Source organism: Bombina bombina, chromosome 2, assembly GCF_027579735.1.
Source record: "Bombina bombina isolate aBomBom1 chromosome 2, aBomBom1.pri, whole genome shotgun sequence".
Classification (NCBI taxonomy): domain Eukaryota; kingdom Metazoa; phylum Chordata; class Amphibia; order Anura; family Bombinatoridae; genus Bombina; species Bombina bombina.
Window position 1 is genome coordinate 1,027,525,109 of NC_069500.1, and position 72,089 is coordinate 1,027,597,197.

Here is a 72,089-nt window from a genome sequence, read left to right on the forward strand (position 1 = left end):
CAGAATTCATATTGATAAACTGTATGTTGGTAGTACTTAAAGGGACATTTTAGTGCTAAAATTACAAGTGACCCTGCACATGTGTTTAACCCCCACCACAGATAACTGCTGAATCCAAGCAGACACAGTCAGTGAGCTAAACAGCAACAGAAGTCACACAATCCCACCAATCCCCGCCCAAGATGCTTAGGAGTAGCAGATGTCTGTGGCTCCTTAGTGGGACAATAACTATGTGTTTAACCATTTCCAGGAGTTAAATACATAGACAGCGGAAAGCCTATGATTTAAGCCAAGTAATTATTTTCACTGCAATGTCTCTTTAACGGTACAAGATTCTCAAAAGGTTTCTCTTGTGTAACTCAAAGAAAATGTTTCCAAATGTATTAGCGGTTTGCTATTTAAAAAAAAAAGATATTACTTTGTTAAAGGGACACTGAACCCAATTTTTTTCTTTTGTGATTCAGATAGAGCATGCAATTTTAAGCAACTTTCTAATTTACTCCTATTATCATTTTTTTCTTTCGTTCTCTTGTTATCTTTATTTGAAAAATAAGGCATCTAGGCTTTTTTGGTTCAGAACTCTGGACAGCACTTTTTATTGGTGGATGAATTTATCCACCAATCAGAAAGAACAACCCAGGTTGTTCACCAAAAATGGGCCGGCATCTAAACTTACATTCTTGCATTTCAAATAAAGGTACCAAGAGAATGAAGAAAAATTGATAATAGGAGTTAATCAGAAAGTTGCTTAAAATTGCATGCTCTATCTGAATTATGAAAGAAAAAATTTGGGTTCAGTGTCCCTTTAATCAAACCATTTATTTTCCTAGGGGAGTTGTCCCTGTCAGCCCATGAACAGTAGTTTCAGGAATCAGTTGTACAGAATCATGTCCTTATTGTCGGTTTCATCTTAAATTTAAAGGGATAGGAAACCCCAATTTTTCTATCATGATTTGGATAGACTATACAATTTAAACAACTTTCCTATTTACTTCTATTATCAAATTTTCTTAATTCGCTTGTTATTCTTTGCTGAAACACTACTGAGATCTAGCTAAACACATCTAATAATGCAAGTTTAATATTGACTTTCCTTTCCCTTTAAAACAGAAAAAAATAAAGCAAACAGGCACTAAAATTGTGCTTTAACTTCCAAAATTATTTATTTCAGATACTATTCAGATTTTTTTTTTTTTGAGACATTTCTTGTTATAATTATCTATTTTCAGATAAAAGGCTCAATTATCATGAACTTGCCAGCATGGAGAGGAGTTTGGGGCTTTTTCAGCATTATATATAATGTAGGTGTTTCTCCTTCACATCCAATACCTGCATAGCTAGATAACAGCTCTCAAAATAAAAATGGATTTTCTAACATCCTTTGAGGGGCTTTGCTGTACTAACAAACCATTTTAGATAATCTCACCAGACCGGGCAGCTATAAAGAATCAGGCCCATAGTCTCTACCATGCACCTTTATGATAATCGTATTAACAAAAGATTCAACTTTATTAACATTACCGACAAGAGCAATATAAATGACAACCCAGGTAATCCAGTAATGTATTTGCAGCCTATGGTTAAACTTAAAGGGACACTGTAGCCAAAAATGTAATTCCGTGATTCAGATTGAGCATGAAATTTCAATCAAATTTCGAATTTACTCCTATTATCAAAATATCTTCATTCTCTTGGTATCTTTATTTGAAATGCAAGAATGTAAGTTTAGATGCCGGCCCATTTTTGTTGAACAACCTGAGTTGTCCTTGCTGATTGGTGGATAAATTCATCCACCAATAAAAAAGTGCTGTCCAGAGTACTGAAACCAAAATAAAGCTTAGATGCCTTCTTTTTCCAAAAAAGATAGCAAGAGAACCAAGATAAATTGATAATAGGAGTAAACTAGAAAGTTAAGTAAAATTGCATGCTCTTTCAGAATTACAACTGAACAAATATGGGTTCAGTGTCCCTTTAAGGTGACATTAAACTGCTGTGCACAGCTACAAAAGAATAACTATGCACTGTGTTATTGCATTTCATTCTGTTCCTGCAGCTTTACAAATCAGTGTTCCTATTTTAATAACTTAAAAGGTGCCAGATACTGAAGCTCCGCCTCTTTACTGGGGGCTGCCATAATGGAGCACAGGTATTCTGACAGAAGCTGTGTACACTCACAGATCAGTAATGCTGCCCACCTTTTTTTTACAGTTGTATAATGTGCATGATACAAAGTTGGAACTTTACATGTTTATGGTTACACAAAATATATTTAAAAAAAAAAAAAAATCACTCAAACACAATATAGAGCAATGCAGCCACAGCAAAAATGTACAGCTCCTGCTTTGTATTATGCACATTATACAGCTGTAAACAAAAAATAATAATTATTGATCTGTGAGAGTGCACAGCTTATGTCACAAGCTGTGAGAATACCTGAGCTTCATGATGGCAGCCCCCAGTACAAAGAGGCGGAGCTTCCGTATCTGGCTCCTTTAAGCTATTAAGACAGGAGAACGGATTTGCAGAACAGAATACAATGCAATAGCAGTGAGTGGTGACCATTCTAGAGTCGTTGTGCCCAGCAGTTTAATGTCCCTTTAATTCACTTTTTGAGAATAAACTGGGTGTTCTATTTCCAATAAAAAAGCAGGAGGCGAAAAAAAAAAGTTTTTTTTAAAAGGGGACATAAAACTCATTTGAATAGAGCATACAATTTTAAACAACTTTCCAATTTACTTCTATTATCAAATGTTCTTTGTTTTCTTGTTATCCTTTGTTTAAAAGCAGGGAACGAAGTTCAGGAGTGTGCACGTGTCTGCAGAATTATATGGCAGCAGTTTTGCTACTATGTTATACATGTTATACATTAGCAAGAGCACTATTCCCTGTCATTTAGAGCTTCAGGTATGTGCACGCTACCTACCTAGGTATCTTGACAAATAACATGAGAACAAAGTAAGTTTGATAATAGAACTAAATTGGAAACTTTTAAAATTGTATTCTATATCTGAATGAAAGAAAAATGTCCCCTAAATACCTCCAGCTCTCTGAAGTAAAATAAAGGTAACACTACTTAAAAAAGGAAGTTTCTTTTTATTTAACATATGTTTACATGTAACCAACAAACATTTAGCAATAAGACACTTTGTAAAAATGATCAGATCTTAACATTTTACAAGATCTCCAAAAGAAAAACCATGGATTCTTCTGATACACATTTATTTAAAGGGACATTGAATACATGTATGAATATTGTTATTATATAAAAGAGGGTATTTTAAAATGTATTCTAGTTGTTGTCTTTTTTTTTTTTTTTCCCTTCTTCAAACCAGTGTTTTGCAAACTTGAATTTAATTGAATTGCAGTTTTAGAGTTTACCAAAAGAGGGTCAATCATAATCCTTTAGATAAATGTATCTAACAATTTACAATGGAAAAAATCGCCATTAGAGTCTATGGAGATTTTTGTACATAAATCAAGATACACGTAGATTTTGATCAAGCGCATACATTTTTATGAAAGCATTGAAAGGCTTTGTGACTAAACAGAAACGTTTACATAAATAATATGATTTAACCTTTTAGTTTTTTTACTAAAAAAAAAAAAACCAGATGAGCACATTGTATAAATAATATGGAGATCAAATATATATCACACTTCAAATAAGCAGAGCTTAGCTAGATAGCTACACGTGCTGACACAGATGCACTGACTACATATTCTGACAGGTTCAAGATTTGCTGTCTTACATATAGATCACTGTAAATTTGCTGCTTGAAGAAAAATAGTGCAGCCGTCATACAAATATACCAATAACTTTCCCACAGGATTGGAGACTTAACATTGGGGGGGAAAAAAAGTGTAGGGTCTGAAAAAATTCAGTTGAAGACTCCATTATGGACCCTGGCTCTTAGGTTGGACAAGTGACAACTAGACTTTTGCATTTCTCCCTATGCTTATGGAAGACACCTGTTCGGAACAATACGTTTCCCTATTAGCTTTACACTGAGATCAGAAGAATAGATTCAGTTTTACAGAAAGACACAGAATGCACTGCCTAAGCTTTATGTTGTTATATTTGGTTTACTTAGAGAAATCCAATACTTCTATATAGGATTTCATTCCCCCCACCCCCTCTCTTTGGTTTCCATTTACAAGAACACAATCACAGATTCACACAAATCATGAATTCAAGCCAAGGGCTGCAACTAGCAATATATAAATACATTTGATATTACAGTCACTGAGCAAATGCTGCAAATTGCACTGCAGACACATTTCCCAAACCTTGTTCAATGGACCTTTAGTAGTTGCTTAATAACAAACTAATACAATGCTTATTTCTAAAGGGGCGATGCACAGGGAGAAAAAGGGGACAGCAGCTCTAGCTGTAAAGGCTGTAGCTGATATGTGTGGAGTAGGAAGTGAGAGCTTGGTCCTTGGCTTGTGAGAGCTAACTTAAAGGGACATTATACACTAGATTTTTCCTTGTATAAATGTTTTGTAGATGATCCATTTATATAGCCCATACAGGGTTTTTTTTTTTTTTTAAATGGATAGTTTTGCTTATTTTTAAATAACTTTGTTCTGATTTTCAGACTCCAGCGTGTTCCCGTTTGAGTAAAGGGCCTTTTCATATGCAAATGAAGGGGGAAGGGGAGTGTCTGCTATTTCCCACTAGCAGTGGGTGTTCCAGTAACCTTTTAAACAGAGCTAAACTGGAAGCTTCTAAGCAAGTTTTTAAAAATTGTTTTATACTGGATTTTTATTAGTATCTGTGCATATTGTTCTATATTGTTATAGTAGCGTCTATTACATGCAGAAAATTGGTGTATACTATCCCTTTAAAGGTTCCATTAACATTCCCAAAGCTATGTACCATGGCTGAACTGGTAAATATATCTACTTAAAAACAAATGTATGTTGCCCCAACCACTCTGAAAACAACTCTCCACCCAATTCCAAAATAATAGTTAAAGCAGAAATTGTCCTAAATTAGACAACATTCAGCTTTTACTTAAAAGGACAATGAAGTCAAAATGAAACTTTGATTGGATAGATAATGACATTTTAAACAACTTTCCAATTTACTTCTATTATAAATTTTACTAAGTTCTCTTGGTGTCCTTTGTTAAAGAGTATTCCTAGATGAGCACAGGAGCGTGCAGGTGTCTCAAGCCCTCTGCAAGAGTGTTTGTAACATTATTTATAGCAATGTTACAAACACTGCTGCCACAGACACATGCACGCTCCTAAGCTCCTATCAGTCTACCTAGGTTATGTTTTCAACAAAGAATACTAAATAGAATAAAGCAAATTTGAGAACAGAAGTAAAATTGAAAGGTTGTTTAAAATGACATGCTCTAAATCATAGGTTTCATTTTGACTTTACTGTCCCTTAAATTACACCTGCAAACCTGTATTATAAATGAAGACAATTAACAATATAACAAGATTACATACTGAAATATAATTTAATGTCAATCCCCCCCCCCAAAAAAAAGAACCATAATATATTGAATTTATACAAACCTTTTAAGATTTATACATACAGAGACACATATTTACAGAAGATAAACTTGCTGAGACAATTCAAAGGTTAAACTGCAACAAACACATATTACATAAAAGTGAGCGTGCTGGCACAGGATTCTTACAATAAATAGGTCCTTTGATGCAACTTAAATCTACAAAAATAGTTTTAAACAGTGTACTGGCTTTATACAGCATCAATTCAACCACAACATTTTAAAGAAGAGATAAAGCAAAATGTGCATATGAAGCTGGCGATCAGTAAAGGCTGGTCTTCCTCATGATTCTCAGAAACTCCTGTTCATTTATTTCCCCATCCCCATCACGGTCTGCTTCATCAATCATTTCCTGTAACATAAAATGATACATATATTATACTCAGAAAAACATAGTTATGCATTTAAATTCTATTTGATTCCAAACATGCCAGCAGCAAATACTGTACATTGTTGTATTATTTGGCTATAACATCAGGTTGCATCATACCTGCAGCTCCTCATCTGTTAAATTCTCTCCTAATTCCTTTGCGACCCTTTTCAGGTTTTTAAAGGATATCTTCCCTGTCCCATCATCATCAAATAATCGAAAAGCCTTCATAATTTCTTCTTTTGAATCTTTCTCACTCTGTCAATAGAATGTTATGGTTATGTTTGAGCATATTAAAAGTAAAATAACTAAATAGCTATGACAATTTACCATTTTTTGAGTCATAAGAGCTAAAAAGTCCTCAAAATCAATAGTGCCGGAACCATCTTTGTCAATGTCTGCAATCATTTTTTTCATTTCTTCTTTCTTTGGCTCAAAGCCTAAAGCCCGCATGGCCACCTGTTAAAAAAAAAAAAAGTTGGATTTAAATATTTAATTTGTTACTATTTTTCACAAGGATTGTCATGCATAGAAAACATATCTACATAATGAGTTGCCCAATAGAAAAAAAAAATGTTATATGAGAGGCCGGTATTTACATTCAGAATTTCATGATTTCTAAACAAAGTTAAAACACTAGCATAAACCGTTTGTCTACCTATGACATAAGTAGTTACTTGACAAACTATGGGTTACTAAACAAACAGCATTTTCCTTCCCTTTTACAATTGCAACCTGCCACCTGGTATTTCTAGTTGCCATGGTAACTTGGCACCCGGTATTTGTTGATCAATGTATTAAGAGAATAAATTATATATGAGTGGTTTCCCTTTCGTTCCAATACCAAGCGCTTGTTCAGAGGGAACTGAAGAGCCTCCCTAAACATCATACATACATACAGACCGGTAATATTTTAATAGGTTCAGGTTCACTCTGAACCTATTTTTGCCTAGCATCTCACCCTTTATAGTTCAAACGTTTGACATATGTGATTTTTCAGGTCTTTTTCCCCGATTGGAGAGATAGCAGTGCTCTCTGAATTTTGTTATGTTTTTATACATCATTTATATATTAGCTTAATGGTGGCATGGTCCACAACCGTTTTTTAATATTGTTATTAAACATTATGTTTTATTTTAGTTAAATGTAATTCCCTTCTTTCCATACCGTACTCCACTCCATGATATAACACGGTATTACGACCTGTATGTGTGCCCTAATAATGCTTCTGTCCTCCCCTTCCCTCCCTTGAGAGGCCCAGAAATAGAATCCAATCCCATATGCAGCAGTTCCTTATAGCAGAAGTCATACATTTCGTAGATAATAAAATATGGAGTGTGGGTAAACAGATTAATGGGCCTATATATTCTCATGAGGAAAATAATTTCTATAGCTCTTCATTTTATTTACACAGCTACTTAAATATTGTAAGCATAAATCAAATAAATGAATCGATATACAATTCTATGTTAAATCATACCTTTAGTTCCTTCACGTCAATAGTACCAGATCCATCTGTGTCAAACAAATCAAAAGCTTCACGAATTTCCTGCTTTTGTTCCTCTGTTAGTTCTGGTTTTGCCCCAGTTTTTTTACGCTGAGCAACACCCAACCCAGGTCTTCTCAGAACAGACGCCTTCAAATAAAGAAAGGGCATAATTTATAAATAAATAAATATTCTTATTGAGATATGTACAGATAATTCATACACACACACACAATATATATGTGCCTTCTACATTTTATTTTGAACAATTTCATAGCAAAATCTTTCAGGAACATTAACCCCTTTACTACTAGGAATTTCAAAGAAAAACCTGTCCATAGTATAGGAGAGTTTTTAGCATTTTTGCTATCACTCTGTTTAAACAGAAATAGAGTCTTTGTTTTTTTGATTTACCTATGAAAAATATAAATATATTTAAAAGTAGACAACCCAAAGTATTGATCTAGGCCCATTTTGGTATATTTGATGCCTCTCAGCAAAGTCAGCCTGGACTTCATTTCTAACAAATATCTATATGCAAAAAAGGTAAATAAATACCAGCTATGAGGTTAGGGAAAAAATATCTAATCAGCTCTTAAAATAACAGATATGTACCAGATTCAACATCCAAGTATATATTACAATTTATTAAAAATATATATAAAAAAAAATAAAATAAAAAAGGGTCCAAAGCGCTACGGACTTCCAGGACAAAACCATACAAAAAGTTATCTATACAGTATATATAATCAGCAACAGCAAGCAATCAGCTAATAATTGTGCAAACAGATAATAGTGTACATCAATTAAAATAACTCCCTTCAATCTAGGGCTAAGTGAAAATAATAAGCTTGCCACTTTATCATGGAAAGCATAGTCCCATTTTGAAAGTTTCGCCAAAGAGCAGGCCCACTGTCTAAGACATTGAAAACCTCTGCTTTAAAGCAGATGGACATTGAGTATTTTCAATAAAAATAAAAAAAAAATTATAAAAAAACAAAACACTAGACTAGATAAACTAATGCGTCACAATTAGGGGTGTGCATGACTAATAATTTTACAATCGACTAGTCGAGGGCTGTTGCTTTCGACTAGTCGAAATCACCCCCTCTTGTCAGAAAATAGGTATTAAATGCAAAATATTTTTAATGCAATTGTAAAATGTTCCTTTTTTTTATTTTTATTTATTTTTAAAACCTAGTCAACACAACAACCCTAATATGTGAACTAAAAACTAAATATGCGAAGCGCGTCCATGCAAGTTTTTATTTAACAAAAACCATCAACTACTTGGCAATGTCCATAATATTTTAATTATATTAATTAATTGTTCTTGTTAAGAAAAATGAGCATGTCCACATGCTCCGGGATTAGACAATTACGTAGTCTGTTGACTATCAGGCCCGCAGCTGAGAAAACTCGTTCAGCTGGTACAGATGTTGCCGGGATGCACAGGTATGCTTTCGCTAGCCGTGATAATTTCCTGTACTTGAATTCATTTGCCTTCCACCATGCCAGAGGGTCTTCAAATGGAGGAATGCGCTCATCTTGCATGTAGTTGTCCAGCTTGGTTTGACATTGCATCCTCTGTATAGTAGTCATCTCTGAATAATGTTGCCATAGCAGTAACAGTGCGACGTTGCTTTTCAGGTGGTCCGCTTACCACTGTACTTGTACTACTTGGTTCATTTTCGGTGACATCACCACCGTTTTCCATAACATAAAACAATTCCGCAACTTTGTTTGCGACTGCTTTCTTGACCGTGTCTTCTGTAAACTTAAGGTGTTTGTGCCTGGGGTCTAGAAATGAAGCGATGAGCGCCACATTATGCAATTTTCCTGTGCTTGTAGGTGCAAAGCAGCGCTTAAGGGACTCCGATACAGTTGTTTTAAACTGTGATACTTTTGTTGACTCTCCTGTAGTACTAATGAGATGCTTGGACAGGAGAGTGGCTGTGAATCATAGAGACTGATACCTCAGACTCTCCGCACAAACCAGTTGTAGCACATTTCAAGGAGCTTAACACTGGAAGTAGCTCTTCGATAGTGAGCCAAATATCGTCAGCCAGGTCAAGTGTGCGAGCATCTGTCAACTTTGTGTACACCCTGTCAGACAGGACTGCGACAATTGCCCATCTCTGTTCCAGTAAGCGCTCAAACATGTCATAGATGGAATTCCATCGGGTACGGCAGTACTGCACGAGGCGGTGCTCAGGCAGAGATTGTTGTTTTTGTTTCATCTTCAGCGCCTGAGTAGCTGTTGTGCTGTGATGAAAATGTGATACAAGACGACTGGCCGCACCCACTACATGTTGTATGACACCAAGTTTAATGCCATCGTTGAATGCAAGCTGCAAAGTGTGCGCAAAGCACGGATTTGACTCCCATTCTAATGCCGAGTTTGCTAAAACGATATTGCTTGCGCTGTCATGAACACAAGCAGTGATTTTGCCCCGCAAATCTCAATGGTCTACTGCAGTGTTCAACACATTAGCGAGATTCTCTGCTGTATGCCTCTCTGGCATGGCACGGGTCTGTAGAACCACACTTTTCATTTCCCAGTCTGTTATGAAATGACAAGTTATGGTAATGTAGGACTCGGTAGTTAATGCTGTCCACGCGTCAATTGTAATTGCAGCCTTCTCGACTTTTGCCAAGGTTTTGCGGACAGAACTAGCCAAACCTACGTGCATTTTTTCAAGCCGAGTTGCAACTGTTTTTCGTGCAGGGACAGTGTTTCTCCTGTTAAGTGTAGTCAGTCCACGGGTCATCCATTACTTATGGGATTATAACTCCTCCCTAACAGGAAGTGCAAGAGGATCACCCAAGCAGAGCTGCAATATAGCTCCTCCCCTCTACGTCATATCTAGTCATTCTCTTGCACCTAACCAATAGATAGGATGTGTGAGAGGACAGTGGTTATTAAAACTTAGTTTTTATTTCTTCAATCAAAAGTTTGTTATTTTAAACGGCACCGGAGTGTGTTGTTTTTTCTCAGGCAGTATTAGAAGAAGAATCTACCCGAGTTTGTGTATGATCTTAGCGGACGTAACTAAGATCCATTTGCTGTTCTCGGCCATTCTGAGGAGCGAGGTAGCTTCAGAACAGGGGACAGCGGGCAGGGTTCACCTGCAAAGAGGTATGTTGCAGTATATTATTTTCTAAGGAATGGAATTGACTGAGAAAATACTGCTAATACCGATAAAATGTAAGTACAGCCTTAAATGCAGTAGTAGCAACTGGTATCAGGCTGTTATGTATGTATGTTGGCACTGAAGTATTTCTGGGGAATGGCACTTCACTAAGAAAATACTGTATACATATAACTTATAGCCTTTCTGCAGTGATAGCAACAGGCTTTTATTATCATTTCATATATTTATATTTAAAACGTTTACTGGCAGGTTAATCGTTTTTCTCTCTGAGGTACTTGGTGAAAAATTTATGGGCATTATTTTCCACTTGGCTGTCGTCTATTTTGAATAAATTCAGTTTACTGAGCTTCCCCACTGTTGTATCATGAGTGGGAGGGGCCTATTTTGGCGCTTTTACTACGCATAAAAAATTCAGTCACAGTCTTCCTTATTCTCCCTGCATGATCCAGAACGTCTCTGCAGAGCTCAGGGGTCTCCAAAACTAGTTTTGAGGGAGGTAATCACTCACAGCAGACCTGTGAGACTGTGTTTTGACTGTGATAAAAACGTATATATAATAGTTGTTATCCGTTTTTCTGGGTATTAAGGGGTTAATCATCCATTGCTAGTGGGTGCATTCCTTTGCTAAATTAATGCATTTACTGTAAAAATTTGGTTTCTATAACTAATCCGGTTCATTGTTATTGCAACTGTGACAGTTTTTTGTGTGCTTCTTAAAGGCACAGTAACGTTTTTTATATTGCTTGAAAATTGTTTTGAAAAGTATTTTCCAAGCTTGCTAGTCTAACTGCTAGTTTGTTTAAACATGTCTGACACAGAGGAATCTCTTTGTGCAATATGTTCAAAGGCCAATGTGGAGCCCAATAGAAATTTGTGTACTAATTGCATTGATGCTACTTTAAATAAAAGCCAATCTGTACATGTTAAGAAAATTTCACCAGACAACGAGGGGAAAGTTATGCCGACTAACTCTCCTCACGTGTCAGTACCTGCATCTCCCGCTCAGGAGGTGCGTGATATTGTGACGCCAAGTACATCAGGGCGGCCATTACAAATCACTTTGCAAGACATGGCTAATGTTATGACTGAAGTTTTATCTAAATTGCCAGAACTTAGAGGTAAACGCGACCACTCTGAGGTGAGAACAGAGTACGCTGATAATGTTAGAGCCATGTCTGATACTGCGTCACAAGTGGCAGAGCATGAAGACGGAGAGCTTCATTCTGTAGGTGACGGATCTGATCCAAATAGACTGGACTCAGACATTTCAAATTTTTAATTTAAGCTTCAGAACCTCCGTGTACTATTAGGGGAGGTATTAGCGGCTCTGAATGATTGTAACACGGTTGCAATCCCAGAGAAATTATGTAGGCTGGATAGATACTATGCGGTACCGGCGTGTACTGACGTCTTTCCTATACCTAAGAGGCTTACAGAGATTATTAACAAGGAGTGGGATAGGCCCGGTGTACCCTTTTCCCCCCCTCCTATATTTAGAAAAATGTTTCCAATAGACGCCACCACACGGGACTTATGGCAGACGGTCCCTAAGGTGGAGGGAGCAGTTTCTACTCTGGCTAAGCGTATCACTATCCCGGTGGAGGATAGCTGTGCTTTTTCAGATCCAATGGATAAAAAGTTAGAGGGTTACCTTAAGAAAATGTTTACTCAACAAGGTTTTATATTACAACCCCTCGCATGCATTGCGCCTGTCACGGCTGCGGCAGCATTCTGGTTTGAGTCTCTGGAAGAGACCCTTGAGACAGCTCCATTGGATGAGATTATAAACAAGCTTAAAACCCTTAAGCTAGCTAATTCATTTATTTCTGATGCCGTAGTACATCTAACTAAGCTTACGGCTAAGAATTCCGGATTCGCCATTCAGGCGCGCAGAGCGCTGTGGCTAAAATCCTGGTCAGCTGATGTGACTTCTAAATCTAAATTGCTTAACATACCTTTCAAAGGGCAGACATTATTCGGGCCCGGTTTGAAGGAAATTATCGCTGACATTACTGGAGGTAAGGGCCATGCCCTGCCTCAAGACAGAGCCAAACCAAGGGCTAGACAGTCTAATTTTCGTGCCTTTCGTAACTTCAAGGCAGGAGCAGCATCAACTTCCTCCGCTCCAAAACAGGAAGGATCTGTTGCTCGCTACAGACAGGGCTGGAAACCTAACCAGACCTGGAACAAGGGCAAGCAGGCCAGAAAACCTGCTGCTGCCCCTAAGACAGCATGAAGTGAGGGCCCCCAATCCGGAAACGGATCTAGTAGGGGGCAGACTTTCTCTCTTCGCCCAGGCTTGGGCAAGAGATGTCCAGGATCCCTGGGCGTTAGAGATCATATCTCAGGGATATCTTCTGGACTTCAAAGCTTCTCCTCCAAAAGGGAGATTTCATCTTTCAAGGTTGTCAACAAACCAGATAAAGAAAGGAGGCGTTTCTACGCTGTGTACAAGATCTTTTACTAATGGGAGTGATCCACCCGGTTCCGCGGTCGGAGCACTGACAAGGGTTTTTTTTTTGAAAATACTTTTTTTTATTGAAGTTGAAACAAATATTGACAAACAAAATTCGCCATTAAGTCACAGTTACATTGAAGTGAGCAGTACATTATCCATGACTATAAATAGAGATTATCAACAAATAGAGAGAGAGTAACATATCAGATTTTAAAATGGAGATAGAAGAGAGATTAGGCGAGGTATGATAGAACTTCATTTTATATTGTATTATTGACAGATGATCTCCACATTGCAGTAGGAAAAATACCCTTTAAATTATCTGGGTCTAAGGTATCAACTTGTGGAGATTTAGCATATGTGTCGACCACTTTTGGGCCGAGGTATATAAGGGGGAAGGGGAAGACAGCGGGCAAGAGCCGCTTAAGTATAAGGGGAAGATGGAGGGGCGGAGCTTTCCATCTGGGGAGGTGGAGCCTATAATATAGCTGAGGATGAGATGGTTCCCTCGCTTGTTAGGTATCTTCTGAGGATGGTGCTAGGGTTATGAGGTTGTTATTCTGGAGAAGTCAGTAGGACTTGTGTCTATCTACTTAAAGTAAATACTATAATGTAATAGGGATATTAGGAGAATAGTATACAGTATAGTTATGCAGTCTAGAGGGACAATGGAGGTAGGATGCCGCCAATATAAATATAATTGTGTTTAACGTATTAATTGGCTGAGTTTAAATATAGTTACAGATATGGACATGAAGATCGGGGATGGCTATAGAGTTCAAGGGGGGAGGTTGACAGTGGTGACTATGGGATACTCGATGTATATCTTTGATTGTTACTGGTGGAGGGTAAGGTGATGTGGGGACAGAAATATTCTGATAGGAAAGCAAGCTAGAGGGCATGTGTAGGCAAAATTTATGACACTGTTAGCTATGCATATGTTTAACAAGGACTATTAGTGGGGAGCTTAATAGCATGTAGTATTTAGTATGACATCTAGAACACTTTTTGACTATAGGAAACAGGAGTCGGGATCTATCTAGATGGGGAGTCTCGCTTATTAGTATATGTATATATGATCAGTAAATGTAAATTAAGTCAGCAGTGGCATAGATATATCTACCCCAGATTACCGGTAATGAGGAATATGAGATTTCCCTGTCATGGTACGGGCGTTCTGCTGTATGTAAGCATGAGTCCTTACAAACTCCAGATCTTAGTTCAATCAGGGGGCAGCTAATATCTTGGGGAGAGTGTTGCGTTCAACTATCGTTGTCCAGGATACTAACTTTTGCATATTCACCATTTTGCTACAGCGCTTGCTATCATGAAGCATAAAAAAAAGGTCTAACAAGGGGCTCTAGGGGAAGGATAAGGTGTACCTATAGTACAACTGGTTTATAGTGAGTCTATCTACTTCGGTATGGGGGATAACAAGAACACCTCTGTAAACATTTAAAGTGGGAGCAATAAGTAGGTTATTCAAAAGAACAGCCAAAAGTTATGTTACATTTTTACCCTCATATATATATAAACGAAGAATGCCATTAAGGGTATCTAACAAACTGTTGTCAAACTATTGGCATATATAATTGTTAAATAAGTAGCAGATGAGCTTAGATGAAAAATGTAAGACCTATATCAGAATATAAACATATCAAACATTAACTTAATTTTAGCACACATAAACAGCCCTAAATAACGTCAGAGATCCCAGTAAGACCCTAAGCTAAAACAAGATCTGAGTCTGAGGGGCAAATTATAAGTAATATTGTTGTCTAACCTGAGTTATGAGTAAATAAAATGCAAAGTATAGAGCCCATTTGTAGCATAGACGTGTCAAAGTATTGAGCTGCTATGTAAGCAACTGTCATAAAGATACTTCATACAAAGAAAAACATATGTAATCTATAGTAAAGGAGTGGTCCAATGTAAAGAAGGTTCCTGTCAAAAGAAGCAAATCTAACATATATCCAGCTGCTTATAGTAGTTACAGAGGAAAAAGTAACTGATAGTGTGAACCGTAAACAAACCACAATAATAATAGGTATAAAGCATTGCATGCATATAATAGGATTGAATTGTAGGTGTCCCTCTAAGGAACTCTAATGGGAAGTTGCATAGATATTAGGCATCTACAGAAAAAAAATCATAGTACCCCATGATTCAATATTAGTATAAATCAGCAGACATGTTAACAAACTATATTCTAAGTATAAGAAACATCTGAATGAGAGACTAACATAACTAATGCCTAAGGTTAGGACTAACTATAATAGGGTATATAGTATCTGGGTTGCCTAGCCCACTCCCGTGACCAGTAGTCCCAGAGATGCAGTAATTAACATGGGCAAGGCTTTCAGGGCATGGAACGAAGGTACCAATAAAGAAGGAGCAGGAGTGTTGCAGAGTGGGCCCAGCAAGTCCAGCATGGCAGAGAGTCCAAGGCAAGTGTACTCTGACCTCCTCATTCGGCTCTGAAAAATCTCCTTGTCACCTACTCCACAGAGAAAGAACGTATGAGTGTCTCCAATACTGTTTGAGGTAAGTCTGATTCTCTCCAGCTCTGCCCCGACCGGCCGCCTTGGGGCAAGAGCAGAGCAAACAGTTGCGCATTGGAGATAAATGTCCGGGCTGCTCTCTGGGCGCAGTGTGATCTGGGGAACTATCATGTTAGCCTGTTCCAGCGGAGTAGATAAAACGCTGTCGGTCTTAGCTGCTGTCAAGCTATGGGGGTCAAGATGTTGCAGAGCAGTGTCTTCCGCTGGTGGGCGAGTAGCAGTATCATGAACCTCCTCTGAAGTATCCGACAGGTCCCCCCGGTCGAGAGAGAGGCACCGGATGAGCGAGGTAAACTGAGCATCCATGCGGAGCTCCAGGGCAGCGAGTGCTCTTTCAATTTGGTACTCCATTCACTCCGCCGGTTAGAGGATCTATATTACCCCCCAGAGGTGGATGTCAGGAGGGGATCTAGGGTCTGGGTGCAAGTAGATTGCAACGTTTAACTGTTCCAATAGTGGTATCTTCAGCTTGTATTGGGGCTTAATCGTGTCCCTCTTACCCAGTATGCTAAACCCTGAACTTTGTGCAATAAACGATCTCCAGATCTGCTTCTGCGGTATAGGGCTTCCACGTGGTAGAGAAGATGGCTGCTCCTAGATGTTCTGTGCATCAGTCGGCCTGTAAAACAGCTACCGTCTCCTTTATGTAACTGTTATTCAGTGTCCCAATGAATCCTAACCTTCTCTTAGGACCCAGGGATGTCTGTAATGTGGATTGAAGCTGGGCTGAACGGCCAAATAAATAAAATTATAAGCTGTTTCCACAGAGCTGTAGTGAAGTGCGACCGTTCAGGTCCCAGGCTAGCTCCGCCCCCACTGACAAGGGTTTTACTCAAATCTGTTTGTGGTTCCCAAGAAAGAAGGAACCTTCAGACCAATCTTGGATTTAAAAATCCTAAACAAATTCCTAAGAGTTCCATCGTTCAAAATGGAAACTATTCGGACAATCTTACCCATGATCCAAAAGGGTCAGTACATGACCACAGTGGATTTTTTTTTTTTTTATAAATTTTTTTTATTATTTTGAAAGATGAATGAACATAAGAGCATCAAAAGCATGTACATACATATCAATAGTACATAAATCAGGAATAACAGAATTAACCAGAGATAGTGATATATAAAATAGTCACATAAAATAAGGAACACAAGAGAGAGAATGCTGGTTGTTTGAGTCTATATTCGGTGTCTGTTGGTCAACGATCTTATTCCCACCTCTCCATGGGAGAGTGCTAAAGTCCATTTGTTGTGGAAAAAAGACCCATATTATTAATAACCCGTATAAATCAGCAAACTCCGTAGTGTATAGAAGTTTCATCATCATAAATGTTCATACCAAAACTATAGCTTAAACATAGAATATGACAATCAGAAGTGTTAACCAGATTATATATAGAGAAAAATAGAAACTGTGTCAAGCTATCCAAAAAAATAAAAAAAGGGGGGGGGGGAAGAGAAAAGAAAAGAAAAAAAAAAAAGGGAGGGAGGTATACACCGACAGGGCATATGAGCGGGGGAGATTGGGAGGGTTCAGATAAGGGAAAGGAAAGGGGGAATGGGCAGGAGGATATAAGTAGCATCGGCTACAACCAACCCGAGGGACCTAATGTCCCCAAAGTGTCTGTAGGAGGAATTACTCTGGGCGAAGTGCCCAAATTTTGGACTGAAGGTCTGCTGACCCGTGGACATGGGAGACATAGGACTCCATTCTTTTAACAAAATCCAGTATATCCATCACCTGCTCCCAAGAAGGGACAATGCGTTGCAGCCACATACGAGCTACAGCTAATTTAACAGCTAGAAATAGGTAAATACAGAATAATTTCTGAGGTAGAGTCAATTTCCTAGGCAAGATGTGAAACAGGCATGAACTAGGGGACAAAGGTAAGTGAATATTCCCTGAAGAGCAGTATCGGATTGATTTTTGCCAAAGCGGCTGAATCTGACGGCAAGACCACCAGATATGATGAGGCGTTCCCAACTCCTCACAGCCCCTCCAACATTTGGGTGAATTGACTGCAGAGATTTTAAACAAACGGATAGGGGTCATATGCCATTGTAGCATAACCTTGAGAAATAGCTCGTACAGAGTTATGCAGTGTATGGCTTTCTTGGTTAATTGGACTGCAATCCGCCATTGTTGTGGCTCGTTTGAAACCATCAGGGAAGATTCCCATCGCCGTATTGGAGGAGACTTATAGAAAACTGGAGGCTTCATGAGTGTAAGATACGAGATGGACAAAAGTTTACCGGGAGATGTCATAGAGTCCCAGCGAACTTCCCAAGCGGTTTTAGACCTCAATGGGCCCGCACCAAAGCCCCACGAGAGGAGAAGGCTACGTAGTCTCCAGAATTCAAAGTGCAGTCGAGGAGGCGGATTAAACTTCCGGAGAAAGTCCTGATAAGTTAGTAACTTATCCCCTGCATAGAAATCTGCTATTCTAGTCAAACCCAAAGCGAGCCATAAGTTGGGATGGGAGTCTGGCAATGACAATAGCAGTCCCCTCAGGGAATGCGATGGCGAGGGATGCGGCGATACGGCCGAAAGGTTGTGAACCTTATCCCAAACCTGCAAATTCGATTTGACAATAGGATTAGCCAAAAGGGCTGGCGTCCTAGAGTGTCTGGGGATCCACACCAGATCCTGTAGGGTGAACCCAGCCGGGAGGGATGCTTGTTCAATCTCTGCCCATCGACTCTCCAATGGCAGCTTCCATTGGGTTACATGAGAGTCTGGCAGCCTCATGGTATTTTAGGATATTGGGGGCAGCCGCCCCACCAGCCAGAAGAGGTTGTTGTAGAATATTAGTAGCAAGTCTCGGAACCTTATTGCGCCAAATGAATTTGTTACATAGCTGTTGAAATTTGTAAATTGTAGATCTAGGAATCGGGATGGGTAGAGAGCGGAATAGGTAGGTAAGCTTTGGTAGGAGGCTCATTTTGAAGGCCGCGATACGACCCAGCCATAACAGTGACGGAACATTCCAAGTGTCGGTCGATTTTTCAATAGTTGACAATAAGGGATTAAAATTCAATTCTATCATCTTCGGAATACTATGCGAGAGATAAACCCCGAGATGTTTGATGTGTGTCGTAGACCACACAAACTTATAAGTGCGTTTCAGCTCATTAAGAGTCCCGTCCGAAATGTTAATAGCGTACGCCTCAGTCTTGAGGACATTTAGCTTGCAGTAACTGACTAAGGAGAATTTATTCAGTAGGGAAAATAGGTGGGGAAGAGAAGCAATAGGATCCGACACAAGCACTGTTAGGTCATCTGCAAACAAAGCAGTCTTCTGCTCCGTTCGATGGATACATACCCCTTGGATTAAGGGGCAGGACCGGATGGCCTCGGCTAAGGGTTCCATCATGAGGGCAAAAATAAGTGGGGACATTGGACATCCTTGTCTCGTGCCGTTCGTTATTAAAAAAGGTCTGGAGCAAAACCCCAGACCCCTGACTACTGCCGACGGGGTAGAGTAAAGTGCCGCGATTGCCGTGATGAAGGGCTCCGGGAGACCAAAGCGCCGCAGCACAGCAAACATATATTTCCAGTTCACCCTGTCGAAGGCCTTCTCAGCGTCCAACGACAGGGTGACACAGGGCAAGTGGGAACCATGAGCCTCAAGGTAGACATTCAGGAGACGTCTTGTATTATCTGGGCCTTGCCGGTGTAAGACAAAGCCCACCTGATCTGGTCTGACCAGCACTGGTAGTAAGGAGTTGAGGCGCGAAGCTAAAATCTTAGCATACAACTTAACGTCCAGGTTCAACAGTGAAATCGGCCTATAGCTGCCACAAAGGGTCAAGTCCTTTCCCTGTTTCGGGAGAGTAATGATAGTGGCCTGTAAAAATTCGGCCGAGAAGGTACCCCGCTCGCTTGCTAGCGTAAAAAAACGCCCTAGAATGGGAAGTAGTTGGGTTTGAAACTTTTTATAAAATAGATCAGAGAAGCCGTCTGGTCCTGGTGATTTAAAGGCCTTAAGAGATTTGATGGCTTTTTTAATCTCTATTAGTGAAATGGGATTCTGCAAAGAGTCAATGCAGTCTTGGGGAGCCGAAGGAAGGTTCAGCGAGGCTAGAAACGTCCCAACATTCTCAGATGTTGGAGGGCAAACTGAGCCGTCCTGTTTTAGATTATAGAGGGCGGCATAGTAATCCGCAAAAGCATTGCCAATATCTGTGGGTTTTATAACACACCGTCCATCTACCTTCAGCATGGGGATACGTGCTGCCGCCGTTTTCTGGCGTAACCTATTGGCCAATAATCTATCAGCTTTATTGCCTTTGTGGTAGTATATTTCTTTAAGCCGTAGAAGTCTCACGGCTGTCCTCTCAGACTCCAACTGTACTATACAGGCCTTAAGATCCACTAGTTGCTTGGACAGCGTATCTGTGGGGTTCATTTTATGTTCCCCAGAAATCTTTCGGAGGCTCATAGTAAGCTGTGCAAGGGTTTCTCCTTTGCGTTTTTTCTCGGCTGCTGCTATTTTTATAAACGACCCTCGAATATATGCTTTCAGTGCAGCCCATAAGGTGAAGTCGTCAACTTCACCGTTATCATTTAAAGCTAGGAACTCGGTAATGTCTTCAGCCATGGAAGCCTCCGTTCCAGGATTGGAGAACAAGTGGGGATGCAAGCGCCATGTTGACGTTCGTTGAAGTTCCATGGAGGATCGTAAATTAATATAAACAGGGTCGTGGTCAGACCATGAGCATTGAGGAATCCAAGTACGAGTCACACCATCCAGAAGACCCGGGTCACAAAAGAAAAAATCTAACCGCGAATACGAGCGATGTACTGGAGAGAAATAAGTATAATCCCGAGCAGTCGAGTTAAGGGCACGCCAGATGTCAAATAGGTTGAAGCGGTAGATTAAATGCCGAAATTGGTGCGATAGTTCAGCCATTGGCTTAGGGAATTTACGGGGGGTGTCCGATCGTCTATCCAGATTGGGGTCCCATATAAGATTGAAATCCCCGGCGAGAAGCAAAAGGCCCTGACGCAGAGTCTCCAATTTCTGGAGGAATTTGCGTAGAAACCGGATGTGTTGCTTATTAGGTCCATAGTAGGAGGCTAGCGTATACAGCGTACCGTCCAGTTTACAGACTAGAATCAAGTATCGTCCCTGAGGGTCAGAGTCAACAAAAACTTTCTCATAAGAGACATCTTTATGTATGAGGATAGCCGTTCCTCTTGATTTCTGAGAGAAACTGGCTGTTTCAACTATCGGATACAATTTAGACTGGATGGGTGTCTTTGTACCTTTTACCCAATGGGTCTCTTGGAGGAAAACCAGGTGGGCCCGAGACTTGGCTAAAGACCTAAGGCAGAGACTGCGCTTAGTCGGAGAGTTGAGTCCTCTCACATTGTGAGTGACACAACAGTATGGCATAGTTACAAATGTGCGTCCTCTCGCTATGGACTAGGGTCGGGTGAATTATCAGGAAAAAGAGGAGGTAGGGTGCACTAGACAGTGATGGGTAGTTAGGGAAGGGACAAATAGGGCGGAAGACAAAGGAGGGAGGGGGGTAGAGAAAAAAAAAAAAAAAAAAAAAAAAAAAAAGGGGAAAAAGGAGTGCTTAGGATAAATACAACTCAACACAGTCTCATAAATAAAATAAAATAATACTGGTACAAACAATATCCAAGATAGAACGTACAAACAGTCAAATAGGAGTACAAGGTGCGGTATATAAACAAGGTAAACCGCGTATGCAGTCTCTAGAATACGTTTCCAGAGTACTTTAAGTGGGGGGAGTGGTAGCCAGTGTCAGCTGGCAATTTAGTTGTTAAATCCACATCATTGAGAGAGCTTAACAGGAGAAAGAAAGAATAAAGTGTGAATGGAGGAGAGGAGGGAGGGATAAGTACACACACAGGCTCCGGATCCAGGGGGGAAAGATTGACAAAGTGGGTAGAAAATAAGAGGGGAGAGTCAAGATGGGATAAAAGGAAGAGAGAGAAAAAAAAAAAAAAAAAAAAGGAAGAAAAGAGGGGGAGACTGGGAAGAAATAACATCAATTTCGGACCAGATCTATTAATGCAATAGTAGTGATTGTTAAACATCGACATAACAGTGAAAATCTAAATCGAAAGGGCAAATCAGCCCCCTGTTCAGCACCCCACCTCCACACCCCGGAAATCACAGGTAGTTCGTCAACCCATCTAGCAGGAGATGGGCCTGATAGTATGCTAATGGTGGAGGAAGCATGCAGCACAGGATGGCCCAGGTATTACAAAATATATCAGCCAAGATGCGGCTCCACATAACCATATAACATATAAAAGGTAGTACAATGTAAGAAAATATCAACAGTATTGATAAATTAGGCCATCAGTTGGCAGAGTGTATCCACCCCGCCAACCGAGTAAACTTTTATAGTACCCAACAATATAATAACAGCTGTGATAAGAACAACATATAGTCTGTACACTGCAGTGAGTGTACGGCATCTTCAAGCACTGGCGATTAAATACTAAAGAACTATTATGCCAGTTGGAGAGCACGATACCTCCCGGTGTTGCGGGCGGTAAACAGTGCCCAAACCCATTGCAAGATAGATGGGGGGAGATGTCACCGAAAGAGGCACCGTGAAGCACAAGTGGCATATACAACACAGCATACACCATCTGTAAATTAGGTTGATTAGAAAGTAAATGACATTTCTGAGAGAACAATGCATATGAAAGCGAGGTCACCACAAAATGGTGCATTCAGTGGTGCATCTCCATTATGCGGCCATCTCACGTTCCAGATAAACAGAGCATACTAACAGTAATAGAGTATAGATATGTTCTTAAAAGCTCAGGTGTTTCCCGAGCCCCCATAGTAGATAGGAAAAGTTATCTCCAGTAGGAGATAAGACTTGGGGAGAAGAGAGAAGAAAAAGAGAAAGAAGAAGAGAGAAAAAAAAGAAAAAAGGGGAAAAAAAAAGAAAGGAAGAACGAGAAGGTAGTGAGTAGAATAGAGAGTAGACACATATACACTTTAAAATAAAAGACTTTGCATATATCAAACCTAAGGAGGAAAAAAAAAAACATTTAGCAATGGAAAGTCACTTGTAAATTATATTGACAGGTGGTTAGTGAGCAGTGAGGAGGTGGAGATGTTCCACCACCCCTATACCTCATGTGCAGTCATCGTCATCTGCTCGGACCTGATTAGTTGTAGCTAAGTCTCTGGATGGTCTTTGGGGTAGAGGACCCCATTGTGGGACCATAGGGTTCAAAGAGCTTTGTAATGGAGTGTCAGGTGGAGATGAAGATGTGGCACTCCATTTTTGCAGAAGGTTTTGACTTTGTTCAAGAGTGGTAACAATATACTGCTGATTGTCCTTGAGAACAAAAAGTCTGGTCGGATGACCCCATCTATACTTTATGTTGTTGGTCCTAAGAAAACTTGGTGAAACTTCCAAAAGACTTTCGCTGCTGAAGGGTGTGGTGAGAGAGATCGGCAAAGATGTCCTGAAATTGCTCAGGTAAAGTAGGTTTGGACATAGAAGCTCTTACTAGCCGCTCTTTGTATGTATAGAAGTGTAGCCGAACAATGACATCTCTTGGTTTATCAGTTGCTAGACTTCTAGGGCGCAGAGCCCTGTGTGCCCTATCAATGAGTCCCTCATTTGGATTCGCCGGTGGTGCCAGAAGATTGAAAAATTCAGAAAGGTGGGTGACCAAGTCACTAGAGGATATGCTTTCAGGAATCCCTCTGAGGCGTAGATTATTCCGGCGGGATCGGTCTTCAGCATCCGCAACTTTGTTTTCTAGCATAATAAGCTGTTCCGCCAAACTCTGGGCATATGCTATGACATTACCCTGTTCAACTATCATGTCTTCCTGCTTCCTCTCAATTGTGTCCACTCTTCCAGAAGTAGATGTCAGATCTCGCCGCATCTCAGCCAGCGAGGCAGTTATTTGGGACTGAAAAGAGGAGTGATGTGCCTCAAGCAAAGTTTGCAAAGATGATAGTATAAACGAAGGTGTCACAGTTGTTGGGGCTGCATCTTGGAGGGCCTTGAGGGTATTGGATACCAAATCTGATCCATGTGTTGAGGTGTTAGTGCTGTCTTGTGAATCTTCATTCGTAGATAGCATAGGATTGAAGTGGTCCACCACAGTCCTTTTAGGGCCACCTACCGGCTTTGGTTTCCGTTTGTTGGATTGTGCCATCTTCAGGTCTTCAAATGGCACACCTGATAATTAAGAGCACAAGACACAGCTAGAAGATCAAAATTTTATAAACTGGTGTTGCAGAATAAACCAGAGTAATGTGTATATGTAGTAGGATCCGGAGCCTGAGGAGCCTCCCCTCCCCTTAGGCAATACAATTAGCAGCACATTTTAAGGTAGAAGGGTGCTGTTGATTCTCATAAGGTGTTTCTTGTGTTTCACATATGTTGCTGTTGGTGCAATATATGATTTCCAGACCTCCGCTGGGATAGTTGTCACTCAGGATCAGGGATCATGTATGGCACCCTCCTGAGGGAGTGCCCCCTTTTGGGCGAAGCGGGAAAAAGGAGATGGGGTATGACCCGTCACCACTGAGGATAGCGGGAAAGGGAGGAGGGTGTCAAATCTGGCCCCAGGGATCAATGAAGTCTGGTCTTACAGCAGTACTTTAAAATAATGTTCGCCTTCAATTCTGGCGCTGAGGGTCTTTTTAAAAAAATACACAGCTGTACAGTAATTTGTAAAAAGGGCACAGTTCTTCTTAATGTCAATAAGAGGGCTTTTGCTGCACAGAAACTAATGTTATCAGATTTAGGCGTATGGGGGATCAATATAGAGCAGAGTGTCCAAATATGAGAGCAAAATAAATGAGGTATATTTCAGTCTACACACTTGTAATTAGAGAATTTCACATTATGAAGAACAATAGTAAATTGTGTGAAGATTTAAAGTAATGGTTTCCATGTGCCACTCACAGAGTTGTAAAGCTTATTCAAATAAAGTCGCAGTGAGGCAGCAGCTGTATACAATGCTTCAACAGAAGGTAGAATAATGGCCATAAAGCCAAATCTATAGAGCCTGAATTAAATGTCTCTTAGTGAAAGAAAAAAAGCAAGTTGCTGGCTACTTACAAGCTGCCACGTGAGATGCCGTTAGGAATACTGAGCTTATATTACCATAAAATCGGGTTGCTAACCAGTATATTCACCTCTCCCAGTGTGCTTGGTAGTCCGATGGCTCAAGGAGATGGTCCTGCAGTTATCAGGCGTAATTCCGCTAGTGAAGGCTTAACTGCGTGTGCCGGTGTAGGCCGCGACCGCGGCCTTTCCTGTAAAGTGGTCTGGAGCTCCCAAGCGGTTGTTGTTTGCGGTTGTAAATTTCTGCAAAAACGAGCAGGAAACAGTGCCGGGTGACTGTATTAGCTGCCCTAGATATGTTTTGGGCAATTTCGCTGTATTTAGCAGGTTATATGAGCTAAAATATCACTTTTGTGGCCAGAGCTCTGTCTCCACACGTCCTACCAGTTGAGCTGCCGGCTCCGCCCCCCGACCACAGTGGATTTAAAGGATGCCTACCTTCACATACCGATTCACAAAGATCATTACCGGTACCTAAGGTTTGCCTTCCTAGACAGGCATTACCAGTTTGTAGCTCTTCCCTTCGGGTTAGCTACGGCTCCAAGAATCTTTACAAAGGTTCTGGGTTCTCTTCTGGCGGTACTAAGACCGCGAGGAATATCGGTAGCTCCATACCTAGACGACATTCTGATACAAGCGTCAAGTTTCCAAACTGCCAAGTCTCATACAGAGTTTGTACTGGCATTTCTAAGGTCACATGGGTGGAAAGTGAACGAAGAAAAGAGTTCTCTATTGCCACTCACAAGAGTTCCCTTCTTAGGGACTCTTATAGATTCTGTAGGAATGAAAATTTACCTGACAGAAGACAGGTTAACAAAACTTCTAAATGCTTGCCGTGTCCTTCATTCCATTCCACACCCGTCAGTGGCTCAATGCATGTAGGTATTAGGCTTAATGGTAGCGGCAATGGACATAGTACCCTTTGCACGCCTGCATCTCAGACCACTGCAATTGTGCATGCTAAGTCAGTGGAATGGGGATTACTCAGATTTGTCCCCTATGCTGAATCTGGATCAAGAGACCAGAAATTCTCTTCTATGGTGGCTCTATCGGCCACATCTGTCCAAGGGGATGCCCTTCAACAGACCAGATTGGACGATTGTAACAACAGACGCCAGCCTGATAGGTTGGGGCGCTGTCTGGAATTCCCTGAAGACTCAGGGATTATGGACTCAGGAGGAGAGTCTCCTTCCCATAAATATTCTGGAATTAAGAGCAGTTTTCAATGCCCTTCTGGCTTGGCCTCAGTTAGCAACTCTGAGGTTCATCAGGTTTCAGTCGGACAACATCACGACTGTGGCTTACATCAGCCATCAGGGAGGGACAAGGAGTTCCCTAGCGATGATGGAAGTCTCAAAGATAATTCACTGGGCAGAGTCTCACTCTTGCCACCTATCAGCGATCCACATCCCAGGCGTGGAGAACTGGGAAGCGGATTTTCTAAGTCGCCAGACTTTTCATCCGGGGGAGTGGGAACTTCATCCGGAGATCTTTGCCCAAATACTTCGGCGTTGGGGCAAACCAGATCTGGATCTCATGGCGTCTCGCCAGAACGCCAAACTTCCTTGTTACGGATCCAGATCCAGAGACCCGGGAGCGATTCTGATAGATGCTCTGACAGCACCTTGGGTCTTCAACATGGCTTATGTGTTTCCACCCTTCCCGATGCTTCCTCGATTGATTGCCAGGATCAAACAGGAGAGAGCATCGGTGATTCTAATAGCGCCTGCGTGGCCACGCAGGACCTGGTATGCAGACCTAGTGGACATGTCGTCCTGTCCACCATGGTCTCTACCTCTGAGACAGGACCTTCTGGTGCAGGGTCCTTTCAAACATCCAAATCTAATTTCTCTGAGGCTGACTGCATGGAGATTGAACGCTTGATTCTATCAAAGCGTGGATTCTCTGAGTCAGTGATTGATACCTTAATACAGGCTAGGAAGCCTGTTACCAGGAAAATGTACCATAAAATATGGCGCAAATACTTGCATTGGTGCGAATCCAAGAGTTACTCATGGAGTAAGGTTAGGATTCCTAGGATATTGTCTTTTCTACAAGAAGGTTTAGAAAAGGGTTTATCCGCTAGTTCGTTAAAGGGACAGATCTCAGCTTTGTCCATCCTTTTACACAAACGTCTGTCAGAAGTTCCAGACGTTCAGGCTTTTTGTCAGGCTTTGGCCAGGATTAAGCCTGTATTTAAAACTGTTGCTCCGCCATGGAGCTTAAACTTAGTTCTTAACGTTTTACAGGGTGTTCCGTTTGAACCCCTTCATTCCATTGATATCAAACTGTTATCTTGGAAAGTTCTGTTTTTAATGGCTATTTCCTCGGCTCGAAGAGTCTCTGAGTTATCTGCCTTACATTGTGATTCTCCTTATCTGATTTTCCATTCAGACAAGGTAATTCTGCGTACTAAACCTGGGTTCTTACCTAAGGTAGTCACTAACAGGAATATCAATCAAGAGATTGTTGTTCCTTCATTGTGTCCTAATCCTTCCTCAAAGAAGGAACGACTTCTGCACAATTTGGACGTTGTCCGTGCCCTGAAATTTTATTTGCAGGCAACTAAAGATTTTCGACAAACTTCTTCCCTGTTTGTCGTTTATTCTGGACAGAGGAGAGGTCAAAAGGCTTCGGCTACCTCTCTCTCCTTCTGGCTTCGTAGTATAATACGTTTAGCCTATGAGACTGCTGGACAGCAGCCTCCTGAAAGAATTACAGCTCATTCTACCAGAGCTGTGGCTTCCACTTGGGCCTTTAAAAATGAGGCCTCTGTTGAACAGATTTGCAAGGCTGCGACTTGGTCTTCACTTCACACTTTTTCCAAATTTTACAAATTTGACACTTTTGCTTCTTCGGAGGCTGTTTTTGGGAGAAAGGTTCTTCAGGCAGTGGTTCCTTCCGTATAAAGATCCTGCCCGTCCCTCCCGTCATCCGTGTACTTTTAGCTTTGGTATCCCATAAGTAATGGATGACCCGTGGACTGACTACACTTAACAGGAGAAAACAAAATTTATGCTTACCTGATAAATTCCTTTCTCCTGTAGTGTAGTCAGTCCACGGCCCGCCCTGTTTTTTTATGGCAGGTCTAAATTTTAAACTATACTCCAGTCACCACTACACCCTATAGTTTCTCCTTTCTCGTTTGGTTTTCGGTCGAATGACTGGATATGACGTAGAGGGGAGGAGCTATATAGCAGCTCTGCTTGGGTGATCCTCTTGCACTTCCTGTTAGGGAGGAGTTATAATCCCATAAGTAATGGATGACCCGTGGACTGACTACACTACAGGAGAAAGGAATTTATCAGGTAAGCATAAATTTTGTTTTTCGGGCTCGACATATTTCATTAACTCCTGAAAACCCTCTCCTTCAACAAAACTTATAGGAAGCATGTCCTTTGCTACCATATTAGCTATCAGATTCAACGTTGTTTCAGAATGCACATTGTCACATTGCCGTTGTCTTACTGTAAAAGCTGCAATGTATGTTTGTTGCTGTCCTTTTTCTTTCTCTGGTCGCCACCAATGCAGACAGGTGTTTGTTTTTTAGGTGGCTTAACATGGAAGTCGTGGATTTATTTTACTGCAATTGCACGCCGCAAATGTTGCACTTAACTGCCTTTTCATGTAGTTTTTCAAAATATTTCCAAGCAGGACTTTTTGTTGAAGATGCCATTTTTTGCAAAATTTGTTTTGTCTACTACAAGTACAAAATAACACGTCATAACTGCCGCCAAGTGAGACAATCTGCAATCAGTAGTAGGCTTAGGCTAAGGCTACGGGCTGGTAGGCTGGCTACGGGCTGTTTTTGACTATCAAAATATAGCAAAATGTGATATATCAGTAATAGACTAATGCCGTACTAGTCGATCAATGAGAGACCGATCGATTAATCTAAAACTCAGCCCTAGTCACAATCCATACATTTAACATGGGGATAATCACTGAGATAGTGAGTCCTTAATTACCTTTAATGTCCTTTTAAACACTGAGATTACAACATATTTATTTTTTATTTGTTTTAAAAAAAAAAAATCAACATACTTTATTTATATTCGGCTAGATTACGAGTTTTGTGTATTAGGAGTCTGGCACTTACAGGTGTACTGCTCACTTTTTTTCTGCGACTCGGGCATACCGCAAATCCACTTACGTAAATTGCGTATCCTAGCATTTCAATGGGATCTTCCTAACGCCGGTATTACGAGTCTTGGAAAAAGTGAGCGGTACACCCTATCCTGTCAAGACTCCTACCGCATTTAAAAGTCAGTAGTTAGGAGTTTTATGGGCTAACGCTGTAACATAAAACTCTTAACTAAAATGCTAAAAAGTACACTAACACCCATAAACTACCTATTAACCCCTAAACCGAGGCCCCCCCACATCGCAAACATTAAAATAAAATGTTTAACCCCTAATCTGCCGACCGGACATCGCCGCAGCTTCAATAAATATATTAACCCATAAACCGCTGCACTCCCGCCTCGCAAACATTAGTTAAATTTTATTAACCCCTAATCTGCTGTCCCTAACATCGCCAACACCTACCTACATTTATTAACCCCTAATCTGCCGCCCCCAACGTCACCGCAACTATATTAAAATGTATTAACCCCTAAACCTAAGTCTAACCCTAACCCTTACATCCACTAACTTAAATATAATTTTAAATAAATCTAAATAAAATTACTACAATTAACTAAATTATTCCTATTTAAAACTAAAAACTTAACTATAAAATAAACCCTAAGATAGCTACAATATAACTAATAATTACATTGTATGTATCTATCTTAGGGTTTATTTTTATTTTACAGGCAACTTTGTATTTATTTTAACTAGGTACAATAGTTATTAAATAGTGATTAACTATTTAATAACTTCCTAGTTAAAATAAATACAAATTTACCTATAAAATAAAAATAAAAATAAACCTAAGTTACAATTATACCTAACACTACACTATAATCAAATTAATTCCCTACACTAACTACAATTAAATACAATTAACTAAATTACAAAGAACCCCCCCCACTAAATTACAGAAAATAATTACAATTTTTTTAAGCTAATTACACCTAATCTAATCCCCCTAACAAAATAAAAAATCCCCCCAAAATAATAAAAATCCCTACCATACACTAAATTAAAAATAGCCCTTAAAAGGGCTTTTTTGCAGGGCATTGCCCCAAAGTAATCAGCTCTTTTACCTGGAAAACAAAAAATACCCCCCCAACATTAAAACCCACCACCCACACACCCAACCCTACTCTAAAAACCACACAACCCCCTGAAGATCACCCTACCTTGAGACGTCTTCACCCAACCGGGCAGAAGTGGTCCTCCAGATGGTCCGAAGTCTTCATCCTATCCGGGCAGAAGAGGTCCTACAGACGGCATCTTCTATCTTCATCCATCCGGAGCAGAGCGGGTCCATCTTCAAGACATCCGACGCGGAGCATCCTCTTCTTTCCGACGACTAACACTAAATGACGGTACCTTTAAGTGACCTCATCCAAGATGGGGTCTTTTCAATTCCGATTGGCTGATAGAATATCAAAATTTTCCGATACAGAACTGGTCTGAATTAATTTTCTTTCTTCAGGACAATGAATAGATTTGAATAAAATCCCATACCCTGTTCCTGAAATGGAACCGGCATGATTACCCCTGAAAGCTCCAGGTCTGAAACACACTTCCGGAAAGCCTGAGCCTTTACTGGATTTGCTGGGATGCGCGAGAGAAAATATCTTCTCACAGGAGGTCTTACTCTGAATCCTATTCAATACCCCTGAGAGACAATACTCAGAATCCATTGATTTTGGACAGAATTTGTCCAAACATCCTTAAAAAATCGTAATCTGCCCCCTACCAGCTGAGCTGGAATGAGGGCCGCACCTTCATGCGGACTTGGGGGCTGGCTTTGGTTTCTTAAACGGCTTGGATTTATTCCAATTTGAAGAAGGTTTCCAATTGGAAACAGATTCCTTGGGGAAAAGATTAGGTTTCTGATCCTTAATTTGTCGAAAGAAACGAAAACGATTAGAAGTTTTAGATTTACCCTTAGGTCTTTTATCCTGAGGCAAAAAAAACTCCCTTCCCCCCAGTGACAGTTGAAATAATCGAATCCAACTGAGAACCAAATAACTTATTACCTTGGAAAGAAAAAGATAGCAATCTAGACTTAGAAGTCATGTACACATTCCAAGATTTAAGCCACAAAGCTCTTCTAGCTAAAATAGCTAAAGACATAGGTTTAACATCAATTTTGATGATATCAAAAATGGCATCACAAATAAAATTATTAGCATGTTGAAGCAAGCGAACAATACTAGACAAATCAGAATCCATTTCTTGTTGCGCTAAATTTTCCCAAACAAAAAGTTGATGCAGCTGCAACATCAGCCAAAGAAATTGCAGGCCTGAGATGACCAGAATATAAATAGGCTTTCCTTAGATAAGATTTAGGTTTCCTATCTAAAGGATCTTTAAAAACATAATTTATGCTTACCTGATAAATTTATTTCTCTTGTAGTGTATCCAGTCCACGGATCATCCATTACTTATGGGATATTAACTCCTCCCCAACAGGAAGTGCAAGAGGATTCACCCAGCAGAGCTGCTATATAGCTCCTCCCCTAACTGCCATTACCAGTCATTCGACCGAAAACATGCAGAGAAAGGAAAACCATAGGGTACAGTGGTGACTGTAGTTTAATGGAAAAATTACCTGCCTTAAAGTGACAGGGCGGGCCGTGGACTGGATACACTACAAGAGAAATAAATTTATCAGGTAAGCATAAATTATGTTTTCTCTTGTTAAGTGTATCCAGTCCACGGATCATCCATTACTTATGGGATACCAATACCAAAGCTAAAGTACACGGATGACGGGAGGGACAGGCAGGCTCTTTATACGGAAGGAACCACTGCCTGAAGAACCTTTCTCCCAAAAACAGCCTCCGAAGAAGCAAAAGTGTCAAATTTGTAAAATTTGGAAAAAGTATGAAGAGAAGACCAAGTTGCAGCCTTGCAAATCTGTTCAACAGAAGCCTCATTCTTAAAGGCCCAAGTGGAAGCCACAGCTCTAGTAGAATGTGCTGTAATTCTTTCAGGAGGCTGCTGTCCAGCAGTCTCATAGGCTAACCGTATTATGCTACGAAGCCAAAAGGAGAGAGAGGTAGCCGAAGCTTTTTGACCTCTCCTCTGACCAGAATAAACGACAAACAGGGAAGACGTTTGTCGAAAATCCTTAGTTGCCTGTAGATAAAATTTCAGGGCACGGACTACATCTAGATTGTGTAGCAGACGTTCCTTTTTCGAAGAAGGATTAGGACACAAAGATGGAACCACAATCTCTTGATTGATATTCCTGTTAGTGACCACCTTAGGTAGGAACCCAGGTTTAGTACGCAGAACTACCTTGTCTGAATGAAAAATCAGATAAGGAGAATCACAATGTAAGGCAGATAACTCAGAGACTCTTCGAGCCGAGGAAATCGCCATTAAAAACAGAACTTTCCAAGATAACAACTTGATATCAATGGAATGAAGGGGTTCAAACGGAACCCCCTGTAAAACATTAAGAACTAAGTTCAAACTCCATGGTGGAGCAACAGTTTTAAACACAGGCTTGATCCTAGCTAAAGCCTGACAAAAAGCTTGAACGTCCGGAACTTCTGACAGACGTTTGTGTAAAAGAATGGACAGAGCTGAAATCTGTCCCTTTAAGGAACTAGCGGATAAACCCTTTTCTAAACCTTCTTGTAGAAAAGACAATATCCTCGGAATCCTAACCTTACTCCATGAGTAACTCTTGGATTCGCACCAATATAAGTATTTGCGCCATATCTTATGGTAAATCTTTCTGGTAACAGGCTTCCTAGCCTGTATTAAGGTATCAATAACTGACTCAGAAAAACCACGTTTTGATAAAATCAAGCGTTCAATTTCCAAGCAGTCAGCTTCAGAGAAATTAGATTTTGATGTTTGAAGGGACCCTGGATCAGAAGGTCCTGTTTCAGAGGTAGCGACCAAGGTGGACAGGATGACATGTCCACTAGATCTGCATACCAAGTCCTGCATGGCCATGCAGGCGCTATTAGAATCACTGATGCTCTCTCCTGTTTGATTCTGGCAATCAATCGAGGAAGCATCGGGAAGGGTGGAAACACATAAGCCATCCCGAAGGTCCAAGGTGCTGTCAAAGCATCTATCAGAACCGCTCCCGGATCCCTGGATCTGGACCCGTAACGAGGAAGCTTGGCGTTCTGTCGAGACGCCATGAGATCTATCTCTGGTTTGCCCCAACGTCGAAGTATTTGGGCAAAGACCTCCGGATGAAGTTCCCACTCCCCCGGATGAAAAGTCTGACGACTTAAGAAATCCGCCTCCCAGTTCTCCACTCCCGGGATGTGGATTGCTGACAGGTGGCAAGAGTGAGACTCTGCCCAGCGAATTATCTTTGATACTTCCATCATTGCTAGGGAGCTTCTTGTCCCTCCCTGATGGTTGATGTAAGCTACAGTCGTGATGTTGTCCGACTGAAACCTGATGAACCCCCGAGTTGTTAACTGGGGCCAAGCCAGAAGGGCATTGAGAACTGCTCTCAATTCCAGAATGTTTATTGGTAGGAGACTCTCCTCCTGATTCCATTGTCCCTGAGCCTTCAGAGAATTCCAGACAGAGCCCCAACCTAGTAGGCTGGCGTCTGTTGTTACAATTGTCCAGTCCGGCCTGCTGAATGGCATCCCCCTGGACAGATGTGGCCGAGAAAGCCACCATAGAAGAGAATTTCTGGTCTCTTGATCCAGATTCAGAGTAGGGGACAAGTCTGAGTAATCCCCATTCCACTGACTTAGCATGCACAATTGCAGCGGTCTGAGATGTAGACGTGCAAAGGGTACTATGTCAATTGCTGCTACCATTAAGCCGATCACCTCCATGCATTGAGCTACTGACGGGTGTTGAATGGAATGAAGGACACGGCATGCATTTTGAAGCTTTGTTAACCTGTCTTCTGTCAGGTAAATCTTCATTTCTACAGAATCTATAAGAGTCCCCAAGAAGGGAACTCTTGTGAGTGGAAAGAGAGAACTCTTCTTTTCGTTCACCTTCCATCCATGCGACCTTAGAAATGCCAGTACTAACTCTGTATGAGACTTGGCAGTTTGAAAGCTTGAAGCTTGTATCAGAATGTCGTCTAGGTACGGAGCTACCGCAATTCCTCGCGGTCTTAGTACCGCCAGAAGAGCACCCAGAACCTTTGTGAAGATTCTCGGAGCCGTAGCCAATCCGAATGGAAGAGCTACAAACTGGTAATGCCTGTCTAGAAAGGCAAACCTTAGATACCGGTAATGATCTTTGTGAATCGGTATGTGAAGGTAAGCATCCTTTAAATCCACTGTGGTCATGTACTGACCCTTTTGGATCATGGGTAAAATTGTCCGAATAGTTTCCATTTTGAACGATGGAACTCTTAGGAATTTGTTTAGGATCTTTAAATCCAAGATTGGCCTGAAAGTTCCCTCTTTTTTGGGAACCACAAACAGATTTGAGTAAAACCCTTGTCCTTGTTCCGACCGCGGAACCGGATGGATCACTCCCATTAATAAAAGATCTTGTACGCAGCGTAGAAACGCCTCTTTCTTTATTTGGTTTGTTGACAACCTTGACAGATGAAATCTCCCTCTTGGGGGAGAGAATTTGAAGTCTAGAAGGTATCCCTGAGATATGATCTCTAACGCCCAGGGATCCTGGACATCTCTTGCCCAAGCCTGGGCGAAGAGAGAAAGTCTGCCCCCCACTAGATCCGTTCCCGGATCGGGGGCCCTCGATTCATGCTGTCTTAGGGGCAGCAGCAGGTTTCCTGGCCTGCTTGCCCTTGTTCCAGGACTGGTTAGGTCTCCAGCCTTGTCTGTAGCGAGCAACAGCTCCTTCCTGTTTTGGTGCAGAGGAAGTTGATGCTGCTCCTGCTTTGAAATTACGAAAGGAACGAAAATTAGACTGTCTAGCCTTAGGTTTGGCTCTGTCTTGAGGCAGGGCATGGCCTTTACCTCCTGTAATGTCAGCGATAATTTCTTTCAACCCGGGCCCGAATAAGGTCTGCCCTTTGAAAGGTATATTAAGCAATTTAGATTTAGAAGTAACGTCGGGCTGACCAGGATTTTAGCCACAGTGCTCTGCGTGCCTGAATGGCGAATCCGGAATTCTTAGCCGTAAGTTTAGTTAAATGTACTACGGCATCTGAAATAAATGAGTTAGCTAACTTAAGGGCTTTAAGCTTGTGTGTAATCTCATCTAATGGAGCTGATTCAAGTGTCTCTTCCAGAGACTCAAACCAAAATGCTGCTGCAGCCGTGACAGGCGCAATGCATGCAAGAGGTTGCAATATAAAACCTTGTTGAACAAACATTTTCTTAAGGTAACCCTCTAACTTTTTATCCATTGGATCTGAAAAGGCACAGCTATCCTCCACCGGGATAGTGGTACGCTTAGCTAAAGTAGAAACTGCTCCCTCCACCTTAGGGACCGTTTGCCATAAGTCCCGTGTGGTGGCGTCTATTGGAAACATCTTTCTAAATATCGGAGGGGGTGAGAACGGCACACCGGGTCTATCCCACTCCTTAGTAACAATTTCAGTAAGTCTCTTAGGTATAGGAAAAACGTCAGTACTCGCCGGTACCGCAAAATATTTATCCAACCTACACATTTTCTCTGGTATTGCAACTGTGTTACAATCATTCAGAGCCGCTAACACCTCCCCTAGTAATACACGGAGGTTTTCCAGCTTAAATTTAAAATTTGAAATATCTGAATCCAGTTTGTTTGGATCAGAACCGTCACCCGCAGAATGAAGCTCCTCCTGTTCTGCAAATTGTGACGCAGTGTCTGACATGGCCCTAATATTATCAGCGCACTCTGTTCTCACCCCAGAGTGATCACGCTTACCTCTTAGTTCTGGTAATTTAGCCAAAACTTCAGTCATAACAGTAGCCATATCCTGTAATGTGATTTGTAATGGCCGCCCAGATGTACTCGGCGCTACAATATCACGCACCTCCCGAGCGGGAGATGCAGGTACTGACACGTGAGGCGAGTTAGTCGGCATAACTCTCCCCTCGTTGTTTGGTGAAATATGTTCAATTTGTACAGATTGACTTTTATTTAAAGTAGCATCAATACAGTTAGTACATAAATTTCTATTGGGCTCCACTTTGGCTTTAGCACATATAGCACAGATATCTTCCTCTGAATCAGACATGTTTAACACACTAGCAAATAAACTAGCAACTTGGAAATACTTTTCAAGTAATTTACTATAATATGAAAACGTACTGTGCCTATAAGAAGCACAGAAAAAGTTATGACAGTTGAAAATTAATAAACTGAAAAGTTATAGCATCAAATCTTTGTAAAAAACACAATTTTAGCAAAGGATTGCTCCCATTAGGAAAGGATAACTAACCCTGATAGCAGAAAAAAAAAAAAATACAGAAATAAACGTTTTTTTTTTTTATCACAGTCAACTACAATCTCACAGCTCTGCTGTGAGTGATTACCTCCCTCAAAACAAGTTTTGAAGACCCCTGAGTTCTGTAGAGATGAACCGGATCATGCAGGGAAGACAATAAACTGACTGAATTTTTTGATGCGTAGCAAAAGCACCAAAAAAGGCCCCTCCCCCTCACACATAACAGTGAGAGAGATCAGTAAACTGTCATAAATTAAATAAAACGACTGCCAAGTGGAAAAAAATAGTGCCCAAAACATTTTTTCACCCAGTACCTCAGAAAATTAAACGATTTTACATGCCAGCAAAAAACGTTTAACATTAATAAATTGAGTGTTATTAAAAAGCCTGTTGCTAGTCCCTGCAAATTAGGCTAAAGTTTTATGCATACAGTATAATTCCAGTGAAGTGCCATTCCCCAGAATACTGAAGTGTAAAATATACATACATGACAGCCTGATACCAGTTGCTGCTACTGCATTTAAGGCTGAGTTTACATTATATCGGTATGGCAGAATTTTCTCATCAATTCCATTGTCAGAAAATAATAAGCTGCTACATACCTCTTTGCAGATTAATCTGCCCGCTGTCCCCTGATCTGAAGTTTACCTCTCCTCAGATGGCCGAGAAACAGCAATATGATCTTAACTACTCCGGCTAAAATCATAGAAAAACTCAGGTAGATTCTTCTTCAAATTCTACCAGAGAAGGAATAACACACTCCGGTGCTATTATAAAATAACAAACTTTTGATTGAAGGTATGAAACTAAGTATAATCACCACAGTCCTCTCACACATCCTATCTATTCGTTGGGTGCAAGAGAATGACTGTTAATGGCAGTTAGGGGAGGAGCTATATAGCAGCTCTGCTGGGTGAATCCTCTTGCACTTCCTGTTGGGGAGGAGTTAATATCCCATAAGTAATGGATGATCCGTGGACTGGATACACTTAACAAGAGAAATAAGTACTATCTTCCATAGGAATAGTAGTACGTTTAGCAAGAGTAAAAATAGCCCCAGCAACTTTGGGGATCATTTCCCAAAACTCCAATGTAACTGCTGGCAAAGGAAACAATTTTTTAAACCTTGAAGAAGGAATAAAAGAAGTACCAGGCCTATTCCATTTCTTAGAAATCATATCAGAAATAGCATCAGGAACTGGAAAAACCTCTGGAGTAAGCACAGGTGGTTTATAAACAGAATTTAAATGTTTACTAATCTTAATAACAAGAGGACTCGTTTCCTCAATAGCCAATGTAATCAACACTTCCTTTCCAAAGAACGAATGTACTCTGATCAGAGGAGGATAATTCAGTATGTTGTCAATCATTTGAAATGTCATCAACTTTATGAGAAGTTTTAAAAGACCTTTTACGTTTTTTAGAAGGCGGGATGGCAGACAAAGCCTTCTGAATAGAATCAGCAAAAAAATATTTTAAATTCACAAGTATATCTTGTACATTAGATGTTGAAGGAACAAGAACAACAGGCAATGCACTATTACTGATGGACACATTCTCTAGTGTAAAAGCTTATCATGACAACTATTACAAACCACAGCTGGAGAAATAATCTCCACAAGTTTACAACAAATGCACTTAGCTTTGGTAGAACTGTTATCAGGCAGCAGGGTTCCAACAGTGATTTCTGAGACAGGATCAGATTGAGACATCTTGCAAATGTAAGATAAAAAACAACATAGGAATGGCAAAAAAATGCAAACAGCATAGCCCTCCGATAGAGAAAAAAGGCAAGATGCATATAGGAATGGGGTTTTAAATAAAGAAAATATGTGGCGGCAAGTATGACGCACAACACAAACAGAATTTTTTTTGCCGCTAACAACATCTGGAAATGACACACTCGCGTCATCAAAGACGTAACCTTGTGAAAGGACTCGGCGTTGATTAAGACGCCAGAAATGACGAATTTGTGTAATTGAACGTAACTTTGCGGCAAAAATTACGCAATATACTTTGGCATTTTGCGCCCTTGAGAGCCTAATTTTGCCCGTGAATTAAAAAGAACAGACAATTGAAAAAAGAATATACCCCACGTAAGAACATTTTTTTCCTAAAAAAATGCATTTCCAAGATATGAAACTGACAGTCTGCAAAAGGAAATATACTTAAACTTGACTCATGGCAAATATAAGTACAATACATATATTTAGAACTTTATATAAATACATAAAGTGCTAAACCATAGCTGAGAGAGTGTCTTAAGTAATAAAAACATACTTACTAAAAGACACCCATCCACATATAGAAGATAGCCAAACCAGTACTGAAACGGTTATCAGTAGAGGTAATGGAATATGAGAGTATATCGTTGATCTGAATAAGGGTTGTAGGAGATGAATCTCAACGACCGATAACAGAGAATCTATGAAATAGATCTCCCGTGAGGAAAACCATTGCATTCAATAGGTGATACTCCCTTCTCATCCCTCTGACATTCACTGTACTCTGAGAGGAATCGAGCTTCAAAATGCTGAGAAGCGCATATCAACGTAGAAATCTTAGCACAAACTTACTTCACCACCTCCATAGGAGGCAAAGTTTGTAAAACTGAATTGTGGGTGTGGGGGTGTATTTATAGGCATTTTGAGGTTTGGGAAACGTTGCCCCTCCTAATAGGATTGTATATCCCATACGTCACTAGCTCATGGACTCTTGCCAATTGCATGAAAGAAATCCTATGTGACGAAACGTCTTCTTAAAAAGAGTTTATATAACAACCCAGAGCTCTCAAACCAAAAAAACAGCACTCACCATCAGGTACAACCTCCTGGTGCACATACGAAGTATCCACAGTCCAAATAAACCCTTACCTGGCCAGGGTATGTGGGGAATACCAAAAAAACAGCAGGCAAAACACAGGATTATACACATCAAGCCTTTATGTGCAAAACAGAAAAAAATCCAACAAAGGGCCTTAACCCATAACGTTTCAGCTCCCACACAAGCCTTAAACAAATATAGGCCATATATATTTCTTGAAAAACACTGTAAATGCCTCCAAGTTATATGCAGAGTTTTTTTCTTGTAATCTGCAGCAGGAGTGCAGCCAACCTCAAGGGACCTGTGGCACTATTCGCTTGCTATATTGCACATGCTTCCAGTAATGCACATGCACAGTAGCTGCCTTCAAGATGACAGAGCAATGTAAATTTAGAGCATCACTGTGAGCATAATTTTGTAAGTTAATACCGCCAGTCAAAGAAGATTAGAAGAAAGAAACTCTGTGGGCATGGGGGCGGCCAGAGGACCTTTCCAGGAGAGAGAATTCAATATATTAATTTAAGTAGGGACTAGGGAGAATGAAAGATAAATTAAAATATAACCAAATGGTTCCTTTACCAACCAAAATTGTAGGTTTTCTAATTCTGAGAAATTTAAGAAAACACTACAGGACTTCACAATCTGACCTTGCCACATATCTGCCCTAACTGGCCTCAGCAAAGGTGATAAGATACTGCATAAAATGCAAGTTTTGCTAACAAAATAAGTGGCAAGACCTGATACTTCAGATATAGCAAATGGTGGGGGAAGTATAACCATTTAAAAAGCACTGCAGCACATAAAGGGGTAGATTTAATAAGCAGCGGATACTGCTTTCTACCCCTGTAGTTTCTGGCTCGCCGGAAACAGAAGTTAAAGGGATATGAACCCCCCCCCCCAAAACAATATGATTCAGATAGAGAATATGATTTTAAACAACTTTCCAATTTACTTCTATTATTTAATTTGCTTCATTCTCTTTTTATTATTTGCTGAAAGGTTTATCTAGTAAAGCTCAGGAGCAGCAGAGAACCTAGGTTCTAGCTTTTGATTGGTGGCTATATATATATATATATATCTTGATTGTGATTGGCTCACCTATGCGTTCAGTTAGAAACCATTAGTGCATATTGATCTGAATCATGAAAAAAAAAATGGGTTTAATTTCCCTTTAAGAAGCAGCGGTTGTAATATCGCTGCTCTTTAACTTCTCTGCCACCTTTTAGGTGGCGGACTGCAATAATCGCGATCCGATTGGGATGATTGGCTGCGAGTGTGCAGGGGGCGGCATTGCACAAGCATTTCACAAGAAATGCTTGTGCAATGTTAAATGCGGTTATGCCGACAGTGTAAGCTACAGCGAATCAACCCAAAGTGTTGTTGTCCAGAAAGTTTTTTTTCTTCACTCACAGAACTACAGAATAATATAGTATTTACAAGGTGTTTTACATACCTTTAAAAAGGGACATTATACACTCATTTTTTCTTTGCATAAAATGTCTTGTAGATGATCTATTTATATAGCCCATAAAGTTTTGTGTTTTTTTTTGTTTTTCTTTTAAAGATAGGTTTTGCTTATTTTTAAATAACATTGCTCTGATTTTCAGACTCCTAACCAAGCCCCAAAGTTTTATGAGAATACCGTCAGCTACCTTCTCCAGCTTGCTCCTGTTTGTGTAAAGGGTCTTTTCATACGCAAAAGAAGGGGGAGGGGACTCAGGGAGAATGTCTTATTTCCCACTTGCAGTGGGCTTTCCAGCTACCTTTTCAACAGAGCTAAACTGAGAGCTTCTAAGTAAGTTTTTAAACAGTTTTATACTGGATTTTTAGATCAGTATCTGTGCATCTTATTCTTTATAGTAGTGTCTATTACATGCAGTTATTTGAAAATGAGTTTATACTGTCCCTTTAAGGGACATTGATATATTAAAGTAAAGGTCAATTTTGATGAATTAGTGCCCAGTTTTTAATAATCATATTAAAAACAAGGGAACTTTAATTAATCAAAATTGACATTTCACTTGTTTTCTTCAAAAACTTACCTTTTAATCCTAACAGCCGCTCCAGCGATTCCCCCGGCCGTCAGAAGCCTCTTCATAAATCAGAAATGACAAATCCAGCATCTTCCAATCACGGCTTCCGACCCGGGGGAATCATGGCCTGAGGCAACGTCGTGATTGGAAGAAGCCGGATTCGTCATTTTGGACCCGTGAAGAGGGCTTGCGAACGGCGGAGGAAGCGCTGCAGCGGCTGTCAGGATTAAAAGCTAAGATTTTGAAGAAAACTAGTAAAATGTAAATGTTGATGAATTAAAGTGCCCTTGTTTTTAATAGGATTATTAAAACCGTGCACTACTTCATCGAAATTGACCTTCACTTTAATGGTGAGATTTATAATTCTTCTGTGTTAAAGGTCTGTATGAGATTCTCAAAGAACACCTAAAACAGGTTTAAACTTGTAAGATAAAGGGTCATTATTGTGAAACAATGGTATGCTCTAATTCATTAGAGCATGGAATTTTAACACTATCGACCCTGCAACGCTGGGTGTTTAACCCTCACAATAGGGACGCATTGTTAAAGCATGGCTTGGGAGCCAAAGAGGACTGAGGGTCCCCGAAACTTCCACTGACCCAATCAGCAGTGGCAGTCACACAGTCAGGTTGTGCTACCATTAAAAAAAATTATGTTTCTATTAATATGCATGGACTGTCACTTTTCAAAATTATACAAACGCACACACACGTAACTGGACAACTAGCACAAAGTTTGTGGCTTTAATAGTTATTTAAAATTCAGTAACTTTTCGGTAGTTGAACTTTAAATGAATTAAATAGCTTCAGTAAATAAATGCATGTATATTAAAAAAATAATAATTATATATATATATATATATATACACATACACACACAGTTTAACGGGATGGTGAAGTAATAATTAGACATAGCATACAATTTTAAACAACTTTCCAATCTAATTCTATTTAGTTTGCTTCCTTCTCTTGTTATCCTTTGCTGAAAGGTTAATCTAGGAAAGCTCAGAAGCAGTTAAGAACCTAGGTTCTAGCTGCTGATTGGTGGCTGCATATTATACTTATTGTCATTGGCTCGCCCATGTGTTCAGTTAGCAACTAGTAGTGTGTTGCTGCTCCTTCAACAAATGATACCAAGAGAATTATTATTATCAGTTTTTATTGTAGAGTGCCAACAGATTCCGCAGTGCTAATGAAGGACATTTGATAATAGAAGTAAACTGGAAAGTTGTTTAAAATGGTATGTTCTACCTAAACCATACAAGAAAAATGTTGGGTATTATGTCCCTTAAAGTTAACTAGACTGTTTTTCCAGGTGGTTTTTAACTTGACTGAAATTTTCTTTAAAATGTTTAAAGTATTAAAGGGACAGTCTAGGCCAAAATAAACTTTCATGATTCAGATAGAGCATGTAATTATAAACAATTTTCCAATTTACTTTTATAACCAATTTTGCTTTGTTCTCTTGGTATTCTTAGTTGAAAGAATAACCTAGGAGGTTCATATGCTAATTTCTTAGACCTTGAAGCCCACCTCTTTGAGATTGCATTTTAACAGTTTTTCACCACTAGAGGGTGTTAGTTCACATATTTCATATAGATAACACTGTGCTCGTGCACGTGAAGTAATCTGGGAGCAGGCACTGATTGGCTAGACTGCAAGTCTGTCAAAAGAACTGAAAAAAGGGGCAGTTTGCAGAGGCTTAGATACAAGATAATCACAGAGGTTAAAAGTATATTATTATAAAGGTGTTAGTTATGCAAAACTGGGGAATGGGTAATAAAGGGATTATCTATCTTTTAAAACAATGAAAATTCTGGTGTAGACTGTCCCTTTAAAGGGCCATAAAAATCGCCAAATTACATGATGTAACATATATATTATTGTCCGTTAGGCAATGCTTAGTTAAGAGTTGCTTTTATATACAGGTTTAAAGTCACGTATTTTTTATAGTCAATTATTTTCGTCAGCATTCCCAGTAAAAGCAAAATTCTAAGTAATAAAGACAAAGCTCAGCGGCAGTATACTGGTCTGTATGGTGCTGTTGACTAGAGGGTAGCAAGTATGGCTGCAGCAGTTTCATTCCACATTAAAGGGACACTAAATCCATTTTTTTCTCTCTCATGATTCAGATAGAGCATGCAATTTTAAGCAACTTTCTAATTTACTCCTATTATCGATGTTTCTTTGTTCTCTTGCTATCTTTATTTGAAAAAGCCAGCCCATTTTTGGTTCTGCACCCAGGATGCGCCAATCAGCAAGCGCTATCCAGGGTGTTGAACCAAAAATGGGCAGGCTTCTTAGCTGAAACATTGATAATAGGAGTAAATTAGAAAGTTGCTTAAAATTGCAAGCTATATCTGAATTAAGAATTTGGGTTTAGTATCCCTTTAAAAGCATGGAAAATTTAAACCTATACTCCCTATCAAATAGCGTGTATCATTTCAGAATTTCCATGCTTGTTAATGTTTAATGCAGTTTCCACTGAATGTATATATTTAATTTTACAAATAGACTTGCTGCTGAAATGTAGACGTATTTTAAAGGGACATGAAACCCAACATGTTTTCTTTCATGATTCAGATAGAAAATACAGGGTTTTTAAAAAAAAAAAAAAAAAAAAGTTGACAATTTACTAATTTTATCAAATTTGCTTTGTTGTCAGGAAACAGTGCTGCAGACAAGTGCACACTCCTGAACTTATTTCCCAGCTCTTCAACAAAGGATACTAAGAAAATTTGATAATAGTAGTACATCTGACAGGTGTTTAAAGTGGTTGATTAATTGGATTTATCACAAATAATTAATAGAATTTCACAACGCACACACACCATTAATTATTTCAGTTTTAGATTAACACTACTATCCATTCCCGAGTGAAAGGGGCTCTTACTGTTCATTTACTGAGTTTTGAAACTGTACCTTTAAAGAGACAATGTTATGTTACATTTAAAAATGTAATAATTGCATTACACATCATAGCCCACGGATCTCTTATGATGTCGTGGATCTTCAAGCTAAAAAGCAAAGTCTATCACTTGGCTGTTCCTACCCTAATGACTGCAGTGGTTATTGATTTAATAACCCATCACACGAGCGGAGCGTGATGCATTGTGTGTGGGCGTCTAGCCCCAGCATTATTACTCACCATTATCTTGCCGGTGATTTAGCTTTGGCCGTCTCGCTGCCCTCCTGCCAGCCAATGAGTCCTAACACAGTAACAAGTGAAGCCACTAACATTAGGGAATACCCCACGGTTATTCATTCCTCGCCTACTAGCAGAAACAATAGCTCCCAGCCAATCAGTAGCGTTGCTTTCCCAAGATAACCCCTCCCCCTGTCATGGAACTCTCCAGACATTGCAACAACGAGCGCTCCCTGCCCGCCATTACTAACGAACGTTGATACAACAGACGCTAATTCTAAGGTCTCCTTGGCAACCTCCGCACCCGCCCAGAGCCCGCCTCTGTTTCACTGGAGCGCAGTTACTGTCGGATTACGTTGTCTGTTTACTGTATGTGGATAACCTGGCAGCCTTGGGGAAGACCGTGGGCGGGAGGATGAGCTGTCCCCATTTGTGAAAGAGGTCCGTGATTGCTGTTAGGTGACTTAGCTGGTGGCAGAACGAAAATACAATACATTTTGATGCATTAATAAAATCCTGTCACTATGGCTCCGTGAATAGATAGCATGTAGGCGATGTGTTTTAAAGTAATGGCTCTAAAATAATGTTATTTAAATCATTTTATAAAAACTAATATTCCTGTCCTTAGATAAGGAAAAAAAGGTTTGATGCAGGGTTCCAGTGGCGCTAATATTCATTCGTTGGTAGTGTTGCGTGAGTTGTCCTTATGGGTCAGTAAGAATTCTTGCGTCACGGTAGATTTAAAACTATTGAACCATTTTAATTTGCGATTTTTAGACACAAAAATAATAATTTAAACAGTGCATTAACATAAATAATAATGCCTTCTGCGCTACTCCTTGTAATGGGAATAGAGATACTTGACTGTTATTAAAGTTCAACGTTATAAGGGATAGGGTTAGATATACATTCACATTTCTCTGTACTATAGACTTTTATTGCCTCTTCACCAGCAAGAGCAACCCTGGAGAGGTATCCCTGCACTGCAGTTCCTGTTCATGTCTACATGCCCATGGTACACACTACACTACAGTAGTTTACATAAAGTAACATGTTCAATTATTTTTCATTTATCAGGAGGGAGGGGTAGATATGTTATTCTGAATATGTACATATAATACAATTAAAGTGTCTTACGAAACAAATGTCATTACATGTATATAATTATTTACCTAAAGGGATAGGAAAGACAAAATTAAACTTGCATGATTCAGATAGAGCGTTTCATTTTAAGACACTTTTAAATTCACTTCTATTTTCAAAATGTGCTTCGTTCTCTTAGTATCCCTTGTTAAAAAATGAATACGCACATATCATACACTAGTGGGAGCTGCTGCTAATTGGTGCCTGCACACATTTGTCTCTTGTGATTGGCTAAATAGATATTTTCAGCTTCCTGTCAGTAGTGCAATGCTGTCCTTTCAGCAATGGATAACAAGAGAATGAAGAAAATTTGATAGTAGAATTAAATTGGAAAGTTGTTTAAAATTGTATGTTCTATCCAAATCATTAAAGAAAATTTTGGGGTTTACTACCCCTTTAATGAGATTTACTTGTTAGAGGGCTACTATAATTATATCTATATGAAAAAGAAGTTGTTTAAAAGACCATTAAATCATTTTACAGTCCAGTGTCCCTATAGCTATTTTTTACTGTCTTTTTATTTGCCTGCTTTTTTGAAGTGCGAATTGAAACAAATCCTTTAAAGCAGAACATATAAGTCATAAAGTAACAGCCAAACAACATATCTGGAGAGGATGTTTAGATAAAACCGTTGTCTGCATTATACAGTATTCTTTTATTTATTTTTCATTCCTTTCTTTTCTTCTTTGGTATTACAAATGTTTACGACATGTAAGACAAAGTTATATTCACCGATTGTGAGGCTTCTATTTTTAAAAGGAGAAAATAATAGTAAAATAAAAACAAAACTATAAATTAACATGATATTGTAAATGAATACAGTTATTTATCCTACTAATCTTCATTGTCACGTTTATAATAAACTAATTTAGGGTGGGTGAATTTATCCACCAATCAGCAAGAACAACCCAGGTTGTTCACCAAAAATGGGCCAGCTTCTAAAACTTACATTCTTGCTTTTCAAATAATCATACCAAGATAATGAAGACAATTTGATAATAGGAGTAAATTTAGAACGTTGCTTAAAATTCCATGCTCTATCAGAATCACAAAAGGAAAAAAATTGGGTTCAGTGTCCCTTTAACTTAGGTCCGCTATATTTCTTGAATAATCTTGTTACCTTATTTAATCCTTTACATGTACTTATAGGACAAATAAGGAGAAACACAAAAAAAAGAAAAGGGAAGAAAGATGAAACTAAAAAGAAAAAAAGGAAGGGGCTCCCCCTCTATCCTCCCACCTCTAAACCAACAACCAATTCCCTCTGAGCTGAGCTTTCAAATACTTTAATTATCATTTCTTGTGTTGGTTGCTTTAAAGATTTTATATACCATTCCCATTTTCCAAAAAATCTAGCAATTTGTTTTTCGGATTGTCTGTCTGTGTCATACTGTTCATATATCATTTGTTGATGTAATCTCTTTAAAAATAACTGTAAACTTGTGACTTTTATTGACTTCCATTGTTTAAACACTATGAGGCCCATTAATCAAGCTCCGAGTGCTCCATAACCCTGTTCGCCTGCTCTGATGAGGCGGACAGGATTCGCCGCAATTCAACCGATCAAATACGATCGGGTTAATTGACACCTCCCTGCTGGCGGCCGATTAGCCGCGAGTCAGCAGGGGGCGGCGTTGCACCAGCAGCTCTTGTGTATTGCTCTCCGCATTCAGCGAGGTCTTGCGGACCTGATCCGCACTGTCGGATCAGGTCTGCAAGACCTTTGATAATTCGGCCCCTATGTTTCTACCTACTAGAACTACAGTGTTCATAAAACGGGTCAATTCCCTATACTCCTCTCCTTTCACTAAAAATATAATTTGCACTGCTGAAAAAATTGTTTCAATTGTACAATTTTTTTTTTTCTTCATCCAATCTTTTTTGATCATTAATCTTATATAAGAGTGAGCAGGAGGTCTTTCCTTGTGAAAATAAGTTTATAATTGGTTTCAAAATATCCCAGTTTTCCAGTTTTTAGTATCATAAATAGTATTTCCTATTTTGTTACAATAATGTCTCAGTTGAAGATTGATAAAGAATTGTGTATTTGTACAACCAAATCTATTTTTTCATATAGTCAAAGTCCTTGATCAATTTGTCATCTTCATCAATTAATTGATGTAGATGAGTGAGTCCCTTAGTTTGCCATTCTCTGCATATCTTGGGACTAATTATAACTTCAGGGTTACCCTTAATTGAGAGATATTATGAAAAGTGATAGTCTATCTTAAATATCTTACATACTTTTTGCCAAGCTAAGATTAAGTTTCCCATATTCTCTAGCCTTTTAACACTATTCGGTTGTTTCCTATAGCCAATATGAATTAAGGTATTTAATTCAAAGGGTTTAATTAAAAAAAAATCTAATTCGAGGAAAGTCTTATTCTCAGTAATCCAGGCCAAAACTATCTTTGAAAGAAAGACATAGTTATAGACATTCAAATCAGGCAATCCCAATCCTCCCCACTCTTTTGATATACAGAGCTTAACATTTGAAATCTTAGATTTCTTACCATTCCAATACAAATAATATATTGCCTTTTTAAACCGTAGTATATCTTTATTTCTGATGTTTAGTGGTAGATTCACCATATTTATTTTTCCTGAAAGTGTAATTGGTAAACATGCCCACCTCTTAATCTCCTCCTATTGTTTTTTAAAATATTGTATCATAATTTAGTTTGTACCATTCTTTTGGTATTTGAGAAAATATTATTCCTAAATACTTTATACTTTCTGCAGCTACTTTAAAAATTGGGTTTCGAAGAGAATTTTTTTTTTGTCTGGGTAGCCATAAGATTTCTGATTTACTTGTATTAACTTTATACCCCGAAAATGATCCGACTGTTTCTAGTATTTTAATTGTTTTGAGAATCTTGATTTTTGAGTCTAAGAAATAATAACATATCATCAGCGTAAACTGCTACTTTTAATTTCATATCTCCTATCTGAATTCCTCTAATTGTTTCTCAAACTTTAACCATCAATGGTTCAAGGGCTAGATAAAATAGTATAGGTGATAGGGGGCACCCTTGGCATGTACCGCTATACATTGTGATATACTCTGATTGCTGACTATGAGAAGTGCAGTTTTGCATTATACAGTATTAATATTCATTTCTTCTTTTTATACATAGGTAAAGGTGATTAATTGTTCAGAAACTACTATGAGATTAAGAGAGCATAAAGGACTACAGCAGCTGTCTACGTTGACAAATTCTGTAAAATCTTTCTTGGGACCAGTAAAATCATACAAATTTATTTTTGACCAGAGCACAAATGAAAGTACTTTGACTTGTTCTTCATTTCATCTTTTGGAGAGTCTGGACTTAACTAGTAGCGTTGGACAACTTCTTAATGAAACAGTTCAGGCTCATCAAAAACGTTATAAAACTGGAACCACCACTTTGCTTTTGCTTGCTGGGTGTTGGAGCAGTTCTGTACTTGAATGCCTTCAACAAGGAATACCAACTTCACTAATAGCCACGTTACTAATAGAAGGACTAAACTCTTGCATAGAGCAAGTCCAACACTTGCTAGTTCCTCTTGAGAATGTGTCCATAACCAGAGGTTGTGTAGCTGAAAGGTCTTTTGCCACGGGCCACATTCATTGTGTATCCCTATGTGAGCATACATCAAAGTGTGAGTACCATTGTGAAGATCAGGATTCTAAAAATAAAACTGTTTCTAAATGCAATAACTCTTTTTTAAATAGTAAGGGTCCCGGAGGCCTACATCAGCCTAGTGGGACACATTTTAAAATCCAGAGTAATCTGAAAAAGAAGCTTACTCACAGTAGACATTTCTACGTTTCTGAGCGCACTTTTTGTCAGGATTTTTCACAAAAGACGGAAGCTGATTCATCCTCAAGTCATACGCTGGAAAATGTGGCAAGATCTTTGAGCCATGGTAGTCAGAACGTTATGAATCTGGTGAAAAGTGCGTTTTACCATTTTGTTGAAAATGCTAATGAAACATCTGTCACCAAAAGCCACATTCATGTTTCTCGGCTTTACACTTGCTGTTTACCTGGTTTATCTGAAGAATACTGTAATGCTTCTTTTGGGTTTACAACATTAGTACCACCAGAGAATGCAGCTGTCTCTAATTACCTAAAGGGCAAGTCACTACAAGTCCTTCTTTTAGATGGTAGCTTAACAGAGAGCTATCGCCATATGGGATTTAACTGTTCAACCAACCTAAAAATTGTTTCTGATCCTTTCAGTGTGAAGAGTAAACGGGAAGAATCATGGGTTAGCGGAACATTCAGTAAAATTATCCAAGCCAACGTTAATTTGATTTTATTAAAAGGTGATATATGCCCCATACTTATGAATCAGTGCATTCATAGGAATATTCTTACTGTTTCTCATGTACCACAAAATGTTCTTGAGGCATTTAGTGAATCTACACGAGCGATACCCGTTACGTATTTAACTCAGCTTAGTCAGTGTTGCATAGGTAGTGGAGCTTTTGTCAGCATTTGCACCAAAGGGAGTACAGTAATAGAAGTAGGTCAAAGAATTGCCATTAATATTAATGCAAGGAAAATGAATCTAATAACAGTCATTCTGAGCAGTAGAATAGGGTCAAAGATGCACATAATAGAAGATCAGTTTTGGTCTTCAGCTTACAGGATACATCACGCTCTACAAGAGAAAAAAGTGTTTCATGGAGGTGGAGCTGTGGAGGTTTTGTGTCTTGCTCACCTTAGGAAACTTGAGGAGGAATGTATTCAAAAAGAGAGCCCAACTGAAGCAGCAATGTTTCCCACCATGTCATCATGGATGGTTAATGCTTCCATACATTATAAGGCATATATATTCAAATGCCTTGCTAAGGGCTGGTATAAATATCTCTCTATCCTATTTTGTAATATTGGTGAATATACTTCAGAACTGGAAGCCATGACGTTCATACAGAAGGAACTTCAGAATATTAGTTGCTCTTCTTCTCCATCACAATACATACTAAGAGAGTATAATAAAAAAATATTATTAATTGATAGTTATACCAAAGGTGGCGTCGAACCAGTGTATGATAATGTTACTCCGAAAATTGAGGCATGGCGCCGTGCTTTACATTTGGTTCTTGCAGTACTTCAGACTGATGTTGAGATTATAACAGTATCGTCTGCATAAAAGTGAGCACATGCAAATAAAAAAAATAAGCATTTCTATGCTGGGATGATTTTAAAATGATGGATAAAAAATAAGCATTGGATAAGCAAATAAAAATGATTTCTTTTGCTGGTGTTTTTATTTTATTTGCGAAGGTTAGTAGGTATAAGGAATATTGCTTTAGTAAAGGTGATAGACAAGAGGCAGTGACAGATAAGAATAATTCCTGTGATATATTGATGCACTTCTCTCTTGTTATTGGTTATAATAGGGTACAAAAAGCAACAAGCTTCTATATTGTGATAGCAGTAGTTTGACTTTATTGTGCATGGTTGAATATTCAGTTCTCCTTGACTATCACTTAAAGGGACACTCAAGTCAAAATGAAACGTTCATGATTCAGGTAGAGCATGCAATTTGAAACAACTTTCCAATTTACTTCCATTTACAAAATGTCCACAGTCTTTATATTTACACTTTTTGAGGCCCCCAGCTCCTACTGAGCATATGCAAGAATTCACAGACTATACGTATATGCATTTGTGATTGGCTGATGGCTGTCTACTAATCATTTTGAAGTTCAGATAACACATTTGTTGATAATGCAAACCTACTGTATTTATAGGTTCTATCATTTTAAAACTATCTCATTTTTAAAATGTGTCTACAGGACTAATGTTACTCTGAATCCAATGGTGTTTATTTCAATACCTTGGTAAACTGTTCTCCAATACATTTCATGGATATCATTTAAAACAAAAAGCAAAAACTCTCTGGGAGGATGTCTGTAAATATCCCTACTTCAATATATCCCACATTATTATGATATTATTTTGAGCAAACCAGTAAGAAACTTGTGGGGGAATCCAATTAGCAATATTATAATATTGTTTACACAAAAAAAAGAAAACAAGGAATAATTATTAGCACTCACTTAATGTAATTACATTTTCTCCATGTTTAAACACAACAGAACTAATCCCTGAGGTTTGATAACATAATTTATAAACATTTACAAAAATCTTTACTTCAAATTCTAGTCCCATGTATTAATATCACTAGAAGTGTCTTCAAATTAACAATATCTTGAATAATATTTCACTGTGTGGATATCAATAGGAGATAATGCCTACAGCGTTACTCTATTATTGAAAGGCTTCCTAATAAGGTTGGGCATTCAGGGCTAGATTACAAGTGGAGCGCTATATAGCGCTTCCGCTCAAGCTTAATCTTTACTAGACGGAAGTGTTTTGCGTAAATAAGCGTGCGTATAATGATTTGAAAGAAAAAATATCACGACCGTGTTAACTTCTCCCCATAGAATTCAATAGAGAGCGAAAAGAAAAATCCTAACACCTACCGCTTGCATGCTAACCCAACAGGAGTTATGAATACTTAACATTCCAATGTTCTTCACTTACAGAACAATTAACTTTTTATTGTAAATACATATTTCTATTTTTGCACAAGATATCTTAAAAAATAATCCTAAATCTGATAAGATGGTGAAAGTGCATAACACACTCCAGGTGTCTTTTTTTTTTTTTTTTTTTTTTTTTTTTTTTTCAAGCTTCAGGTGTATTGTTATCTATTTCCCCTGCTATGTCAGAAAATACTGGTTCAGAAACCTCTGTGCCTCTGGTCCCCAATACATTTCTTCCAGTGGATTATGTTAAGCAATTAAAAATTATATTGCAAAGTTGCCTACAAAAGAGGACTTTGAATCTCTCAAATCTCTTATAACATCAGAATTGTCAAATATGTGTAAAAATATTAATGAGCTGGAGCACATGGTAGAAGAGGTTAAAGAAATGCAAGACACTGTAAGTGAGATGTTGGGAGCTATTTCTACCCAAGCCAACATATAAGATGCTAAAATAGAAGCATTGCAGGAGAAACTGGAGGATTTCGAGAACCGCAATAGGAGGAACAATCTCTGTATATATGGCATTATAGAAACTGTAAAGGCAACAGATCTGTGAGATTATCTCCAAGGTCTGTCCCGGCATATTAAAGAAGATAGAGAAGCACCTCCAACAGAGATTGAAAGGGTTATAGAGCCTTAAAGGGACAGTCTGCACCAGAATTGTTATTGTTTTAAAAGATAGATAATCCCTTTATTACCCGTTCCCTAGTTTTACATAACTAACACAGTTATATAAATACACTTTTTACCTCTGTGATTATCTTGTATCTAAGCCTCTGCAAACTGCCCCCTTATTTAAGTTCTTTTGATAGACATGCATTTTAGCCAATCAATGCTGGCTCATAGTAACTCCACAAGCACAGTGTTATCTATATGACACACATGAACTAACACCCTCTAGTAGTGAAAAACTGTCAAAATGCCCTGAGAGAAGAGGCGGCCTTCAAGGGCTTAGCAATTAGCATATGAACCTCCTAGATTTAGCTTTCAACTAAGAATACCAAGACAACAAAGAAAAATTGGTGATAAAAGTAAATTGGAAACATTTTTAAAATGACATGCCCTATCTAAATTATGAAAGTTTATTTTGGACTAAACTGTCCCTTTAAGATCCAATTCCACAACCAACCACACGACCCAGAGATGTTATTCTAAAATTTCTCAGATTTATGGACAGAGAAATATGGCATAAGGCATTACGATCACGAAAGATCTCATGCCTGGATCATACAATTAAAATAATTCCAAACCTCTGTTCTAGCACTACTTAAAAGAGAAAAGAAGGCTTATTAATTTAGTCCTACAAGAATGGAACATCAAATATAGATGGGGTTTACTTTTAGTCTGATTATCACACATGAAGGAAGTACTCTAGTTTATAAAGACCTCCAAGACTTGAAAAAAATGCAAAAGGGTTAGGAGTAACCCTGAAAGCACTGAATCCCTCAGAACACTTGGAGATACCGCACCTCTTCAACTGATCTTCAGAAACCAAAGGACTAAAAAGCACACTAGCAGAAAGTACAGCCAAAGAAAAGAAAGATCACGAGTCATAGAACAAGTCAGCTGAGATTATGATAAGCTGGACTTAAAGCCTTTTTCTTTGCATGCACTTTGCTAATTTAAGTTGATAAGATCTTGTCTAGTTAATGTTATTTCTTTTTTAAACTTGAAGGTTTCACCTCCCTCTTTTACTTTTCATTGATTGCAAAGAGAACAACCTCCTTTTAATTTGAGTATCTTTAATAAATAGGTAGCCTAATGGGATCAGTTCCAGATTGTTCAATTATAAACATTAAAAATCATGATTAACTTAAGTTGCCTATATAAATATAGCTCTTGCTATATAAGTATTGGGGTCTTATTAGTTTACAGACCCTTGAGCTTACTGTTATTTTATACATAGTTGTTTATAGTTTTCGTTTTGTTCATATGAATGTTAAATTGCTAGCACAATGTAAACAAAAAAATGCGGATAAAGAGATATCCACAGAAGGAATGCATTTAGCACTCTGCTCAGACTACAAAAAAGGCAATGTTCCGGTTAATAAAACATAACTTTTAATTAAGACATATAAAAATGTACTTGACAAAACTACCACACAAAAATTAAAATCTGTACTCTGTGGGGCTATTTAATAATTGTATTGGACACAGGAAGTGGTACGTATTAAGTAATATGTGGTCTTATCTTATATTAGTTCCACCACATCATTCCCATACCAATTGTAAGAGTATAGTTTGCTGATAACTGGTAAGTCTAATGGTACGTCAATTCCACGTTTATTGCACAAAGATATAAATCTTATGTGTTAAGTATATCACAGTCTTATAGTTAGTCCCCAATCAGGTTGGGCTAGGGATTGGCTGTATATTTGCTTGTTACTAAAAGCACATGTAACAGTGTCAAATATAAAAAAAACCCCACATGGAATGACAATTGTACTGTCTAATAACCGGATAGAATTCTGTCCAGTATTCTCACAGTATATACACCTGTACAGGTATATTCCCTGAATTAACAGGTTTCCCTAGTATATGTATAAGGTTATCTAATGACCAGATCTATATCCGTCTGTCCGGTGTTCCCTCATTGTATAGGTCTAATGTCTGTATTGTCAGGTTTACCTATTGGTGTGAGGGGCAGTGTGGGTCCACTAGTAATGGAGCTGGTAAAATGGTACTATTGGCCTCTAGTGCTTTATTAATATGTCACTTATTAAGTCACTACGATTCAAACTTGTGTATTACTGCATTAATGTGGCATCATTGGCTATATAGAGTGCTGGGAGGTAAAGTTATGTTCTAAAATTATTGATTGGGGTAATTCAATTGAACACACTTACGGCTAGATTTAGAGTTTTGTCGGTAATGACCCGCATAGCTAACGCTGGCTTTTTTTCCCCCGCACCTTTTAAATACCGCTGGTATTTAGAGTTCACAGAAGGGCTGCGTTAGGCTCCAAAAAAGGAGCGTAGAGCATAATTTACCGCCACTGCAACTCTAAATACCAGCGGTGCTTACGGACGCGGCCAGCTTCAAAAACGTGCTTGTGCACGATTCCCCCATAGGAAACAATGGGGCAGTTTGAGCTGAAAAAAAACCTAACACCTGCAAAAAAGCAGCGTTCAGCTCCTAACGCAGCCCCATTGTTTCCTATGGGAAAACACTTCCTATGTCTGCACCTAACACCCTAACATGTACCCCGAGTCTAAACACCCCTAACCTTACACTAATTAACCTCTAATCTGCCGCCCCCGCTATCGCTGACACCTGCATATTTTTTTTAACCCCTAATCTGCCGCTCTGTACACCGCCACAACCTACATTATACCTATGTACCCCTAATCTGCTGCCCCTAACACCGCCGACCCCTATATTATATTTATTAACCCCTAATCTGCCCCCCACAAAGTCGCCGCCAGCTACCTACAATAATTAACCCCTAATCTGCCGACCGGACCTCACCGCTACTATAATAAATTTATTAACCCCTAATCCGCCTCACTAACCCTATAATAAATAGTATTAACCCCTAATCTGCCCTCCCTAACATCGCTGACACCTAACTTCAAGTATTAACCCCTAATCTGCCGACCGGACCTCACCGCTACTCTATTAAATTTATTAACCCCTAAAGCTAAGTCTAACCCTAACACCCCCCTAAGTTAAATATAATTTTTATCTTACGAAATAAATTAACTCTTATTAAATAAATTAATCCTAATTAAAGCTAAATACTTACCTGTAAAATAAACCCTAATATAGCTACAATATAAATAATAATTATATTGTAGCTATTTTAGGATTTATATTTATTTTACAGGCAACTTTGTATTTATTTTAACCAGGTACAATAGCTATTAAATAGTTAAGAACTATTTAATAGCTACCTAGTTAAAATAATTACTAAATTACCTGTAAAATAAATCCTAACCTAAGTTACAATTAAACCTAACACTACACTATCAATAAATTAATTAAATAAAATACCTACAAATAAATACAATTAAATAAACTAACTAAAGTACAAAAAATAAAAAAAGCTAAGTTACAAAAAATAAAAAAATAATTTACAAAAATTATAAAAATATTGCAACAATTTTGGGCTCCATGTACTAAGCCGTCAATTCATCCGTCATTTTAGACGCGGATAAACTCGCCGTTACTCGCCGCGGGCGAAATGGTGTCCGCTGTCACTATGTACTAATAATCCCCCAATAAATAGACAAGTCTAGCCCGCCGCGAGCAGTGGCGGATTATTGATAAATTTGACGTCTCGCTCGCCGCGACTAAGCTGATGTACTTTTAACTTTCAGTTGAATTGTCTGGCCAATTATTAACACGTGACATGCAAGGTGTCACGAACATCATAGTAGTCGCGGGAATAGAATTTTGCTCCTATAAAAGTTCAACTTATCTAAACAACTTTATTATTGTTCTAAATTTTTTGAAGAGTGATAACAGAGCGTTATTTTTGTAATATTTATTTACAATTTGGATATGGCTTCATCTGGATCTGATAATATATAAATATTAATATAAAAATAATTATAAAGATTGACAACTATACAATACAAATTTAAAATATAGATTACTCTTTAATTACAGTCGACAAATTTGGCGCAATTTATGTACATGGAAATGAGAGACAAATTAGACGCCAGTTATGCTGTACAATGCTGATATTACTGCCTTTTATATATGTCTAGACTGGCGTCTAGATTGACTTTCCTATTGTTTTGTACCTTGCCCGCCACCTAAAAGGTGGCGAGGCAAAAATAACGAGGTGGGAGCGGAAATTGTAGCGAGCGGACAAATAGATTTTTTAGTACATTCGTTTTTGGCGAGTTGGTGGTCAAATGTGTCTAATTACAGTGAAAAATGGAGAGGTAGCGAGGTTTGGCGGATAAGTACGCTCGCAATTTTAAAGATGCGAGTTTTAACATAATTGACGGCTTTGTACATATCAGTTTGCGAATTTTGACGCGAGATTTGTTGCGGGTAGCTCGCTGACTGCTTAGTACATGGAGCCCTTTAAGCTAATTACACCTACTCTAAGCCCCCTAATAAAATAACAAAGCCCCCAAAATAAAAAAATGCCCTACCCTATTCTAAAATTAAAATAGAAAAGCTCTTTTACCTTACCAGCCCTTAAAAGGGCCTTTTGCGGGGCATGCCCCAAAGAAAACAGCTCTTTTGCCTGTAAAAAATAACATACAATACCCCCCCAACATTACAAACCCACCACTAACATAACGCTAATCTAACCCAAACCCCCCTTAAATAAACCTAACACTAAGCCCCTAAAGATCATCCTACCTTATCTTCACCACACCGGGTATCACTGATCGGTCCAGGCTCCGAAGTCTTCATCCAAGCCCAAGCGGGCGCTGAAGAGGTCCATGATCCGGCTGAAGTCTTCATCCAAGCGGTGGCTGAAGAGGTCCACGATCCGGCTGAAGTCTTCATCCAAGCGGGAGCTGAAGAGGTCCATGATCCGGCTGAAGTCTTCTATCAAGCGGCATCTTCAATCTTCTTTCTTCCGGATCCATCTTCATCCCGCCGACGCGGAACACCCATCTTCACCGACGACTTCCCGACGAATGACGGTTCCTTTAAGGGACGTCATCCAAGATGGCGTCCCTCGAATTCCTTTTGGCTGATAGGATTCTATCAGCCAATCGGAATTAAGGTAGGAAAATTCTGATTGGCTGATGGAATCAGCCAATCAGATTCAAGTTCAATCCGATTGGCTGATCTGATCAGCCAATCAGATTGAGCTCGCATTCTATTGGCTGTTCCGATCGGATTGAACTTGAATCTGATTGGCTGATTCCATCAGCCAATCAGAATTTTCCTACCAGCCAATCGGAATTTGAGGGACGCCATCTTGGATGACGTCCCTTAAAGGAACCGTCATTCGTCGGGAAGTCGTCGGTGAAGATGGATGTTCCACGTCGGCGGGATGAAGATGGATCCGGAAGAAAGAAGATTGAAGATGCCGCTTGATAGAAGACTTCAGCCGGATCATGGACCTCTTCAGCTCCCGCTTGGATGAAGACTTCAGCCGGATCATGGACCTCTTCAGCTCCCGCTTGGACGAAGACTTCAGCCGGATCATGGACCTCTTCAGCCCCCGCTTGGGCCAAGACTTCAGCCGGATCATGGACCTCTTCAGCCCCCGCTTGGGCTTGGATGAAGATGTCGGAGTCTGGACCGATCGGTGATACCAGGTGTGGTGAAGATAAGGTAGGATGATCTTCAGGGGCTTAGTGTTAGGTTTTTTTAAGGGGGTTTTGGGTTAGATTAGGGGTATGTGGGTGGTGGGTTGTAATGTTGGGGGGGTATTGTATGTTATTTTTTATAGGCAAAAGAGCTGTTTTCTTTGGGGCATGCCCCGCAAAAGGCCCTTTTAATGGCTGGTAAGGTAAAAGAGCTTTTCTATTTTAATTTTAGAATAGGGTAGGGCATTTTTTTATTTTGGGGGGCTTTGTTATTTTATTAGGGGGCTTAGAGTAGGTGCAATTAGCTTAAAATTGTTGTAATATTTTTCTAATGTTTGTAAATATTTTTTTTATTTTTTGTAACTTAACTTATTTATTTGTAGGTATTTTATTTAATATATTTATTGATAGTGTAGTGTTAGGTTTAATTGTAACTTAGGTTAGGATTTATTTTACAGGCAATTTAGTAATTATTTTAACTAGGTAGCTATTAAATAGTTCTTAACTATTTAATAGCTATTGTACCTGGTTAAAATAAATACAAAGTTGCCTGTAAAATAAATATAAATCCTAAAATAGCTACAATATAATTATACTTTATATTGTAGCTATATTAGGGTTTATTTTACAGGTAAGTATTTAGCTTTAATTAGGATTAATTTATTTAATAAGAGTTAATTTATTTCGTAAGATAAAAATTATATTTAACTTAGGGGGGGGGGGTTAGGGTTAGGGTTAGACTTAGCTTTAGGGGTTAATAAATTTAATAGAGTAGCGGTGAGGTCCGGTCGGCAGATTAGGGGTTAATACTTGAAGTTAGGTGTCAGCGATGTTAGGGAGGGCAGATTAGGGGTTAATACATTTATTATAGTAGCGGTGAGGTCGGCAGATTAGGGGTTAATTATTGTAGGTAAGGTAGCAGCGACGTTGGGGGCGGCAGATTAGGGGTTAATAAATATTATGTAGGGGTCGGCGGTGTTAGGGGCAGCAGATTAGGGGAACATAGGGATAACGTAGGTTGCGGCGGTGTGCAGTCGGCAGATTAGGGGTTAAAAAAATGTAATAGAGTGGCGGCGATGTGGGGGGACCTCGGTTTAGGGGTACATAGGTAGTTTATGGGTGTTAGTGTACTTTAGAGCACAGTAGTTAAGAGCTTTATGAACCGGCGTTAACTCCTGGCTTTTCTCTGCGGCTGGAGTTTTGTCGTTAGATTTCTAACGCTCACTTCAGCCAAGACTCTAAATACCGGCGTTAGAAAGATCCCTTTGAAAAGATAGGATACGCAAATGGCGTAGGGGGATCTGCGGTATGGAAAAGTCGCGGCTGCAAAGTGAGTGTTAGACCTTTACCTACACGACTCTAAATACCAGCGGTAGCCCAAAACCAGCGTTAGGAGCCTCATACGCTGGTTTTGACGGCTAACGCCAAACTCTAAATCTAGGCGTTAATTTCCTTGCTATATCACAGGTACTTGTATTGTAAATGTATGTAGTGCTTGAACTCATGTAGTATTCAGTACTTTAACACGTGCAAAAATCAATGTGCATATAGTTATGCCATAGATTGCAGTTCAATACGAATCATTTTATTGATATTATAATACCATGATAAATATATCTATGGACTCGTTTGTAGCACTGTACTCTTAGCACTCATTCTGTCTAAAGTAATATTTGTCTATACCGGCCTGCATAATATCACTGCTAATGGGTTTGACAGATTGGTGAATATAAAAAACATAATACCAGGCTACCGTTGCATATGTGCAGCCTTCCTTGTCTTATTTGACTTCTTAGAGTGTATACTGATTATGCAATCGATCGAAGGTGCTTTTTTTCTGTGTCTCTTACAGCATCTGTCTAAGTACGGTGACCAAAAAATACACCCTTTGTTAATGTGTATAGTAAGTATTACCAGGTTTATTAATTACCCCCGCAAAAAGTTATATACTACATCACTGAGTATGTTTTGTGATTTGGTATGAGCACTAGTTAGCTTCGATAATCAATGTGCCTCTAAGTGTGCTGGTTAGCAGTATTTATCTAAAGGTATTATTTAGGAGATTTATTATATCCGTTTATGTTAGCACAATTAGTTTCAGGTGACATCCGTTACTATCCAAGCGGTAGGTTACTTCCCCACCTGAGCACTATGGCTTAATCTTAAATAGAGTAATACCTGATCTGGCTCCCCATTATATCTGAGCTAAATATATTGTACATAGATGCTATAATGTAGTTTTATTCCGAAATTACAAATTAGTAGTCTTAAAGGGATACTGAACCCAAATTTTTTTTTCATGATTCAGATAGAGAATGCAATTTTAAAGGGACAGTCAAGTCCAAAAAAAACTTTCATTTTTCAAATAGGGCATGTAATTTTAAACAACTTTCCAATTTACTTTTATCAACAATTTTGCTTTGTTCTCTTGGTATTCTAGTTGAAAGCAAACCTAGGAAGGCTCATATGATAATTTCTAAGCCCTTGAAGGCCGCCTCTATTTTATTTACTTTTCACAGCAGGGGAGAGCAAGCTCATGTAAGCTATATAGATAGCATTGTGATCACGCTCGTGGCTAGTGGCAGACACTGCACTAATTGGCTAAAATGCAAGTCAATAGATAATAACTAAAAGTCATGTGATTAGGGGCGGTCAGAAGATGCTTAGATACAAGTTAGTCACAGAAGTAAAAAGTGTATTAATATAAGTGTTGGTTTTGCAAAACTGGGGAATGGGTAATAAAGGGATTATCTATCTTTTTAAACAACATCAATTCTGGTGTTGACTGTCCCTTTAAGCAACTTTCTAATTTACTTCTATTATCAATTTTTCTTCGTTCTCTTGCTATCTTTATTTGAAAAAGAAGGCATCTTAGCTAAGGAGCCAGCAAATTGTTGGTTCAGACCCATGGACAGTACTTGTTTATTGGTGCTTTCCAATCAGCAAGGACAACCCAGGTTGTTCACCAAAAATGGGCCGGCATTTTAACTTACGTTCTTGCTTTTCAAATAAACATACCAAGAGAATGAAGAAAATTTGATAATAGAAGTAAATTAGAAAGTTGCTTAAAATGTCATGCTCTATCTGAATCATGAAAAAAAATTTTGGGTTCAGTGTCCCTTTAACTCCAATAATACCCTGGCTATTATTCAGTACTAGCACTCCATTGAGCAGAGTTCACCAGCACTGTTCAGTATATAGTATCACATTCACTGAGAAGACTGAAATAGAAAGCCTGTTTCCCACTTATTACCGGTATTTAACGACTAATATATACATTAAATTAGGCAAACTATAGACTCAATACAAGCCTCCACAGAGTATAAAACTAAAAGGCGTCCGTACTGCTGACACGTTTCGGCCGTGAGGGTTTTATCAAAGGCAACGAGCCGCCGCTGTTAAACTTATTTAAAGCTTTGATGCACCGGAAGTTCCGCCTATTCGTATGGTGATTGGAGTCTGGCTAATCACTCATTGTGACAGTTAAGGTGGTATATACTGAATACTACTTTGCCTCTATATAATTATATTATAGGTTAAGTGTTTTTTGTGTATTGCAAATTACTGTACTTTAGACTGTATTGTTAAGAATTGGTATATTCATGCCCCAACTTAACATCTTGGTATTGGTGTATATTTAATATACTTTATTCCCTTGTTTATGTTTAAAGTATTCATTGCATAACAGAGGTGGAGTTCTTAATCTTCCCCTTTATGTGGATAAATACCGATGTTGTCATAATTATCCTTAGCATAGTTGCTTCATACGAGGTGTATGATTCACTGACATTCTTACAAACAAAAAGATGGATTCCATCGTTACTTCATATAATAGTGTCTTATGTAATTAATAATATTAGTTTGAGTGGCAAATAAGTCGAAGTAATAAGGTGTTATAAATAAATACACATCATCTGGACTCACATAAAGCGATGTCATTAGACATTTATCACAGTGGCTTTTAGTTATCTTCTAACCCTTATGTTATATTATATTACATATACTAATGTGTGGATTTGATTCCGAATAAGATTATATGATCTCATCATCACTTTAAGTTATATACTATAAGGGCTTGCCTACACTACTGTCTAGTGAATACAAATTGGAAGATTCATGGTTTCTGTCAACATACCTCACATTACCGCTATTCGCATATAGAAGGGGTGACATATAGAATGATCCCCCTATTTATTTTTTATTATATACCCATCTAGAGCCATCCATTAAGTCCTCCCTTATATTCACGATTGTGTACATATGGAGGGGACATAATGTTCACTTGATGTTATTGATCTAATGTCGTAGAATTAACCATAAAGTGTATTGTGTACGCTTAATGTAGTGGTCACTGCTGACATCTCATGGTGAGGGCTCTGTTTACCCACATTAGCTGGGTTCAAATGATATCAGAAAATATCTATGGTTGCCATCTCTTATTATTAATATTCACCAGTCAGGTAGTACGATTTACATCCTAGTGTGTATTTGCATCTGAAGATACTTATCTATCAAGTTATTGGTAATTCAGGATATAATAGTTGGACAGTATCAATCATGTGTTTATCATATCTGTGATTTGGGCAATAAGTATTGCCCCTGTATAAGAATTGTTAGCTTCCAAAAGTTGTGTTTTATACCAAAAAAGTGAAAGATGATTCTTGTGATGCTGTACTTACAATTTGTGATTAGTGTAGACTATTGTCATTTCTGATTGTGACTGTGTTGTTTGGACTTCAAAAAACAAGTGAAAAAACATAAAAGAAATATAAACAATTTCAATTTGTGAAATTAGTTATCTTGTGATAACTACTTTGTTAAGAGTGATAATTCTTTAAATCAGTGATCTATATGTGTAAAAACCCTGATTATATTGGGTTTTTCTACCCCTGTGTACAGATTGCTTCTGTCCATCCAGTTGTTCTGAAATGGTGCCTGTATATCGTGTATCCAGGCCACTATTTGACTAGACTAGAGACCATTTTTCTGATCAAGTTAATCCTAGGATGCTATTGTTCTCTGTGACATCATCTTGACGTAGAGTGCCTTGTTGATCATATGGTGCCTTTTCAAAGAAAGACATAATAATTATTCTGCTCATTCCTTCCATTAGGATGAACAGTGTTTAATAAGTATATCCATTTGCTTTCCACTTTCAGAAGGGCTGTTTCTAAATCTCCTCCTCTAATGCCCAGGGATACTTTTTCAATTCCCCAGCACTCCACTTCTTCTTTATTAGAGTGATGATATTTCAAGAAGTGGGATGCCACGCTGGTGATTGCTTTTCCCTTTTCCAGATCTTTTGCTGCATTTGTGATGTTCTGTAAATGCTCCATTAGTCTTATCTGAGTTTACGGGTCGACATCCCAATGTAGAGTAATTTGCATCTGCAGCGTAAGGCGTATACCACTCCCTCTGTATTACAGCTGATGTATCGTTTAATGTAATGTCTGACTCTGAATCTATCTTCAATTGATGAAGTTTTTACAATATGGTGGCAGGTGCTACAGTTGCCACATTTGAATGAACCAGGATTGAATGCTGATTTAGTCTTTATTAGTTTACATTTAGATGGCTACTGCTGACTATGTCTTTCAAGTTTTTGGTACATCTGTACCCTATCGCTGGTCTATCCCCCAATTTGCTTTTGAGTACTGGATCCGTCATTAGTATGTTCCAATGTGGTGTTTGACTATTATAAGTGATGATCAATCTTGAGGTTTGAGGTTCAGTTTTGATCTTTTTGGATAGTAAATCCTTTCTATCTATTGGTTAGCCTACGTTCAAGTTCAGTGGCTCTTATCATAAATGTTTGCTTATCTGAGCAGTTTCTCCTTATTCTAAGGAATTCACCAGTTGGCAGACCTCTGATTGTTCCTGGAGCATGGGCACTAGTGCTATATAGGAGACTATTGGTTGCTGTTTTCTTCCTGTATAGATCCGTTTTAATATCACCTTGTGTATCCCTATAGATAGTTATATCCAGAAAGTTAATTGCTTTCTGACTGGCTTCATTGGTTAGTTTGATATTTAAATCATTATGATTTAAAATATTAAGGAATTCCAATAGTTGGTCGTGTATTCCTTCCCATATGAAAAAAATATCATCTATGTACCTCAGCCAAATGGGGACCATGTTTGTATACCTGGTGTTAGTATCAGTAAACACATGTTCCGCCTCCCACCAGCCAAGAAACAAATTGGCATAGGTGGGGGCGCATGCCGTTTCCATGGCTGTTCCATGAGTTTGTAAATAGAATCTATTATCAAATATGAAGAAGTTATAATTTAGTATAAACCCCAATAGTTTAAGTATAAACTGAACATGTTCATTATCTTCTTCAGATTTCAATTCAAGGAAATATTTAACTGCCCTTATTCCCATATGGTGATCTATTGATGTATAAATAGATTCTACATCGGTAGTGGCTAACCAAACTTCTTCATTTAGATTGACATCCTCAAGTCTTTGTAGTATCTGCATGGTGTCCCGTATATATGAGGGTAGTTCCTGTACATACTCTCTAAGCCTAAAGTCAACATATTGGCTTGCCTTCTCTGTCAGGCAACCTATTCCTGACACTATAGGTCTTCCAGGTGGATTTTGTTGATCTTTATGTACTTTAGGTATTATATAGAAAGTCTCTTTTTTAGGATTGGGTACCATTAGGAACTTTTTTTCTTTTGCAGAAATTGTCCCTTCCAAATAGGCTTGGTTGATCATATGGTCATATATTTTGGAATAACCCGTCATTGGATCGTGTAAGAGTTTTGTATAGCAGCTTTGGTTTCTTAGTTGTTTGTGCACCTCCTTAAGGTACATCTCCAGGGTCCATATGACAATATTCCCCCCCCCCCTTGTCTGCATTGCGTATAACTGCCTCTTCTTTTTGTTTTAAATCCTGAGGAGCCCGTCGCTCGCTGTACGTTAGATTTTGATACTTTGGAGACATTTGTAATGCTGTAATGTCATTACAGACCATTTCATTAAACACGTCAAGTTGGGGAGTGTTGATATTTCTTGGCATAAATGTGGATCTGTTCTTGATGTTACCCCTCCACTTCTGTGCTATAGTCGGATCAGATTCTTCCAATAGTATTTCCAAATCTTGGATAGATTCTAATTCTTCAGCATTCCATCCTGTTGCGTCCTCCGTTTTAGAGAATAACTTATTCAGAGACAGTTTTCGTATATACAGTTGTATGTCCTTTATGGTTTCAAATTTATTTATATTACTCGTTGGGCAGAATTACAGGCCTTTAGACAATACTGAGATGTGATCTTTGGTAAGGGGTATTTGTGATTAATTACATTCAATGATTCAGCCGTATCTGGGAGAATGAGCTTGGGGGCCTCCGCGATTGTCTCCAGTTGCCTTGACGCTCCATTTGCGTCCGGCTCCTGCCTCTGGCGGGCCTTTTGTTTCTTCCCCCTTCCTCTGCGCGTTCCCCTTCCTTTCCTTCTAAATCTAAAAAATCGTTCTGTTTATTACGGCTGGAGGCTCGGGATGTTAAAACGCTAGGAGTAGAGCTTGATGAATTACCATCTGTAGAACTGCCCTCCTCTCCGTCGGTGTCAGATACATCACTCTGGACTATTGTAACCTTTGGATTTCTTGTTGGGTTTCTGAAAAATCCTCTATTTCTCCATTTATAATGCACATTGATTTCTGCACGTGTTAAAGTACTGAATACTACATGAGTTCAAGCACTACATACATTTACAATACAAGTACCTGTGATATAGCAAGGAAATTAAGTGTGTTCAATTGAATTACCCCCATCAATAATTTTAGAACATAACTTTACCTCCAAGCACTCTATATAGCCAATGATGCTACATTAATGCAGTAATACACGAGTTTGAATTGAAGTGACTTAATAAGTGACATTAATAAAGCAATAGAGGCCAATAGTACCATTTTACCAGCTCCATTACTAGTGGATCCACACTGCCCCTCACACCAATTGGTAAACCTGACAATACAGGCATTAGACCTATACACTGAGGGAACACCGGACCGACGGATATAGATCTGGTCATTAGATAACCTTATACATATACTAGGGAAACCTGTTAAATCAGGGAATAGACCTGTACAGGTGTATATACTCTGAGAATACTGGACAGACAGAATTATATCCGGTTACTAGACAGTACAATTGTCATTCCATGTGGGGGGGGTTATATTTCACACTGTTACATGTGCTTTTAGTAACAAGCAAATATACAGCCAATCCCTAGCCCAACCTGATTGGGGACTAACTATAAGACTGTGATATACATAACACATAAGATTTATATCTTTGTGCAATAAACGTGGAATTGACGTACCATTAGACTTACACACTGTTAGACTTATCAGCAAACTATACTCTTACAATTGGTATGTGAATGATGTATTGGAACTAATATATGATAAGGCCACATATTACTTTATACGTACCACTTCCTGTGCCCAATACCATTATTAAATAGTCCCACAGAGTACAGATTTTAATTTTTGTGTGGTAGTTTTGTCAAGTACATTTTTATATGTCTTAATTAAAAGTTATGTTTTATTAACCGGAACTTTGCCTTTTTTGTAGTCTGGGCAAAGTGTTAAATGCATTCCTTCTGTGGATATCTCTTTAGCCATATTTTTTTGTTTATATCCAGTTTAATGCAGAGCACCAACCCATACAAATGTATAGTGTCTAGTGATGTCGCGAATAGTTCGACGGCGAACATAGCATGTTTGCGTTCGCCGCGGCGGGCGAACATATGCGATGTTCGATCCGCCCCCTATTCTTCATCATTGAGTAAACTTTGACCCTTTACCTCACAGTCAGAAGACACATTACAGCCAATCAGCGGCAGACACTCCCTCCCAGACCCTCCCACCTCCTGGACAGCATCCATTTTAGATTAATTTGGAAGCTGCATTCTTAGTGAGAGGAGGGACAGTGTAGCTGCTGCTGATTTAATAGGGAAATTGATAGCTAGGCTAGTGTATTCAGTGTCCATTACAGTCCTGAAGGACTCATCTGATCTCTGCTGTAAGGACAGCACCCCAAAAAGCCCTTTTTAGGGCTAGAACATCAGTCTGCTTTTTTTTTTTTTTCCTGTGTAATCTAATTGCAGTTGCCTGCCTGCCAGCGTGTGTGTCAGGCTCACAGCGTATACTGTGCCCACTTGCCCAGTGCCACCACTCATATCTGGTGTAACAGTAGTGTAGATTTAAAGAAAACAACACTTTTTTGACTGTGTTAAATAATAGCAGTCAGTTTCCTTCACACGTGTGCGTTTCATGGCCTGCCTGCCAGGGCACAGTGTCACCCCAGTGCCACTCATATCTGGTGTAACAGTAGTGTAGATTTAAAAAAAAAAAAACACTTTTTTGACTGTGTTAAATAATAGCAGTCAGTTTCCTTCACACGTGTGCGTTTCAGTGCCTGCCAGGGCACAGTGTCACCCCAGTGCAACTCATATCTGGTGTAACAGTAGTGTAGATTTAAAAAAACAACAACACTTTTTTGACTGTGTTAAATAATAGCAGTCAGTTTCTTTCACACGTGTGCGTTTCAGTGCCTGCCTGCCAGGGCACAGTGTCACCCCAGTGCAACTCATATCTGGTGTAACAGTAGTATAGATTTAAAAAAAAAAAAACTTTTTTGACTGTGTTAAATAATAGCAGTCAGTTTCCTTCACACGTGTGCGTCTCAGGGCCTGCCTGCCAGGGCACAGTGTCACCCCAGTGCAACTCATATCTGGTGTAACAGTAGTGTAGATTTAAAAAAAAAAAACAACACTTTTTTGACTGTGTTAAATAATAGCAGTCAGTTTCTTTCACACGTGTGCGTTTCAGTGCCTGCCTGCCAGGGCACAGTGTCACCCCAGTGCAACTCATATCTGGTGTAACAATAGTGTAGATTTAAAAAAAAACAACACTTTTTTGACTGTGTTAAATAATAGCAGTCAGTTTCCTTCACACGTGTGCGTTTCAGGGCCTGCCTGCCAGGGCACAGTGTCACCCCAGTGCAACTCATATCTGGTGTAACAGTAGTGTAGATTTAAAAAAAAACAACACTTTTTTGACTGTGTTAAATAATAGCAGTCAGTTTCCTTCACACGTGTGCGTTTCAGTTCCTGCCAGGGCACAGTGTCACACCAGTGCAACTCATATCTGGTGTAACAGTCGTGTACATTTTAAAAAAAAAAATACAATTTTGACTGTAATAGATTGAATAGCAGTTAGTTGTCTGCAAGCGTGTGTGTCAGGCCTACAGCGTCTACTCTGCCAACTTCTGCCAGTGCACAGTGCTACTCATATCTGTTGTCACAGTAGCTTGCATGCATAGTACCACCAATCGAAAAAAAAATGACATGCAGAGGCAGGCCACCCCGCAGGGGCCGTCGTGTTCGTGGTGCTGTGATTCCCTTTGGCCCTAGAATAATGCCCAGTGTTCAGAGGCCACGTACCCCGAACTCGAACATTTCTGAGGACATAGTTGACTGGCTAACACAGGACACCCAATCTTCTACAGCTTCCGCTCGGAACCTTGACGCACCATCCTCCTCCAGCTTAGCTTCGGGCACCTCTCAAGTTACCACTTGCCCGCCTGCCGCCACCACCAACACTAGCACCACAGCCACTTCACTTGATCTGTCAGAGGAGTTATTTACACATCAGTTGGAAGAAATGAGTGATGCGCAACCATTATTGCCAGAGGAGGAAGATAACAGGGATATGTCTCAGTCAGGCAGCATTACACACATGGACGTACGGTGTGATGATGATGATGTTGTACCTGCTGCGGGAGTTTGGTCTGTCACTGTGAAGCGGGCGTAACCCTTACACTACCTGATCAATACAACATCATACCTGATGTTTTAAAGCACGTTATTCCAAACAATTTAGGAATGTTAGGTGATTTATGCCCTTTATGGCTTAAAACCAGACTCTGCATCAACTATGTAATTTTCCATGGGAGTTTTGCCATGGATCCCCCTCCGGCATGTCACAGTCCAGGTGTTAGTCCCCTTGAAACAACTTTTCCATCACTATTGTGGCCAGAAAGAGTCCCTGTGGGTTTTAAAATTCGCCTGCCTATTGAAGTCAATGGCGGTTCGCCCGTTCGCGAACTTTTGGGGAAGTTCGTGTTTGCTGTTCGCGAACCCAAATTTTTAGGTTCGCGACATCACTAATAGTGACATAAGCAATATGCTAATGTGAAGGAGGAATATTAAGTAATAAATGGGGATTGCCATTTTTAGTGCCATTGTTTAACTTTTGTCTAGATATGCTAGCACAATGTGTATTCAAACTACACTGAAACAGATGGATTTTGTTACAGTTTCATTGGAATGACATTTGCATATTCTTATTCACAAAATAGAATGTATCTTTTGTTCTATACAAATTAAACAATTCTACCCTTTAAAGTGAAGGTAAACTTTGATGATTGAAAGCCCGGTTTTTAAAAATACTATTAAAAACAAGGGCACTTTCATTCATCAAAATTTATAAAGCAGCCGTTTTGTTCAAAAAATTACCTTTCTTCTTTTCACAGCCAGAGCAGCTTCCCTCACCTGGAGATTCTCTCTTCACACGTCAGCAATGACTAATCCGGATGAAAAAAAACCAATATATAGTTTATTATAGGTTATTCACACAAAAACAACTTCTAAAAGTGTGTGAATGTGAACTGAAACAAAAAGCTCAAAACCAGCTTAGCACACAGATGGGAAACGGCTTAGCAGCTGTAGCCACCTGGGAATTTAAGATACAGTATATAGGTACACAGATTTGTAAAGTATACCGCTTGGCGTATCAAATGAGTGGCTGCATGTATTGCTAGCACAAATTCGGAGTGCTTAAGATATAAATAAATAAATGCATTGTTTAACCCTTTAAGGACACATCTTTCTGTTTGCTCAATTGTTTTATGACGGAAAAATTCCGTCATATGTCCTTAAGAGGTTAATTTTTTTATTTTATTTTTTACAAGTGTGATATTTGCTTATTTGTTGCACACTTCAGATTTGTGATACTAATACAAATAAGACCTCATTTGATGCAGCTGTGGTTGTAGTTTCTACAAAATGTATACGGCTAGATTACGAGTTTTGTCGGTAAAGCCGTGCATTGCTAACGCTCCTTTTTTTTCCAGCGCTCACTTTAAACAACGCTGGTATTACAAGTTTTATGAATGGCTGCGTTAGCCTCAGAAAAGTGAGCGTTGAGCAAATGTAGCGCCACTTGTCCCTGTAATACCAGCGTTGCTTACGGTAGCGGTAAGCTGGCTAAAACGTGCTTGTGCACGATTTCCCCATAGGAAACAATGGGGCTGAGACGGCTGAAAAAAACCTAACACCTGCAAAAAAGCAGCGTTCAGCTCCTAACGCAGCCCCATTGTTTCCTATGGGAAAATACTACACCTAACACCCTAACATGAACCACAAGTCTAAACACCCATAACCTTACACTTATTAACCCCTAATCTGCCGCCCCCAACGTCGTCGCCACCTGCATTATATTATTAACCTCTAATCCGCCGCCACCTACATTATCCCTATAAACCCCTAATCTGCTGGCCCTAACATGGCCGACACCTACATTATATTTAGTAACCCCTTATCTGCCGCCCCCAACGTCGCCGCCACCTAACTACAATTATGAACCCCTAATCTGCTGCCCCCAACGCCGCCGCTATATTAAATGTATTAACCCCTAAACCTAAGTCTAACCCTAACACCCCCCTAACTTAAATCTATTTTTAATCAATCTAAATAAAATTACTATAATTAAATAAAGTATTCCTATTTAAAACTAAATACTTACCTATAAAATAAACCCTAATATAGCTACAAGATAACTAATAGTTACATTGTAGCTATTTTAGGATTTATTTTTATTTTCATTCAACTTTGTATTTATTTTAACTAGGCACAATAGCTATTAAATAGTTATTAACTATTTAATAGCTATCTAGCTAAAATAATTACAAAATTACCTATAAAATAAACCCTAACCTAAGTTACAATTACACCTAACACTACTCTATAATTAAATTAATTACCTACAATTAAATTAAATAAACTAAATTACAAAAAAAACCACTAAATTACAGAAAATTAAAAAGAAATTACAATATTTTAAACTAATTACACCTAATCTAATCCCCCGAATAAAATTTAAAAGCCTCCCAAAATAATAAAATTCCCTACCCTATACTAAATTACAAATAGCCCTTAAAAGGGCCTTTTGCAGGGCATTGCTCCAAAGTAATCAGCTCTTTTACCAGCCCTTAAAAGGGCTTTATGTGGGGCATTGCCCCAAAGTAATCAGCTCTTTTACCTTTAAAAAAAAGAAATACAATACCCCCCCAACATTACAACCCACCAACCACACACCCCTACTCTAAAACCCACCCGATTCTGCCCCCTAACCTAACACTACCCCATTGAAGATCACCCTACCTTGAGCCGTCTTCACCCAGCCGGGCACCGATGGGGCAGAAGAGGACATCTGGACCGGCAGAAGTCTTCATCCTATCTGGGCAGAAGAGGACATCAGACCGGCAGACATCTTCATCCAAGCGGCATCTTCTATCTTCATCCATCCGACGAGGAACGGCTCCATCTTGAAGACCTCCGGCGCGGAACATCCTTCTAGGCCGACGACTACCCGACGAATGGCTTGTCCTTTAAATAAGGTCATCCAAGATGGCGTCCCTCGAATTCCGATTGGCTGATAGGATTCTATCAGCCAATCGGAATTAAGGTAGGAAAAATCCAATAGGTTGATTTAATCAGCCAATCGGATTGAAGTTCAATCCGATTGGTTGATTGGATCAGCCAATAGACTTGACCTTGCATTCTATTGGCTGATCCAATCAGCCAATTGGATTGAACTTCAATCTGATTGGCTGATTAAATCAACCAATCAGATTTTTCCTACCTTAATTCCGATTGGCTGATAGAATCCTATCAGCCAATCAGAATTCGAGGGACGCCATCTTGGATGACGTCATTTAAAGGAATATTCATTTGTCGTTAGTCCGTCGGCC

The 72,089-nt window shown here is 39.1% G+C and overlaps 2 protein-coding genes across 2 annotated transcripts; one reads left to right on the plus strand and one right to left on the minus strand.

The window, feature by feature from the left end:
• Nucleotides 1–3,073: 3,073 nt before the first annotated feature.
• Nucleotides 3,074–44,311, minus strand: LOC128650000 (uncharacterized). The gene is made up of 5 exons (XM_053703623.1): nt 44,125–44,311; nt 7,379–7,534; nt 6,229–6,357; nt 6,019–6,156; nt 3,074–5,880 (listed from the first exon to the last, which is right to left on the minus strand). Exons 1-5 carry the CDS (start codon nt 44,125–44,127, stop codon nt 5,791–5,793), a joined length of 516 nt encoding a protein of 171 aa, XP_053559598.1. The 5' UTR covers nt 44,128–44,311; the 3' UTR covers nt 3,074–5,790.
• A 14-nt stretch (nt 44,312–44,325) lies between these two features.
• BBS12 (Bardet-Biedl syndrome 12) lies at nt 44,326–50,512 on the plus strand. The gene is made up of 2 exons (XM_053703622.1): nt 44,326–44,562; nt 48,402–50,512. Exon 2 carries the CDS (start codon nt 48,432–48,434, stop codon nt 50,403–50,405), a length of 1,974 nt encoding a protein of 657 aa, XP_053559597.1. The 5' UTR covers nt 44,326–44,562; nt 48,402–48,431; the 3' UTR covers nt 50,406–50,512.
• Nucleotides 50,513–72,089: the final 21,577 nt, after the last annotated feature.

Excerpts from the sequence above, each read along its gene's own strand:
- LOC128650000 (XM_053703623.1), bottom strand. Across the intron at positions 6,157-6,228 it reads CTCTTATGACTCAAAAAATG|AGTGAGAAAGATTCAAAAGA; the intron begins GTAAATTGTCAT and ends TTCTATTGACAG. Across the intron at positions 5,881-6,018 it reads TAACAGATGAGGAGCTGCAG|GAAATGATTGATGAAGCAGA; the intron begins GTATGATGCAAC and ends TTTATGTTACAG.
- BBS12 (XM_053703622.1), top strand. The coding sequence starts at position 48,432 with ATGAGATTAAGAGAGCATAAAGGACTACAGCAGCTGTCTACGTTGACA.